Here is a 71,788-nt window from a genome sequence, read left to right on the forward strand (position 1 = left end):
CATCAACGTAGTATTCAGAAGTCCGAAGTGTGTTTCAGAACACCGAGACACACGGCATGTCGGGACGGCACAGACTAAATCTGACGATCAGTGCTTGTGCAGTCGTCAGCACGCCTGTCGAAAGCGCTCCAAAAGCCACGTGCGAGCCTGCCAATAGCGCCTGGTTTCGGTTAGCCTGCATTAGAGCATGCGCCGCCACACTGACCGCACTGCCTTCTGTCTTATCGCCACGCTGGACAGCATCTGCAATCGCGAACAATCATCGGTGAAGGCACTGCAGACCGCTGGGACCAAAGCCGAGATATCACATCTGAGACAATTTTTTTTTCCGCAGGGTGAGCTGAGATGTGTTATCTCGGCTCTGGTTCCGGGGCCTACATCACCTTCACCGCTGATCGTTTGCAACCGTGGCTACGGACCGGCGCGGCGAATGAGCAAAATGCAGGGTCGTGAGTGTGGCAAAGCATGCTCTATGTCAGGCTGTCTCAAACCAGGCGTTATCGGTAGGCGTCGCTCATGCCGCCCGAAACTAGCCTTTCGAGTGCTGCGGACGGATGTGCTGACGACTGTACAAAAGATTACCGCAAGTTACGGACTAAGCGCCTTAATACAGATGCGCACGGAACTTTGTGCACAGTCACAGGACAGCTACACTGGACGGATTACGCAATCGGCCTAGATGGAATTTTCAACACTTGCCCAACGCCACTTATACACCTAAACAAGGTATGAACTTCACATTTACGTCGCACAAACACGTGCGGGAAAAACTGTAATTCGTCTGGTAGTGGCTGAAGTCTGCACTGAGATATATACATGCCGTCTGCCTGTCAGCAATGGCGCAATGTGAACATATTTCCGGACATGAGCGTGCCGTCATGCAAGAGCACATAATGTCATCACAGAATGGAAACAAGATTCGCTAACAAAAACGCCCAGTACCTTTTTTTTACCTTGAAGAACAGGCAGTTAATGCTGCCACACGTTTAGCATCCCGAGTTAACAGCTAGAAAGCTGAAGACGGAAAAGTTGGTCTTCGTTGCATCGCCATCATGCAGCGTTAACAAGACTCCACGGCTCGCATGTGCGGATTGAGAAGCGCTATTCAGTGCCGCGCTGTGCTCAACAAGGGCCATAACTGTAACGTTTCAGCGGGAACAAAGGCCAGCAGGAAGCTAAAGTAGCCGGCGAGATCAGCCTCATAATGCCATGATAGCACGTGCTTAGTTCCCGGGGCTACACCTTAGCCACTCGAAGGGAGAGCGTGATTTGCTTGCATTGGCAGCTCGTAATGCATATTTTGAAACAGCCTGACCGGATGGATCCCAGTCCAGTTCAGTGTCGTCCGTAAATCGCGCGCATAGGAGCACAACCATAGCCAATACAAATATAATTCATACTGATGTCCAGAGAAGGCAGCGCCGCTAGGATAAAAAACTATCTTACAGACGTAGAGATACCCTTTCCTCCAGAAGCAGCGCCAAAATATGCAAAATTGTTGTGTCCTTATTTATGGCGCCAGCCGTTATATGCAGCACATTCTGGGAATTTGACCAAACTACGCAATGGTTCCGCATGGCCTACACTGGATGTCTGCTGTCGTAGTAGCGCTCGTGCCATTTTTAGAGGCCGCATTATAATTTTTTAAAATCTGGCATTAGAATTGCGTCAATGCAGTAATATATAAGGACGATGCTTCTTATTGCCCTTTGAGCAGGGCTAAAACGACGCCCTGTGTGAAGCCAGCAGCATCTGCCTCAGAAGCGTCCCGAAACCAGTCAGTGGGCAACACATGAGCCTGTCGACGAGAATGAGTGCAGCATTGGAAGTGGAAATGAAAATGGTTTAAGAGTTGTGGCGTTGCCGCTCAGAGCAAACTAATGTTCGAGTTACATTTGCAGAAGTCGGGGTTTTCGAATTATGTCACGTGTCCTTGCCATCGGCAAGCGAAAGAGGGCCCAGTTGAACACAAGCACGCAGACAACTTTTTCGCGCCACAAGCAAGGGAAAGCGACTGCGTTTCGTCAGCAGAACGATACTGCACACTTGATAATTGAATTTTAAGTGTGACTTAATATTGTTGCGGGGAAATACTATTTACATTTAATTACAAGTGTTGGGGGCTAGATTAAAGAGTTCCTAGCAGGGAGCACCAACACGAACAGGGAGCTGCATTTAACCTCCTCTTCTTCGTTCGTCCTTTCACGCGAGAGGCTACTTCGTCTTCCACTGCCACTTCGTCGTAGCATGACTCCCGGCGGCACGAGCGCCTTCTCGGCGTTACGCCGGTGGTCGAGAAGCGACGTGGTAGGGCTTGAGGCGCATGACGTGAACAATATCGGTGGGTGGTCGACTTGATGAGGATGCAGGCGTATGAGGAGCAACTTCATACGTGACGTCGGTGACACGATAAGGGCCATGGTAGGGGGACAAAAGTTTCCTAGAGAGACTGACGTGGCGGAAAGGAGACCGCAGAAGAACGAGCGACCCCGGTTCGCAGGTGACGTGGCGATGGCAATTGTCGTACAGATAATTCTGTGCTTGCTGGGACGCTTTTAGCCGACTACGGGCGATTTGGCGAGCGTCTGCAGCTTGAACAATGGCGTCACGGGCGTAGGCGGTGACGGGACGGTCAGCGGATGGGACAAGTGTGTCCAAAGGCAGGACAGCGTGTCTCCCATATATAAGAGATAGAACGGAGAGTAAACAGTTGTGTCATGCCGGGAGGTGTTGTAAGCGAACGTCACATAGGGCAAGGCGAGATCCCAGCCTTTGTGGTCGGGGCAGCCGTACATAGACAACATGTCAATGTCCGGTTCAAACGATCGGTTCGCCCGTTCGTTTGCGGGTGGTATGCTGTGGCAATCTTGTGCTTGGTTGAACATGAGCGCAGGACGTCATCAACAAGTCGAGACATGAAATAGCGTCCATGCTCCGTGAGTAACTGACAAGGGGCACCAGGTTGCAGAATAAGATTGTGAAAAAGGAAGTCAGCGCCATCGGTCGCGCAGCTTGTAGGCAATGCACTGGTGACAGCGTACCGAGTGGCATAGTCGGTGGCTACTGCGGCCCACCTATTTCCGGATTCCGAGGTCGGGAATGGTCCAAGGAGGTCGAGCCCTACACGGTGGAACGGCTCCACGGGCACGTCTATAGGGTGCAGAAGACCAGGAGGTGGTGCCGAATGTTTTTTCCTGCGTTGACAGAGGTCGCAAGTGGTGGCGTAACGCTGGATTGTACGGTATAAGCCAGGCCAAAAGAAGCGGCGCCGTATCCGGTCGTAGGTTCTTGCCACACCGAGGTGTCCAGCTGCAGGCAGGTCATGGAGTTCTGCGATTATAGAAGAGCACACCTGCTGGGGAATGACTAGAAGGTGGGAGGGCCCGTCAGGACGGAAGTCGCGGCGATAGAGGATTCCATTTTTGGTATCGAAAAGCTGCAGGGAGCGCTTCGAGCTTCTAGAGCTGAGGCTCTCGATGATGGTTTGCAAATATGGGTCCTTGCGCTGTTCCTCGGCGATGTTGTGTAGATCAGAAATGCCAAACAGGAAAGGGATATTGTCAGTGCCACTGAGATCAGGTGGCTCGACAGGGTCCTGAGACAGGCAGTCAGCGTCTTGATGAAGACGTCCAGACTTATACACAACAGTGTACGAACACTCCTAAAGGCGTAGAGCCCAGCGGCCAAGACGCCCGGAGGGGTCTTTCAGCGAGCACAGCCACCAAAGGGCATGGTCCGTGACAACTGAAAAAGCACTCCCGAACAAGTATGGCCGGAATTTTAGCTACAGCCCACATCAGGGCGATGCACTCCCGTTCGGTAATCGAGTAATTTCGCTCGGCAGGTGTAAGCAGGCGGCTAGCATACGCAACGACGCGGTCTGGACCCCGGGAGCGTTGTGCGAGCACTGCTCCGATCCCGTAGCCGCAGGCGTCTGTGCTGAGTTCAGTAGCGGCCGCGGGATCAAAATGTGCCAGTGTCGGTGATGACGTCGGCAGGCGAACAAGCGTGGAAAACGCATATTGTTAATCAGGGCCCCAGGTAAACTCGGCGTCGTTCTTCACCATGTCAGTGAGGGGACGAGCGATAAGGGCAAATTCTTGAATAAAGCGGCGAAAGTAGGAATGCAGCCCAAGAAAACTGAGCCCGTCTATCAGGGACTGTGGACGAGGAAAGTGTCGCACCGCTTCAATTTTAGCGGGATCAGGACGTACGCCGGAGGCGTCGACGTGATGTCCAAGAATGGTGAGTTGCCGGCGGCCGAATCGGCCTTTGGACGAGTTGAGCTGTAGCCCAGCCGTACGAAATACAGTCTGGCTATTGCTGAGACGTTTAAGCTCCGAGGCAAAGGTGGGCGAGAAGACAACATCATCGATGTAGCACATACACGTAGCCCTCTTAAATCCTCGGAGGAGCGAGTCCATAATCCTTTCGAAGGTAGATGGTGCATTACAAACTCCTTATGGCATGACTCTGAACTGGTATAAACCGTCAGATGTGACACAGGCTGTTTTTTCGCGGTCCTGCTCATCAACGGCGATTTGCCAATAACCGGAACGAAGATCAATGGAAGAATAGTGATATCCGTCGAGGCAGTCGAGGCGTCATCGATCTTTGGGAGTGGGTACACGTCTCTTCTTGTGATGCGGTTCAGGTGGCGGTAATCAACGCAGAATCGCCAACTGCCGTCTTTCTTTTGACAAGGACGACCGGAGAGGCCCTAAGAGTGGAGGACGGTTCGATGATGTCCTTAGCGAGCATCTTTTCGACTTCCTATTGTGTCACTTGGCGTTCTGAACTGAACGCCCTGTAAGGCCGGCGGTGCTGAGGAGTGGCGTCACCGGTGTTGATACGATGCTGCACAATAGTCGTAGGCGCTAAAAGGCAGTCATTGAAATCAGATATGTTTCGAAAGGATGCCAATAAATCGGTAAGCGTCTGTGCTTGGTCCACGGAGAGATCGGAACCGATCATATTGACATAATGGTCAGGTCTCGAAATAGCTGTGAAATTACCGTCCGAAGAAGGCGATACACCGTTTGTGACTGCGGAGATCACGTACTCGTCGGTCGGGGACAGCGTGGCGAGGCACATGCCTTGAGGAAGCGTCTGGACGTGCGTACTGTAGTTGAGAACAGGTAGACATGCGCTTTTTGCCGATACTGTGACAACTGTGTGTGCAAGGGCAGCATTCTTTGTGACGGACAAATCAAGGTCGATAGTGATGACATACTGGCTGTTGGGAAGAGGTGGAAGAGATTTAAACAAAACGTAAGTAGCAGCTGCAGGTGGTAGGCGGGTGAACTCGGCAGTACAGAGACGCTGCAAAACTGGGGCAGGTGGTTCTAAGAGGAACGGCAGGTCCAACTCAACAGCAGTTGAGTTCATTTGAGGTGTAGAATGCTACAGGTGGGGTTAGCCTTGCTTTATCTGCCCGCAACTGCTCCACCGCAGCGTCCCTTCTATATTAACAATGTCGCAGCTACCCCGCTATGCGCACAGTCTCTTATAATAGCACACATTCTCTCCCGCAGTCACCATCTACGCCCACAATCAATCCACACAATCCACATCACAGTCCACTCCAGAAGTCACCATCTATGCACATATTCAGTCACAGTAGAACATACGCCATTGTAGTGCCACAATCCATACACACATTCACTCACAGTATAACGTAGTTTCCTCCGGAAGACACCATCAACGCACACATTCAACCACAGTAGGCCATAATCCGTTCCTGCTTTCACCATTTAGAAACAAGATCCGTGTCCTGCAGAAATGTTAAAAGAAGGCGTGCAGCCTCCCTTCTGCATGTCTGGTTTCCACTCGGGTAGACAATGTCCAGAACTGTGCGGTGACGGGTTCCAGTCTTCTTGAAGGAAGCGAACATCACATGCCTTTCTGCGTTGTACTCTGGGCAGTACATAATATAATGTTCGATATCCCCGCACACACCACATAAAGAGCAGAGTGGAGACGATGCTATGCCGGTCTTATGCATCCATGCAGGATTGCGAGCAGAGGCCGTGCGAATTCGATGTAGAAGGGTCGCCTGAGATCTTCTCAGTCCCTTGGTCACACATGGCTTGTGGGACGCACTCCACAGGGTACTGAAGTGATCGAGCACCGTTTTCCTGCAGAGACTTTTCCCATATTGAGGTACTTTTTTGATGGAATCCTTGAGAGAGCTTTAAGGGCGAGACTGTCTGCCACCTCATTACCGTTGACTCCTATGTGAGAGGGCACCTATTGGAAATGTAGAGTAAAGCCTCTGTTGTGCAGATTCTGCACCAAGCGCAGAGAGCTTATAGACAAGGCGTCATTAGGGAATCCGCGCTCTAACCTCTGAAGGGCAGATTGTGAATCAGTTAGGATGACAGCAGGTTGAACCGGACAAGAACCTAACTTCCGAACAGCCGCCTCAATAGAAACACTTTCAGCCGTTGTGGAAGATACGACATCAGCAAAGCGTACGGACCACTTACACTGCAAAGAACGAATGTAAAAAGCCGTTGCGCTAGCTTGTATGACCTTGTCCGCAGAACTATCCGTGAAAATTTCAAGATGGCAGGCATACTCTGTTTCCAAATGTTCCAGTACAAGCGAACGCGTTCCTGCCAAATGAGAGCTGCGGTTTGCACTCACTTAATAATAATAATTGGTTTTGGGGGAAAGGAAATGGCGCAGTATCTGTCTCATCTATCGTTTGACACCTGAACCGCGCCGTAAGGGAAGGGACAAAGGAGGGAGGAATTGTGACCTTACAGTCGAGGGTCGGAAAAGACCAGGGGGGTTTCTACCGTTTTCTTTGCCTTCAGACATTAATGCCTAAAGAACTAAGAGTATTGAGTGCCAACTAAGCCTTCGACTCATATCTCTTGCAGAGCCGCTGAAGAAGGGATCGCCCAGCTACCGTCTCTCCTAGGCCGTCAAGATGCATTAGTAGTCTCTGAGAAGCGATAAGGCTAAGAGCTTTCTATAGGGACTCATGAAGTACTGCCTTGTTCGCAGCCGCCAGGGGAACTCCAATGGCTCTTCTTAGGCCCTTTCTGTGGACAACTTCGAGACGTTCAATTTGTGATGCCGAGGGGGAAATCAAAGGTAATTGATACATTATGCGACTGACCACCAGCGTTTCATGAAGTTTGACCATTGAAGAAGGATGGTTTCCCCATTGCTCACGTGCAATTCTACGGATCACATTGAGAAGAGAAATAGACGAAACAATCGCGTCTACAGCTTATAGCCACTGTAGACGGGAGTCAATAATCACGCCCAGGAAACGTGTGTGATTGAATTGACGGATGCAAGAATGACCGAGGTCTATCTTTAACCGCGCTTGACGTCTTCCTACACCTGGAAAGAGAAAAAAGCCTGAGTTTTACACTGACAGGGACAAGCCCACACCTTGAAGGTAAGCTTGTGCCGAAAGTAGAGCCTGTCGAGCTATCAGGGCTAATCGCTTGTGTTTGTAGCCAGTAATGCAAATACAGATGTCGTCAGCATAAACTGACATACGCACTTGCCTGCAACTTTTTTCAACGAATCGGGAAGGCCAGCCATTACGGCGTTAAAGAGCGTGGGGGAAAGAACACTTCCTTGAGGCACACCTCGTGATAGAACCCTTTCGGTGCTTAACGTACTCCTTAACCGTACACGAACCGCGCGATCACTTATAAACTTGTAAATGAATCTTAACATATTGCCCTGTATACCCATGCCTTGCAAACTGTTTAGAATAGAGCGCTGAAGCACGCTGTCGTAAGCTTTCGCAACGTCAAGAAAAATGGCCAAGGTGGAAAGGCCGAAAGCTCTCTGATGTTCAATGTGACTGACCAAGTCTAAGACGCGCTCTTGGGCACTAAGGCCTCGGCGGAATCCTGTCATACATGTTGGCAATGCCTTGCTGTCCTCAAGCCACCACGATAAGCGTTCATTTACCAGCTTCTCCATCAACTTAGCTACATAGGAGGTCAATGACACAGGGCGATACGAGGCAAGGTCTGTCATGTCTTTGCCAGGCTTCAGTACTGGAACTACATGTGCCACCTTCCATGACGGAGGAACATCGCCAGTCTCCCAAACTCGATTGATCAAGTTCAGGAGCTCCTTTCTGAGTTGCAAGGGCAGATTATTCGGCATTTGATTTGTGATGCCGTCGGGACCTGGTGCACACCGGTGCCGCAGGCCACTCAGAGCAGTCTGAAGCTCACGAAGCGTGAACGGGACGTACATGATGGACCTGGAGGAAGCAGGTGGTGTATATATGTTCCAAAATCAGCGCGTACGAGCGCTTCTGCAAATTCCTATGCCTTGCACGCAATAGATTTTTCCTTGCGTTTTGCAAGAGTTTCAAAATGCTTCGAAGGGCGAGATTCTCCAGCAAAGCTGCCAATAACTCGCCATATTCTCGTTATCGGTGAGAACGCAGTCAAACTAGCACAGAATGAGGCCCATTGCGACCTGTACAGCTTGTTCGTGTGCCGTCGAATAGCAGAATTCAGCCTATTGAAGGTCGTCTTCAGTTGCCTGTCGTCCTTCTTCCGCACGAGTTGGCGCTCCGCCCTTCTCGCTGCGCAAAGGTTCCTGAGTTTTAAATCCGGGGCCGGAAAATGATCAGGTAACTTGACCGCCGTAGTTGCTGCTGGCTTACTAGAAATCATTTTGTCAACAACATCACCAGAAACACGTTCTAGGTGCTTTCTGTACTTGTCCCAGTTGACCACGTTGCTAATTTTAGGACCATGCATACGAAAGTCGGCAGCAAACACAAAAATCGGATAGTGATCACTTCCCATGCGGTCAGGCGCTGTTGACCAACTCACGCGGACGTCAGGTGAATGCAGTGTCAGATCTGTAGAAAGTGGGGCTTCCGTCATTGGCAACACACAGGTCCAAACTGTCAATAACCTCTACGAGTATACGTACACGGGAATCGTGTTCCTGTCACCCCAAACGGCATGATGGGCGTTGAAATCACCGTAGATGATTCTAGGAGCTGGACAGCGGTCGCAGAGCTGCTGTAGAAACAAATCCAATGCTACCTTCTTCCGCGGAGACACGTACACGGATGCAATAGAAAGGGTTCGAGAGCCGAGCTGTATTCTCATAGCCGCTACCTCAATGTCATCCGTGCAAAGATCTGCAACGCTTAGAGAAACATGTGGAATTTCCATTCTTATGTGAAGCGCAGCACTTCCTGCAGGAAATGCCTTTGAGCTGCAGTTTTTATGGGCGACATATCCAGTCAAACGTCTCCCGCTTGGCAGGCCAGCTTCTGACAGGGCCAATACTGGAACACAAGTCTCTTTCAAAAATAGTTTTAGTTCAGCTAACCGACTTAATATCCCAGCGCAGTTCCACTGCAATATAAACGGCACTTTTCGGTGCATATGAGATCCACGAGATTTAAGCCCACCCATTTTAGTTCGCAAGGAAATTTGCTGCGAAGGTGGTAATTAGGGACTCCGAAGAACTCAACAACACTTGTAGCACAGTCAATAAGGGCTGCGTGCTCACTCAGGAAATCAAGGCCGATTATGATTTCATGAGGGCAGTGGTTGAGAGCGGTAAAGAGCACGGTGGTCTGGCGATCAGAAATCGTAACACGAGCAGCACACAGGCCGAGGGCTGGGGACGTTGGGCCATCGGAAGCTCGAACAACGGCTGTAGGGGCAGGCGTCAGTACTTTGCGGAGGCTGCGACGTAGGTCGGAGCTCATCACAGAAATGTGGGCGCCCGTGTCAACCAGAGCAGAGACGGCAACTCCATCGACTTGTATGGTCAGTAAATTCCGCGGGGCACGATGACCTAAACGAGGATTTTGGAGCCAGGTCGTCACTGCAGCATCACCTCTAGACGCTGCAGAAGCTAGTTTTCCACCTGTGATCGTCCGCAGGGGCTAGGAGAGGGAGCGCGTGGTCGTTGCCGCGAACGGGACTGGCGGCGCTGTGGGGATGGTGAGCGGCTGAACCGGGCCTGCGAGACGTCAGTGGTGGGGCTTGATGGATCCAAGGGTAGCGAGAAAGTGGCTGAGCGGGGAACGTCGCGGCGATAAGGGGAGTCGAGGAACGGGTCCGCTGAGAGCAGTACCATCGCCTACGGCAACGACGGCCGATGTGGCCTACACGGGAAAAATTGAAACATATGGGCCTGTCGTCAGGAGTACGCCCCTCGGAAGGATTGCGTGGTCGAGGAGTGGCGTAAACGGGCCACACAGGATAAAGAGGAGGGACTTCAGGTACTTGGGGAGGGGGGGGGGGGGTTGAATAGCGGCGACTGAGTTGAAACCCCAGTCAGGAATTTCCTGTCGCACGACGGCTTGAATAAGAAGAACGGTGAACGGCTGGTCGGCCACACGAGTTGCTAAGGGAGCAGGACCAAATGCTTCAAGCTCACTGCTCACAATACGGGTCACGTTCTCAGGTGAGGTCGGCTGGCTCCGAGAACAAAGATTTTGGCAGGAGGAAGACGCATGCAGCCGTGTTGGGCAGGCATGCGATATGCTGGGTGATCCGTCGGCTTTTGGCGTCCTCAGAGCAGCGGCATTATTTTGTGATGTCGGCGATCTTGTCGCAGTTTTTGTAGATGAGCCGATGGAAGGCGTCGTCTGCGATGCCATTCAGCACATGTCCGACTTTGTCAGATCCGCTGTGTAGCACAGAGACAACACATCTTGAATTAAGAGACGTAGGTCTCCGTCGATGACTGGGCTCGACTGGCAAGATCTCTTTTAGCGGCAAGCTTCGTCTTCCACTGCCACTTCGTCGTAACAATATGTATTCGCGAGGACCGCTTTTGTCGGTCAGGTTCGTTTCTTTATTTCTTGAAGAAACTACCTGGGAATTGATGATAAGAAGTTTCACAACTCTGCCACACCACTGTTCTCGACGAGCGAAGCAATACTAGGAAATAGAGACAAAATCAAATAATTAAGTTTCGAAAAAGGCACGATCTGTGCACGTTACTCGGCCTCGACGTCCACGTAGAGCGCTTTCTTCGCGATGAATCCTTACACCTCGATAACCTTCCAGCTGACATCCACCCCTGAGCAGCCCCTGTTCGCAAATAAAGCTGCTGGGTTCTTAATCGCATCAACTTACACTATGTACAGCGGCAGCCTCTTCTTATTGTCTATACACACGGGGTGGATCACGAACGGCCATTCTACTCACACATCCCATGCCTGTACACAAATTATAATCTGTAGGCACACTTTAAGGCGGTCATAGTAAGAGAATACACATACCAGCCGGGAAGTGTAGCCAGCTGCTGTGCAGATCTCACTTAATTCGTGTGATAATGAGATGTTCCTCCCATCGCTTTGCTTCCGCTGTATACATTGCAAGAAACGCACGTTGCGATGAAGTTGCCATGTTTGGAAAGCGAGCGGTAGGGACCCGGTGTGCATGCGGCTGTCTTCAGAGCTGAAAGCAGCGAGCAGCACTGGTACCCGCTAGTCTCTTTGTCTGTGTTCGCAAACTGACCCTCAAGACTAGCCACGCGCTCCTTTAAAGAATTTACACCATCCAGAACAGCAGTCTTGTCTAAGTCCTCGCTCGAGGCCCGCTCCAGAATGCCTTCCAAAACCTTCCTCATGTCGCCAATCTTTTCGAGGGCACTTGAGATTGCCGAGGGGCTCACAATCTTTCGTGGAGGAGACTCGGCCGAGCACTGCCTGCAGTGTGCAACTGCAGCGCTGCGAAGAACTGACTGTTGGCATATGGGACACTTCTCGTGGTCGCTGCCGCACTCAGTCAGATGGTCCTTCATGTCGCATAGCCGACCTTCGAAGCTGCACTGCTCACGACTGGCGACGCAGAAGACGCGGCGCTGCTCCAAGTAAGACTGCTTGAAGGTTACACGCAAACTCCATGCCGTCCAAAGGGCACGTCCCGCCTTCCGTCGGGATTTGATTCCTGCACACCTGGCACACAATGTGACTGCAGGGCAGCAGCAGGGAGCGGCTGGGCACCGCACCGCAGACGCCGCAGACTCTGGCGCCGGATAGCGGCTCGACGAAACCGATGCGTTGGCGCGCGGGGAAGTCGTCAAATCCTGTTAGAGTGTACTCTGTACCAGCCATTGCGGCGTTCCTAGCGATTATCAATGACCACCAAGTTCCAAACTGCTCTTCCTCCTAGCTGTTGCTCTGCAATTATTGTAGCGGGCCAGGGCCTTGTCAAGCTGTCTTTCACAGCTTTTAGTCCTGGCTCCATTCCTTTCGACGAAAAAAAAAATAAACTTGACAAGAACAGCAAATCGTCGATGCGCAGGGGGAGAGAGGGTGCGTTTGTGGAGAAGTGAAAGCTTCCTTCATAAGAATGGGTGAGCAGGTGGTTGACAGACTTCTATTACGATTTGGCGCTATTAGGAAGAGCTCAGCTGCTAAGGAAAAAGCGGCAAACTATATATATATATATATATATATATATATATATATATATATATATATATATATATATATATATATATATATATATATATATATATATATATATATATATATATATATATATATATCGCATTGATGGCCAACTTTCGCATGCCCAACTTGACGGGCTTTATTTCAAGGGACACGAGGTAGCACAAAGGATACCAAATTCAAAATCACTCTAAACACCAAGAACGCACCACCGACATGCGAGGATTTATATGATTGCGATGGAAGAGCCTTTTGCTTATTCCAGCCTCTCATTGACTCGTTCCAGTTTGACGAAGACGTCCTTGTTTGCTTTTGACTCGCTGACTGCCCTTAGAAAGACGTGCGCGAACATTCGAGACCTTTAAGCACTACGTGCTACTCCCACCACGAGGAGCACACCATGACTCTTGCGTGTTTGCGTCCGTGCAAGCAGCACTTTCGGAGTGGTTATGGCGGCTCTTTGCTCGGTTTATCATCCGTCATCGAAGGACTGTTCTGCCCATGAATCACCGAAGTGTCAAGTTCACTGCATTGACAACAAGCTGGGCGTACATGAGGTCTATGGAATTTAGAACAGCGTAGAAATGGCGTAGGAAAACGGCTGCACATCCCTGACTGGTTGCGACGATGGATTGAGCAGTACAGGGCGCAGTTCGAAATCAACTACTGCAGAGATCAAATTGAGCACGCTTAGCTCAGGTATCGAATTTGCGACCTGTATTTCCTGCCTGTGAGTGCGGGGTTGATTCTAGTCAAAACTATTTTCCCCAACACCGATGTCAAAACTATAAAATTCTGCGTGCGAGTCGAGAACAGCTCGAGCTGATCGGTAAAGCGCGCAAGACGATAAAGGCCACTGGGGCGCCACCTTCACCGGTAGAATCCGTTTGCGGCAATAAAGTTTGTCCCTCCCTCACTCGTATCTAGAAGGGGACGGAGGTTTGTAGTACAGGCAAAAATACGGTATGTAACAACTACCGCCGAACGTATTGCCTCGCTCCGTACATTAGCGCCTTGCTGTCGCGACCAGGACGACATGCAGGCCGACATAACCCGAGTCCTGTGTCGATCTCCTCTTGCATCGTCTGCTCCCACGCCCGCTCGCAGAGCCGTTCACTGCAGCACATCATTCGTCTCTGGGAACAGTCTGCACGTTTCCCCAGGTCGCTACGGCCGCTGCGGCTGCCATCCGACACCCATGTACCGGATGCGGCTAGCACCATCACCTTCGCTCGGCGGCCGTGAATCGGAGACGCGCTAGGTATGGAAACTAGAAGCATGGAAGTCTTCATCTGAGCAAACTAAACAAAAAAGGAAAAGCGGACTTCATTGCAGAACGGCTGCCGCTGACGTGTCACTCGTACGATGCGACAACTGGCGCCAAGAAAGGAAAATTTTTAAATGACATTTATTTTTGAAGCGAGCGTGTTGCTTTATTTTTTGGTTTACGAGTTCCGTAACATTAACAGCTAGCCTGATGGCGTCCGGGAAATGCGACTTCGATGCCTTTTCGCCGCCGGGAAATATTGTCAGATGCATCCAAAACTTGAAATGTGTTGCGAATATTCGAAGCCTTCTAATATCAAACTGAATATTCCGCTATTCGATTCATTGAAGGAATCAGATAAAATATGTTCAAATTTACTCGAACCGAACCGAATAGATTCTTGAGTTGTAGAATACTATTTTTGTGTATCTAGCGAGAACTTCTAATAAGGCAAGCGGAGCCCTTTTCCTGTCTCTGTTTCAAAAAGGGGGCCGATTCCGACGCCGTTCAGCATTGTCGCCATGTTCGGTTTGTGCGGGATGAAGGGTTCAGAGCCGCGGCTCGGTACACTCGAGTCGAGGCCATCGTAATCTTCTAAAGTTCAATTAGATTTGCGACTGAATGCTTGGCTGAGCTCTGCGCTCAATTTCGGAAGTCATGACTCATACGCAGTTCTCGCCTAACCATCTGCTGAGAGCCGACACTAGATTATTCGTTGTCATCATCATCATCGCCATCAACTTGACTATGCCCAATTTGGAACAAAGACCTCCACCATATCTTTCCAATTAATCCTGTCCTTTGCCACCTACGGCCATATTTTCTCCGCAAACTAACCTTCCATACAACTTTCTTGCGCTCCCTGCTGCGTTTGCCTTCTCTTGAAATCCACTCCGTGACCCTTAAGGACCGGCGGTTATCTTCTTTTAGCATTTTATGCGGTGCCGATGCCAATTTGCAGTTTGCACTCCTCCTGTATCTACACGTTACACTTGTTATTTTCCTCTCTAAACCTCACCTGCGTTGTCCTCAATTTAACTTCAACCCTTTTCGTCGTTAGCGGCCGGGTTTTTAACGCATTGGCGAGTATCGGTAAGATATTTTGAGCTATATGGTAAACTGCCGTTCAAGATCTGCGAGTACCTTCCAAACGCTTTCTACGCCATTCTTATTCTTCTAGTTATTTCCTTCTCGTGGTCCGGATCTGCGGTCACAACCTGCCCTAAGTAGGGGTACTCCTTTACCTCTTCCAGTGCCTCGCTACCAATCGTAAGCTGCTGTTTCCTTCCGAGACTGTTGAAAATTAATCTAGATTTCTGCACATTAATTCAAAGATACATCATTCTGCTCTGTCTGTCTAAATCTTTACAATGATTTGCAGTTCATCTCCTGAGTGACTCAGCAAGCCATTGTCATCAGCAAGCCGCAGATTATTAAGGTATTCTCCCCTAACTTTTATCCCCAAATGGTCCCAGTCTAGGTCAACGCACCCTCTAAAAACAAAACATAATTTTCCTGTTTGTAAACAGGGTCTGGACTGAAAGTAATCACACTAGTCGCGTCATGGAACACGCATGCGCTGGATTGGGAAACGGTTTTGTAGGGAGGAGGGGGAACCTTAGGCTTCACAACGCGACGAGCTCAGGTGGTTTCGAGCAAGCAAGGCGACTTGAGATGTTTTAGCGTGTACCACTGTTTCGTCCCTGCGTCGCCGAAACCATGGAGCGAACTTTGGAACTGCGCAACGCGGTGAAGCTTTGCATTAAACTGAGTAAGTCACCTACCGAGACATTCGACACGATCAAGGCAGCATGTGGGAAGGATGCAATGCCCAGATCGCAAGTGCTGTAATGGCACAAGGCATTTACAAACCGCCGTGATGACGCTCACGACGAGCACGGGTCCGGACGCCCGCCGACGACGCTTACGGTCGGTCTGCACGGCCGTTTATAATTCGTCTTGACAAAAATAAAAAACACAACATGGCTGCAACTATGCAAATCGAAAGATTAAGCGTTGGATTTGGTGTGCGCAGCCCGAACCGTTGAGTCATCTCGCTTAAGTAGCCTTAATGCTACGTCCACGGCATGTTAGGCAGGCCTTCTTTGGCGGGCTAGGTGTTCTCGCTATAGTCCCCGAGCTCGCCGAATCTCTTCGGAGTCTGCAAGTCCGGCTTCATGCATGACATTTCATGGAAAAGTGTTTCATAAGCTCCTGGGTCGCTATATTATAGCGATTCTGCAACCGATCACTAGGCGTTTTCTTTTTTTTTAATTTCCCGGCTTTCACAATTTTTTATAGCGACACCATATCCCGGATTCGCTGCTCGTTACTGGGTTTAGCCTAGGCTGTGACGTCGCTTCAGCTAATGGCGAACGGGGGAGGGAAATTAAAAACTAGAATCTATTCCGGAAGGAATCGTCATAGTCTACCGACACTGCTTGAAACCACTAGGCTCATGTTCGATGCTGAAGTGCTCGCCGGCTTTTTAAGCATTCACTGGCGGAACCGGGAGCACACCAGAGGATAAACACGCAGTGACGCTATCGGCGCCCAGTATCTTAGCGCGCTGGCGGGGTATGCGCTGCGGACGCCCACAACGACGGCGCCTAACTGAAAAACGAGTTAAGAAAAACTAGCGGTTTAAAAACACATTTTTCTTATAGAGACGTAAGCGAACTGCACCAGCTGCAAGAACACAGAGAAATACTAGTATTTCACATAGTGCTATTTTGTAAGCAGTCATCAAATACATAGAAATTTTATTAAAAATGTACACTTGCCAATAAGTTGCAAGAAAAATAAAGATTGCGTTTCAGAGCCAATACGGATGCCTTGATAACAATGAAATGGAGGAAGAGAGAGTGCATTATACAAGGATGATCTTTTCAATAGAAAGGATGCATGTCTCTCGGAGATAGTCTCGTGTCCGCTCAAAAGAATTTGGCGTGGATTGAATCTACAGGGATTCCATGAGCACGAGTTTCGGCAGTGATTTTGCCTTGTGATGCACACCAGCCGTGTGGCAGTCGATGAAATCAGCAGTGTTTTATGGTGTTCCGCTAAGCCGTTCGAGCGATCGAGTGCAGGCTTGGGCGAGGTCATTTCGGTGTTGCTTGATTCTCCTCTTCAATTACCGCGTTTTTACCTGTAAAGAGCCAACTCCTGCTCACAAGCAGTCCCACCGCGTGTTTTCGAAAAGAGGAACCGCCTAATGGCCATTCTAAACATTTCATTACTTTCACTTACTACGCTGGAGCACGAGGTTTTCGTGGCATGCGAGTATGCAGGCAATATTTGACAGCCGCCTTCAGGAGCTTTTTGTGTCTGCTACAGCTCAATGCAGAAAATTATATGCACGGCTCGTAATATATTTTTGCCACTGTTACTGTGGCCAGCTAAAGGACCTAGTCGAACGCGTTATTTAGAAGGAATGACACTCAGGCTGCTGGCACAGAAGCAAGTCCGTTAGGTAGCGTAGTTTGTATTGTTTGTATTGTTAAGTGTAGCTCCTGCGATTCAATTTCTGGCCTGCTTTCAGGAAATACAAATTTCAGCCCTGATTTCTTTCATTCCTCTTCAGCTCAGGATTTGAAGGTAACAACTGGGTTATCATTTTCAAGACGCATCACTTAGAGACAACACCAATTGTTACCTCGACGTAAGGCGAGAATGACGCGTTGTAGGAAAGAACAGCTTGTTGCCCCCCTCCAGTCAGAAGAGTAACTAAGTGGGCAATGAAACAGCAACTGAGCGTGGAGCCGGAATCGGAATGCAAGACAAACTAGACTAAAGTGTTTGCAAGGTGGCTTTGCTTTGGGCAGTCATTTGTGACGGCGAATGATAAGCATCTAGTTCCTTGGTGCGGTCTGAGCCACACTCGGGAAAACCTGTTGCTACGCATCAATGACATATGCCGTTATCATCGACAAGCAAACAGCTAGTGAAATGCACGTGGAAAAGTATTTTATTTGTCTCCAACAAAAACACAGAGGAAACTTCTCTGCGCGAGGAAGAAAAATCAGTTTTAGTTGCTCGACACTGCAATGACGCCATCTTGAACATTACATAAAAATAATGCGGCATTAAGTATCACCGCAGGCGACTTTATGTGGCATGGCCGCTGGTTCCAGCTGTTGATATATCAGCCAGGGACTAATCATCTCAAGAACTTTCACTCTTACTACCACGACAGGGATATCATCAAACATGCAACCAGTCCAAGAAAGAAAAACTGAAGGGCTAAAATATCGAAGAAGGAGCACCCCTTCGACGTTATTCAATCTCGACATTCACGTAGAGGGCTTTGTCGATGACGAAACCAAGTCGCTGAATATCTGCAAAAACTATCGTATCCGTGGGAGCACCCATATTCGCGTTCCCAAGCAGCGGTTTCTTAGCCATCTCAGTGTTCTCAATTCGTACCGGCAGCTTTATGTCCTTTGCCATACAAGTAGGGTGTGTAAGGATCAGCATGACTTTCTTGCAGAACGGCCATTCTACACAAACGTCCCAGCCTCCTTCGCATAGGTGGAAGGTGAAATATATTTTACTGTACTCAAATCTGCACTGTAGCTTGAAAGTGTAACCCGCTAATGTGCAGGTGTCACTTGATACCGTGTGATAGTTTGAAGTACCGTTGAGAACTTCGTTTCCTTTAAATACATCAGAAAATTTGCACGTTACGATGAAGTTTCCACGTTTGGAAGCTGAGCGCTGCGGACCCGGGGTGAATGCAGCTTTCGTTAAGGCTGAAGAAATCGAGTCGCACTGATCCTCGCTGCTCTTTTCCTGCACTACCACCAACTGACGCTCAAGGCTGGCTATGCGCTCCACCAAAGAGCTGGCGGTGTTGGCTGCAGCTTCCGGGCCATCTTTCTTGCTCGGCGCCTGCTCCTGTATCTTTTCCAGGTCCCTCCTTATGCCACTGAGCCCTTCGACAGCGCTTGCGATTGCTGCGACACTCAGAGGTTGCCGGGGACACTTGCAGGCATTAGCGGGACACAGTTGGCAGTGTTCGGCAGCCGAGCTGCGACTGAATGACCGCTCACATTTCGCACACCTCACCTCGTCGCTGCCGCATTCTAGGAGGTGATCCTTCAGCTCGGACAGTTTTCCAGTGAAGCTACACTTTTGACCACCGGCGACGCAGCGGACGCAGCGCTGCTCCAAGTCGGACTGCTTGAAACTCATTGAGACGACGTCGGCTTCTTCGAACTCCACGTCGTCCATGGGGCACTTCCCGCCTTCCTTAGCGATCTGACTTTTGCAGAATGGGCACACGACATGACCGCAGGGCAACAGCAGAGAGTTGCTGGGAACCATAGCGCAGAGGCTGCAGACTCGAGTGCTGGGAAGCGGCTTGACGAAGACGACGCGCCGGCGCTCGAGGAAGTCGTCGAATCCCGTCAGCGTGTACTCAGTGCCACACATCTTGCCTTTTCATATGGCGGAGAGTGTCCATAGCACTGCAGGCAACAAATGAGGCGCAGAATTTGTGCGGAGACGAGCGAGCTGCTGTGGGTGGTCAGGCCACGCTGATTCACACTGGATAAGCCGTGGGACGCGCCATGCGGAACACAAGCGAACATCTGACCGCGATTGCTATCAGCTTCCGAGCTGATAAATCCGCCCCACGCTGAAATAACAGCCGTACACGCTATGGGCGGAAATGTTTTCCTAAATGTTTTAATGCCCTGTCATTCTAAGCATGAAACTGCAAAGCTGAACAACAGTGACGGCGGCCCCTATACGGCACGATGCTCAAGAGAAGCTGGGAGCGTCCACATACTATATGTATACGCACTGGAAAAGAAATGACAGCCGAGCTTCGTAATTATAAAGCAGGCCAGTACCTTTTCGATTGTTGCTGTCGTTTGCTTTATATCGTTTTTTTTCCCTCTTGCGCAGAGAACCGATAACACGCTCGAGAGCGCCATTTAGACGGACCGCACAGATTAGATACTGACTGATGAGCGAGCAGAACTGCAAAAGAGATAGCCAGGTGACAGAGCCGCGTCGATATAATCGCACAAAAGCACCCCATCTTAGCAAATGAGAAAGTAAGCGAAAATTCCAGTAATAGAGGTTACTCGGGGAGCTCGACCGAGTATGAGGGTGCACTCTCAAGAGCTGTACTTCTGAAAGCGCAGCAAACTGCAGCTCATGCGGCAGAGTGCACCCCGCGCGACCGCTTTTGTCTTACGAAGCGTGCGCCGTCCGCGGACGAGGCGGCGCCAGTGATGCCGGGTCACGGTGTCAGCGCCCAGACGAAGCCGATACCAACCGTCGTGTGGATGGGCCTTACGGGACGCGTTGACAAGATGGCGGCGCATTCGTCGCCTGCTTTCATAGACGAAGAGAAAAAACTTCAGAGGCCCTCGCTACCCGAGCTGCACGCCAGGAAGTGTGCCGGAAGTCACGCGCTTTCGCAAGGACTACTGGGAGACATTCACTTTCCACGGTGGCTCAGTAGTTAGCACGCTCGGCTAATGATCCGGAGTACCCGGGTTCGAACCCGACCGCGGCGGCAGATTTTATGGAGGCAAAACGATAAGGCGCCCGTGTGCTGTGCGATGTCAGTGCACGTTAAAGATCCCCAGGTGGTCGAAATTATGCCGGAGCCCTCCACTACGGCACATCTCCACTACTGCGCACTAAGGCACATAAAGAAATTTTTACGACTAATAGATGATGCACCGTACCTTAGCCACACTGCACCATTGTTTAGAAAACACCAATTGCTGACACTATGGAATGTTATAAACAAAAAGATAGCGTTAGCTACTTACGTACAAATGCATTCCGATCCTACCGCTTTTTGTCACCAGTATCGAACGAAAACACACACCTAGAACACACAGCATGTATGTTATAATAAGGAAAAAATACGTACGAACTACGGCACCCAGAAACTTAGCTGCAGAATTTGCAGTTTTTTAAATGATCACCATCCTGCTGTATACATTATTCAGGGAACTAAATCATTGAAATCTTTCAAGAATAGCATAACTATAAATCTGTGGTCACTCCAGGCATAACCACTATTTTCGTTTTTATTCTGTTGTTTCTCACAGTGTTTGCCCAACTGTACATAAATGTTGAATATGCAATAACTCCTTTTTCAATGTTAACCAACTACTCTGTATTTACGTCTCGCTTAGTTTTTATTCTATGCGCTTATTATCTTGTGCTTTCGAATGGGAGCAAGAAGGACGCAGGATCTTTGTCAGGCATCCATTTGCCTTTCGGTCTGCGCCCTAGGCAACTGTACCATACGTTGTCATACGTTGCTCTTTGACCGTTACTTCCTTTCTTCTTTTGCTGCCTTCTTTATCCCTTCCCTTAGGGCGTTGTTAAGATGTCCAACGATATATGAGACAGACACTGCGCCATTTTCTTTCCCCAAGAACCAATTATTATTATTCCGGAGCCTTCCACTATGGCACCTATTTCTTCCTTTCTTCTTTCACTCCCTCCTTTATCCCTCCCCTTACGGCGCGGTTCAGGTGTCCGCCGAGATGTGAGGAAGATACTGCGCCATTTCCTTTCCCGAAAAAACCAATTTCATTTCAGTCTTTGGCCCCGCCGTGGTGGCTCAGTGGTTAGGGCGCTCGACTACTGATCCAGAGTTCCCGGGTTCGAACTCGACCGCGGCAGCTGCGTTTTTATGGAGGAAAAACGCTAAGGCGCCCTTGTGCTGTGCGATGTCAGTGCATGTTAAAGATCCCCAGGTGGTCGAAATTACTCCGGAGCCCTCCACTACGGCACCTCTTCTTCCTTTGTTCTTTCACTCCCTCCTTTATCCCTTCCCTTACGGCGCGGTTCTGGTGTCCAATGATATATGAGACAGATACTGCGCCATTTCCTTTCCCCAAAAACCAATTATTATTTATATTTCAGTCTTTGGCCGAAGACGCAGCCATTGGTAACGTAGGGTGCCGCGGCGTTTTCTTCTATACTGTCTCCTGCGCATTCGGAATCCCGCTGAGAAGGCGCAAAGTAAGGTTTGAGCAGGGGGTAGCAGGCTTCAAAACGGAGACGTAACCGCTTGTCCTGTATTCTTTACATGGAGGATCAATAAACTAGGAGACAGCGTGACGTCATAATCTTGAAGCCTAGTCATAAAAAATATAATGGAAAGAATCAGGAGAAATCGGCCCTCACGTGACGAGGCAGCGGTAGTTCTTAGCCGGATTTCGGTTTCGGTTTCGTTCTCTCGCTGCGTTGCGTGAGACGATCAACACGGCTGCGCTCGAAATTTGAGAAGCGCACACAGGCCATGGAGCTTGCAGATTTGTATGTGCCGAGAAACCAGTGCCTCGGTGCGCCCGTGAGTTTCGTGAAGTGCGGCTGGGTCGTCTGAGCTGCGCAATGAAATGCTGCGTGCCGGGATGCCGGAGCTGCACGGAAGAACGCCGTCCTGGGGTTTCGTTCCATCGGTGTACGCTTCGCTCATTCCTTGAGAAACGAAACTATTGCCGACTAGGGCATGCCTATGTAATGTTGAATATGAAAATCGTTTTAGTGTGACATAGGACAAAAGTGAGGTTGCTTAATCTGAATGCCGATTCAATTTCACATATCCTGATACGTGCTGCACCTTTCACAACAGGTTTCCAAAAGATCCTAAACTGAAAACTTTTTGGAGAGAAGCACTGGAACGCGACGGAATTTGGACGCCATCGAAAAGGAGCTGTGTCTGCTCTATTCACTTTAAATCTGAGGATTTTATGGTTTCAGGTTGGCAGAAACAAAAAGCCGTGCCGTCAATTTCACAGGTTTGTGGAATCTACGTTATCGTTTCCGTCTTCACTTGTGCCCACGATTATTTCAAGTGAATAGTAAAATAGTTATTTTTCAATAAGCAAAATACACACACATGAATTTTCGGCAACTAGTTCTTCGCCAGGCGACGTCATAGCTAGGCGCACGTACGGCACATTTTTGTTGCTTTACACATTTGTATCTTCAGCGGCACCGCCGCTCCGCTGCGAGGTCACGTTTGATTCTTAAGGTGGTGGTTTTCGAGGGAGCAAAAGTGCCCGCAGTCTCAGGTTTCCACGTCTCGGCTGAGCGCAAACGTATATACTGTCGTGACCGTACGGTGACTTAGGACCGGAGCTGCAAGGAGCTGGGCTTTCCGTGCGCTAACCGGGCCTCGAGGAAAGAGAGCTAGTTCTTCAAACCATCTCCGTTTATTTCTGGAGCCGAACTGCCTAACTTGTGTAACAAGGGGACCAAGCCCATTTAGAGAGAGAGAGAAAGAGAAAAGGAGAGTGGGGAGAACATCACGTGAAACAGTAACAAAACGTCAGCACGGTGGCTTGCAAAGGGGCTGCCGTACTGTCCCTCTCGCCGGTCGGTCGTCGACGAACACAGCACAGTGACGCACTTGGAGTTCTTTGGAAGCGTGGTACATCTTCAAACGGCTTCGAAAGCGGCGGGGGTGGGTTGTTTACCCAAACTCTGGAACACGCAGACGCAGTGGACTCGGTGGGGCTGTCAACGGACACATAAATCCTGTTCGCTTCCCCAGCTCCCCCACGCGAGTCGGGTCTCCGGCGCGCTTCGTGGAAAACGCAACTCCCGGCCCATCGTCGCCGCATCGAGCGCCTCGCTGGAATGCCAGGCAAGGCGTCCCGATCACAACAATACACTCCGGTCTTCTGCTTTTTGCTGGACTAGCTGTTTGCCTTTGCGTGCTAGAGTTCATCCATTCAGAGATGAACAAGCCTGTGAAATATGAAAATAACGCGTAAAACAGCTATCGGAAACGAAATTACCAAGCTGGCTGAGTAATATAGCGGAGTTCAAAGTGGGAACCATTTCTCTTGCAACTCGACAAGAATGGCGTTTGTAACATATATCGTTTTCGAAATATGCCGTTCTTTACTGCCGCTTGAGAATCTGTACTCCTAATGACCTGGAATATACACACTGGTTTTATTCGTGCGCGAGATAAAACAAAAATGCCATCCTCTGTGTTGTATGACTGCAAATAAACTTTGCTGTGTGATTGGTTTAATTTTTCCTAATTGCATTCAAGAATAACCAGATGCAAAAGCTTTTATTATTATTATTTTTTGCAATGCTAAGGCTGAGAGACAGCCGCTGATTTGTGGCTGCATTTTTTTAATACAAAAAAAAAATGCGTCCTTAATATATTATATTAAGTGACCCCTTTCTATTCGCTTTTCTTGATGACAAACGTACGCATTGTACATTTATTCTTAGGCAAGCGCTGAAAATTAGAACAGCTTTCTTACTCCTCCTATTGAAACTGAGCAACAGAATGCCTTCCCCTTTAGGCTAGAAGAAAATATATTTGATATTGTGTTTTATTTTTTGCCAGTGTTCTCTGGGAGAAAGCACTGAGCCACTGACAACAGAAGCCATGAGCACCTTTCATGGAGAGATGCAAACGCCTCAAGATGATACAGTATATATGTTGAATTTTTTTCAATCTCTCACTAGGCAGTCCTGTTTAAAAAAAAAACTGACACCTGCAGTGGACAGGATTAATTTCCTGTGTGCACCGTAACAGGCAGCTTCTCATGTGGCCTCAGAAGATATGTACATTGCGGATGAGTCTGTTACTGTGGGCGTGTCAAGTGACTTGTCAGCATCGCAAGATGTCTTGGTAAGCCAAGCACCTCCAATAACTTTACATCCAATGTAACAGCAGTATGTGCATGTTCATATCCTGCAAACGTCAAGATGTTTGCGTGACCTATTTGCGGCTTATTAAGGGTAAAACTTATGCATAGTGCTCAAGTCATAGGTCTTAGGTCTGGGGCTTAAGGGTTGCTATTACATTATGCCATTGTGGTGGGCTTATACCCTTAGGGTACGTCTATTTTTTCTACTATGACTTTTGTCTATTTGCGTGCTCTACTTGTTTATATAATATATTTGCTGAATATAACAACAGAGTTTATGTTGTTGATAGTTATATGTGCAGCTGCATTCTGGAAGGGCTGCAAAGCTGCAGATGATGAAAATAGCTGCAGGCCACAGTTTGTAGTGGCACTCGGTGTACACAAATGGCTTTTACAACGTTCTTAGAGGGCATACTTATCTGCCAATTTTAGTGGTGTTCAAATGTTGCAAGACGTTCCTTTTGAAAACAGTGAAATACCTTAATCAGTGAAGGGACAATTTATTAAGTATCATTAAGGAATTTCGCACATATATATGTTGATAAATACCTTTACGGCTCTATTTAAAAGTTTGTTTTCCTTACTTGCATCCCAAACTGTGCTGCCAGGAAATCACAATTTGATTAATTTAGAAAGAATTTTACTATATATTACGCCAATGCCATATTTGTGATGCCGTCAGTGCGCCATCACATGCCAAAAGTGACATTCTATTCGACCATAAACACAAAGCAGTGAAGGTAGGCTCAAGTTTTACGAGCATCGCAAGCTCACTTTATTCGAAAAAAGAGGTAACATCTAATTCTATTCTGTGCACTTAATGATGTGAGTGTTTTTTTTTCTGTTTTTGCACCAGTTATAGTGAGAACCTTAAGTTGACTACTTTAACAGAACAGCCTTCGTTGCTTACATAGTGCTTTCAAGACTGTAATTAAGCATTGGAGACGGAATCTTTGTTGAAGAACCCAAGCTCTGAAAGTTTCAATTAAATTGTGTTCTAACCAATTTAGGTCTGTTTAGCTTATTAGTTGAAACGAGATAAAAAACAGTAATGCAGGTGAAAAAATGGAGCAAAAGTGTGACCCCCTTTATTATTTGATGAGTGGGTCCTTCAGTTATATACTATGATTGAGGCGACTTTCGATACACAAGGATAAGGATGATTCAATACAGACGGATCAATAGCCTGCACAGAACACCTTTTTTGAGGGACAGCGAAATATTGTGACGTGTATCTTTCTAAAAGTCCATTGAACCTTGCTGTGAATGCCGTATCTTCTAATATTTGCAAATAGCTGCGTGGACCAAGCTCACTTCGGGATTTATGATGGTTCCACTGTTTGGATGAACATACTCATATGTTACCTTGGCAAGCTTTTGTCCCATCGTACCTTGTGAATGCTTTGATTCTGTTGGCAGTTTACTAATATTGTTGGCAGCTGTGTAGATGAGTTCTGTTGATGCTAACCTGACTGTTTGGATGAACATTATCCTGTTGGCTTCGATAAATCATGTCTTTCTGCTCCTTATGAACATCTTGTGCCATATGATTTGTTCTTGCCCTTTTGCAGTTATGTTACGAGTTATGACTCATGTATGATGACCTGGTTGTGTGCATAAATATTTTAATATATATCTCGATTGGTCGCATATGTGTCCACCTCGGGAATATTTTGTACCATATGATCTGTTTGTGCCGTTGTGCAGTTATGCTACTACGAGTGGCTCATGTATGCTGACTTGCTTCCTTGGATAAATGTTTTCATATATGTGCATTTTCCAAACATAAACTTCCTCCCCACAATCACAAACAGAAAGCTTGCTACTGTGACTAATGGCAGGGCCTAGCTGTCAGGTCGCAGTAACGAAAGCTGCATTATTCTATAGGACGGTATCTGTCGTCGTCTTCCGACAAGGGCAGCCAGTTCTCGAGCAAATGCGTGAGCCCACAACACCGCGTGAACTCCGAGCATCGGCTCCAAAACCGATGAACAAGCTAACGCCGAGGGCCGGGAGACCCCGCGCAGGGGCAGACAGCCAGGCGTAAAGCCGTCGGCGCTTTCTCTCGACAGCGAGAGAGAGAAATACTTCACTGCTGCATTTCACGTCGGAACCGCGTATGTGCGCGAGCGTATTCGGCGCGACTTGTCCCGCGAGGGTAGCAGAGAACGGCGGGCCCATGGGCGGGCCGGAGTCCGCCTGTCCGAGAAATAGAATCTTGCGCAGCGTGCCGGAGCGCTCGTTAAACACGTCCGTCCGCCGTGAGCGCTCTGGAAGCCACTGCCTCCTTTTTTAGAGGCTCTTCGCCTATTCTCCGCTTATAGCATGCGCTGAAATAAACGCTCCGCATGTGTATAGCGATGAATGGAATTGCATTCCATTCTCTTTATGAACCACCGTTGAACAGTGGCGAGGTCGCTGCCGCACGCCACTGGGAAATTCTGAATTCTAGCGACATTGAAAGCGGGCATGTGCAATTTGTATTTCTAGCAAGACCATGAAAACGCCCCTTCACGTCGGTACTGGAGTACCGTACACGCATAGCGTACAGCGACGTTAGTTCAAATGCGCAGTGCCCCCGGCGAAGCTTTTGATGAAAAGTTTACCAGCAGTTTTCTACACTGCACCCAAAAACTCAGGTGCGTAATCAACAGAAGTGTTGAGGCGCGGAGCCTACACACAACCTCGGTACGCATTCCGCCAAAGCTGCAAGACAGGCGCTCCGTTACATCGGAGCACGGACGTTCATTAAAAAGCACCGCTATCCAAGCTGGTTTGCAGTCTGGTAACTGTGGAGGGCCTATTTCCCAAGAGTCAGTGCGCGAAAGGGCCCTCGGCAGCGGCGTCAGAGGAGGATGGCTTGCAGAGGCTGAGCGCGTGACGTCATGCTCCCTCCTAGTTTTTTTCCTCCATGATTCTTTCCAATGTAGTACACTATAATTCTTTCCTTCCTCTATGCCCGCTTCGGATAAAGATATGTAAAAACTGAGTTTTAAATTTGGTCTTGAGGAAAGGAAACGACTCAGTAACTCTCTCAGATATCTCGGTAGACCCTCGAGACGCGTATTAAGGGATGGTGTAAAGGAGAGAGTGAAATAGGTTTTTGCTGGTTTAACGTCCCAAAGCGACTCGGGCTATGAGGGACGCTGTTGTGAAGGGTTCCGGAAATTTCGACCACTTCGGGTTCCTTAACGTGCACTGACATCGCACCGTACACGAGCCTCTAGAATTTCACCTCAATCGAAATTCGACCGCCGCGGCAGGAATCGAACCCCCGTCTTTCGGGTCAGCAGCCGAACGCCGTAACCACTGAGCCATCGCTGCGGCAGAGAGTGGAATAAACAAGAAAGAAAATAAGAGGGGCCGTAGTGGTCTCTGAAAAAAAGTTGGCAGGGGCGTAACTTGGCTGACCCTGGAATTCAGCGAAAAGCAAGCACGCTTGCTAAGCGTCTGAGGCTCGTCCATGGCAGCTCCGCTACACGCTCGCGACAGCCTTTCTATACATATCCAGACGACCACGTGGCTATGACGTGATATCACATGATCTTACGACACCCCCAAAGGATGTTTAGAAGGTCAAAGGTCAACCCGAAGGTCACCCAATGTCAAACATCCCCTAAAGGTCATGGGTCAATTTCGGGGGTCAAGGGTTCACCACCACAACTGCACCACATATGGTCATACACTGCTATTCTTGGTTGGGCTGAAGGTCGTTCAAGGCCGTTGAGCTGCCCACTCGAAGAGAGATTTACCTAGCGTACTGAAGCTCTTCGCTTCAAAAAAATCTTCATGTGATATGGGCTTTGTCATCTTGTTGTCAGGCGCAGGTACTACGGCAGAATGCGCACAAAGGATTCATCAAACAATCCGAGATAGAAATATACCGTCGTATTTATTTGGCACGTGCTACACCATATTACAACAATGGCCCTGGCAGTCTAGACCATGCAGCTGGGGGGGGGGGGGGGGGGCAGTATGCATCATGTAATTGACCTGCACAGAAAAGAAAACATGAGATGAATTTTCCATGTACAAAGCTTAGTACGACGTGAACATGAGCTTAGTTAGTTCATGTCTAAAAAGGCAACCTGCACAAAAGGCAGGAATAAAGGTAGACAAATGAAAACAATTCTACAAGTGCAGGCTTCAGAAACAAATCATAAATAAGAATTAATGAGAACCAAAATAAGAAAATATATGCAGAAAAAACAAAACGTCCCAAATGACAGTTACTCAGTCGCTCGCATATGCTCACATAATCGCAAGCACACTGGCTTCTCGGGAAGAACATCATGCTGTGGCCATCAAAACAAAGCACCCCTAAGAAATCAGAAAAATCGAAAATATTGTTCCTAGCTGCAGGGTCAAACTGTAGGGATTCCAGATGCCGGACTACTGGGAGGGTCGTGTCAAGAAAAAGAAATAGACGTGCACGAAATAGAAGCTAGTAAAAGGTGACAAAATGGAATGCAATACAACAAATCCTTCCCTCCATTCTCATGCGTTTAATTCCTTTGCGTTCTCATGCGTTTAGCTCTGGTTAAACCTTGAGTGGTGCGTGCGATAGCTACATGTGGCCGAGTGGAGCTCGCTCAGTTGAATTGCAAAGTCAGTCTTTCGCCCCTCCATTTCGCTGGGCGTTCATTCTTCATCATCCCTGGACGTGGATGCTCTCCCCCTCTCCACTGCCCCCCCCCTCCCGCTCAGTTTCGCCGGCGCGCCGGGCCACCGGCAGCTGCTCTGCACCACGTGACCAGCCACGGAGCTTAAGGGCGGCAATGGAGCTCAAGGGGTGCCAGGCTGAAGGCTCGAAGTGCTAGCGTAAGGTGGCTGTCGCTACAAAAGCGACCTGGTAGATGGAGTCATCTGGTAGCGCTAAACTTGTAACAGGTTTACTGTCCACTGAGAATCAGATACAGTGCTGTGATAGACGTGAGCACTGCGCGCAGTACGTGTCACAGAAACGTGCACACTACTTTACCCGCCTTTTCTTAACGGAGACTGTTTTGGACACACCTGATCCTGAATGGTCCTAAGCAGGACGAAATACGTTGCCGTGAAGAGAAGACAGGTAATATTCTTGCGCGGAGGAGACGAAGGCAGGAATATTCAGTCCACATTCACAATGCACTTCAGCTGCCGAATTATTGTTTCCCTAGTTTTTGTCTTTCAGCGTTCTTAGTGTGAGTGGCGCAGATCACGCATTTATCGTCGAGTGAGACTCATTTTTTCGAAATAGGGCAGAAATATGAGAGTGCAATTTAATCGTCATTTGAGTTACATTACAATATATCATCAGTTAACATAAAATTACTGCGTCAACAATATCGCTCCTTCGTCAGCTTTATATTTAATGACTTGTAGGTATGTTAACCAGAATCCCATTTTTTAATCGCCAGGCATTGTTGACATTCCAGTTAAGACTCGAGCGACTGTAACGAGCGACGCACTATCGAAGACGTTCTTTGCGGGCGGATGATACGATTTGGTTCGTCAAGGAACACGTGCCATAACGAGGGTTGTCTCGAAAAGCAGCGCACGTGATTCGGATCTGCGCGGGGGTAAATAACCGTCCTGCTTCTTTATCATGCGTTATTAGAAAATGACGAACAACGCTAACGAATAAAGCTGTGAAGCAACACGGTTGCTTTGAAAGCTTTTGTCCTAAATAAAAAGTTAGCAGAAATTATAAGTGAAATAATTTTCATGCCTCTGGTATGTTTGTTTGAGTGAGGCGTTAAAATGTTGCAGCAAAGCGATAATGATTTGCTGTGCAAAGCAAGCAGTATTTTGTTTACAGACGCTTCAAAAACCAGTGAAAGGGTAACACCTGAGCCTGTCCACGCAAACGAGTAAGCATTACAAGTGGAAAAGGAAAGTTCAAGCAAGGTGATGTGGCCGCTCGCAGCTATTTGAAATCCCGGTCACATTTGCGGAAATCTGCTGCTTCGAACGTAGATGATACGAACGATGGTACAAGCAACAGAAAGGCCGGTGAAAGGGCACAAAGATAGGTCTTTATTTCACTTCCACACAACCACAGAGGCAACTTTTATCGTCGTGAGAAGCAAGGGAAAAAATACTCAGCAGAACAGCAGTGTAAACTTGACAATCACATGATAAGGGAGTTTTGTATTCGGCAGGACGACTTTCGGGCATTTTCTTTTAATAAGTTCTTGTGGAAACTACACGGCAACTGATGATGTTAAGAAGTTTCACACCTCTGGCACAACACGGTTCTCGACGGCGAAGCCAAAACTGTAATACAAAAAACATCAAGAAATGAAATTTCCAGGAAGGCAGGCTCCGTGCGCGCTATTCAAACTCGACGTTCACGTAGAGCCCATTGTTGGAGATGAGCCCATGACGCTCGACATACTCCCACTCGACTATCCCCGCTGAAGTACCCTTGTTCGCAGAACCACGTACTGGTTTCTTGCACGCCTGGGGATCTTGCATGCTCACCTGCAGCCTCTTGTCTTTCTCCATATTAACGGGGTGGGTCAGTATCAGGGTTACCTTCTTAGAGAACGGCCATTCTACGCACAAATCCCAGGCGCCTTCACAAATCTTCAATGAAAAGCTTACAAGACGGTTATAGTCAGGGAATGAACATTCCAGCTTGAAAGTGTAGCCAGCCAGTGTGCAGATCTCACTTGATATCACGTGAGAACGACTTTCAAAGACCAGCGCTTTGTTTTCGCTGCATACATCGGAAAAGACGCATGTTGCGATGAAGTTGCCATGTTTGGAGACAGAGCGGTAGGGACCCGGGGTGACTGCGGCGGTCTTCAGAGCTGAAAGCAGAGAGTCGCACTGGTCCCCGCTAGTCTCTTTCTGTATAGTCGCAAACTGACCCTCAAGAGTAGCCACGTGCTCCATTAAAGAATTTACACCATTCACAACAGCATTCTTGTCTAAATCCTCGCTCGAGGCCCGCTCCAGAATGCCTTCCAAATCCTTCCTCATGTCGCCAAGCTTTTCGAGGACACTTGAGACTGCCCTGGGGCCCACAGGCTTTCGTGGAGGAGCCTCGGCCGAGCACTGCCTGCAGTGTTCAACCGACGCGCTGCGAACAACGAACTGTTGGCATTTGGGACACCTCCCCTTGTCGCTGCCGCACTCAGTCAGATGGTCCTTCATGTCGCATAGCCGACCTTCGAAGCTGCACTGCTCACCACCGGCGACGCAGAAGACGCGGTGCTGCTGCAAGTAAGACTGCTTGAAGGTTACACGCACGATGTCGGCATGCGCAAACTCCATGCCGTCCAAAGGGCACGTCCCGCCTTCCGTCGGTATTTGACCCCTGCACACCTGGCACAAAACGTGACCGCAGGGCAGCAGCACGGAGCGGAAGGGCACCACACCGCAGACGCTGCAGACTCGGGTGCCGGGTAGCGGCTTGACGAAAACGACGAGTTGGCGCTCGGGGAAGTCATCGAATCCTGTTAGAGTGTACTCTGTACCAGGCATTGCGGCGCTCTTAACGGCGGCGATTGCCCAGAAGATTGCAAAGAATACTGCACAACCGTGGAAGCAGCCACTAAGTCCAAAATGTGGCAACTGGTAGCTGAATACCCTGAAGTAGCGTGCAGACCGGCAAAGCGTCGATTACCAACTCAGCCGTGGTCAACTGCTGCAGCAACTGCAAATGCCAGCGATGGCAACGCGTTGGGATATTTAGGAGCCGCAGGAGAGAGGGTGCATTTCCGAGGAAAGGGTGAGCCGTGGTCGCCATGGTGATACCGGTTACTTGACGGTGACGCAGCTCAGCGGCGCCCTCCAAAGCAGACGGAGATGCATGCGCGCGCCCACTGGCGACCTAAAAGGAGACTGCATTATATGCTTGCTATGCTTGACAGCAGCCGATATAGTCCACTTGTTTGTCACTGCAACACGGCGCGCGCGGGAACAAAGCAAGCAGAGGCGACTCGTAGGTGGTGATGACAAGCAAGCCGGTGCCAACACCCGCGCATGGGCATTGTGGTGTGCGCTGATAGTTACTTGGCGCCATCGAAGCCAGTGCAGCCTTTGCGTGAGCATGAGCTGGCTACTTTCGTTGCAGAGTTTTTTGGATAACCTAATGTTTTGCAAATATGTGAAAAGACGATTGAAAAGGTATTTCAATAAAAGAATAAAGAAATGAAACGAAATATCAACGTAGTGTTCAGGAGGCCGAAGTGCGTTTCAGAACGCCGTGACACATGGCTAGTCGGGACGGCACAGACTAAATCTGACTAGCAGTGCTTGTACAGTCGTCAGCACGTCTGTCGAGAGCCCTCGACAAGCCAAGTGCGAACCAACCGCCGATAACGCCTGGTTTCGGATAGCCTTCATTAGAGCATGCGCCGTCAGAATGCCAACACTGTCTTCTGCCTTATCGCCACGCTGTACAGCAAGCGCATTCGCGAACAATCACCGGTGAAGACAATGCATGCCGTTGAAACCAAAGCTGAGATATCACATGTGAGACAATTTTTATTTTTCTACAGGGCGAGCAGAGAAGTGTTATCCCGGCTTTGGTTCCGGGGCCTACATCGCCTTCATCGCTGATCGTTTGCAACCGTGGCTACGGACCGGCGCGGCGAATGAGCAAAAGGCAGTGTCGTCAGTGTGGCAGGGCATACTCTAAAGCAGGCTATCTAAAACCAGGCGTTATCGATAGGCGTCGCGCATGCCGTCAGAAACTGGCCTTTCGAATGCTGCAGACGGACGTGCTGTCTAGTGCACAAAAGATAACCGCAAGTTACAGGCCAGACGCCTGAATACCGCTACGCACGGCACTTTATCGTCAAGGGACATCTCCGCTGGACGAAGTATGCCAATCGACCTAGACGGCTCATTTTCATCAAGAGTTGCCATCTCCACTTCAACAAGGTACCAACTTCACATTCACGTTTCGCAAGCACGCTCAGGCGAGAAGCCGAATTCGTCTTGCCGTACTGACGGTAGTCTGCAATGGTTTGCACATGCCGTCTGCCTGTCATCAATAGCGCAATGTGACGGTCTTGGTGAGTTCGTTGTGCATTGATTGACAATATAGCTCTTATATATGTCTTATTTGTTTTATTTATTTGAACCTCAAGGCTCCTTGGCTGAACATTCCATGAGGAGTAGGCGCAAGACCAGCGGTTAACAAGGAATGTTACATGGGAATCATGACGACGACATGGTTTTCTCGGTGGCAGTCTTGAAATGGGCTGGATCAGGGATTAGTGCTAAGTCGCAGGGAAGGTCATTCCAGTCGCGAGTTGTGGGGACAAAAAAAATGATTTCTGAAATGTAGTAGTGCTGGCACGATGTGGGATGACGCTGTCTGGATGGCCTGTGCGGGGTGTTCGACGTACTGGTAGAATGAGCTTGCTGTCGCGGGGTGAACAATGGAAAAACCTGTGATAAAGGAAGAGATGTGAAATTCGGCGACGAGAAGCGAGAGAAGCAAGTTTTAGTTGGAACTTCAAGGCGGATATGCTAGAGTATCGCGAGTAGTTGGAAAGAATAAAGCGAGTGGCCCGATTCTGAACAGATTCCAGGGCTGAGGTATGGTTAGACTGATGGGGGTCAAATATTGCGCAAGCGTATTCAAGTTTAGGCCGCACAATTAAATATTTTATAAGTTGGTAATTTTAAGGAAGAAGGTGTCATGCGCAGGTTACGACGCAGACACCCAACTGCTCGATTACATGAGTTTATTATGTGGTTAATGTGGCAAGAGCATAATAAGTCACTAGCGAGGTTAATACCAAGATACTTAAGAGTTAGTGGAAATAATGGCAGTATCGTTAATTTTATAAGTAGGCGGACTATAATTTCGGCGGCGGTGAAAAGAAATTTGTACAGTCTTTGTAGTATTTAGGGACATTAGCCACGTAGTGCACCTTTGCTGTATGTTATCCAGGTCATTTTGGAGGATGTAAGCATCCTCGGCGTTAGTTATGAGCTGTAGAGTACGCAATCATCCGCGAAAAGGCGGATGCTAGATGTTACTGTGGAAGGCAAATCGTTAATGTATATTAGAAAGAGCAATTGTCCAAGAACTGTGCCTTGGGGTACTCCTAAAAGAATGTGTGAGTAAGATGATGAGAAGCCATTAGAGGAAACAAATTGCATGCGGTCAGTTAAAAAGCTTCGAATCCAGTTCAAGACACTAGGATGAATGTGTAACAGAGACATTTTATGTAAAAGGCCTGAATGGGGTACTTTATCGAAAGCTTTCTCGAAATGTAGAAATAGCGCATCAGTTGGGATATTGCGCTCAAGATAGGAATGAATGTCATGCAGAGACAAAGCTAATTGGTTTTCACACGAGTGGTCTTTCCGGAATCCGTGTTGGTTTGGATGAAAAAAGTTGGCCGACGTTAGAAATGTGGCAACATTAGAGTAAATGACGTGTTCCATGATCTTAGAGCATTTGCTGGTAAGCGAAATGGGTCGGTAATTACCTGGGGATGATCTGTAACCTTTCTTAAAAACTGGAATCACCTTCCGAATTCGCCAGTCATGTGGAACAGAGCCTGTATAAAGCGACTGTTGAAAAATGAGGGAAAGAATAAGACTGCAAACATATTTAGTAGTCTTTAAGACTTTGGAATTGAATCCATCGATACCGCAGGAAGATGAAAATTTTAGCGAGTCGATAACGTTAACAATACCATGTGCTTTGAAGGTGGTGCCATCCATTGGTGGATGAGGCAAAGGCGCGGGATCAGGGACATCACGAGCTGTTTCATTAGAAAAGATTGAAGAGAATGCATGGTTCCAGACATGGGGTACGTCGGATAGGCTGACTGGCGAGCCACTGCTGTCAATGAGAGAAATATCATTATCAACATCAGGGATGATTGTTTTCCAGAAGCGCTTAGGGTTGCTTTGCAACATTTCAGGGACGGTAGTGGGAAAAAAGCGGAGTTTACGTAGCGAGATCGGAATATTGCTTGACAGTGATGTGGTTTTTGTTCCAGGCACATTTGGTGTTAGATAAGTTGGCAGAACGAAAAGGCGCTTTTTCTTATTATTTAAACACTTCAGTGTAACACTAAATCATGGATAACGTTTTCGCTCTGTTATGCTGATGGTAGGGAAGTAAAGTCGATGCGAGACCAGTTTGACTAAGCAGAATGCAAGTGGTAGGTAGAAGCAAAATGGTTATGGAAAACAAGGTGGTCACGATTCGTGCTAATGTAATCTCCTTTGTCGTATAGCGTTAGTACTTTTTTTGGATTTAGGACTTTTGGTAACGCTGGTAGAAAAGGTAGTGTGCAGTACAACGTGATCACTAAGGCCCGTAATGTGCGAAGGAGCACTGAATTCATCAGGGTGAGTAGTTAAAATAAGGTCAAGAATGTTTGATGTATGGTCAGTCGTGCGGGTAAGCTCAGAGACAATTTGAGACAAGCCGATAGTTAAGTAGGAGTTTAGGAATTCACTAGATGCCTGACGTTTTGTAGATGAGTCTAGAAGTCACTAGATGCCTGACTTTTTGTTAGGGTGCGGGACGTATCATTCCTATCTATGGACGGAAAGTTGAAATCGTCGGAAAGCAAAATGGGGGTGCGTGGGTAAGATGAGATCAGCGAATTGAGCGTGTCATGAAAGAGTGTTATGAAGGAACTGTCCGTATCAGGCGGTCGCTAGCATATACCGATCAGTACGCGAGGTGATGAAGCATGACAGCACACCCAAATCATTTCCAACGAGGTTACTACGTTAAGAATGGAACAATTTAGAAGGCGCTTGGCAGCCTTCTCTGGCAGCGATTGGCAGCTCTCATCTAACTGCGCATGATTTCATCGTGGAACGATAACATAATTCGTGAGGAATGCCCTGTATCTTCTTTTTTTTCAATTTCAGTGCTGCCACACGCTTTGTATCCCGAGTTAACAGCCTGAAAGCAGCATTTCCCTAAATCGTGAGCACGGTGGATGTGGGCAAGTCCAGTTGGCGTAGTCACAGATTAATTGATTATTTACCGGCGTCCGAAGGGGTGCGAGGAGACAGAGTATGGGCGGTCGGAAGCCGGCGACGGCGGCGCCACGGTGTCTGGCGATGATGGAAAAGTTGGTCTTCCTTGCATCGCCATAATGCAGCGTTAACAAGATTCCACGGCACACATGCGCGACTCGAAAAGCGAAATTCAGTGCAGCGCTGTGGTCAACAAGGACCAGGACTGTAACGTTTCAGCGGGAACAAAGGCCAGCGGGAAGCTAAGAAGCCGGAGTGATCAGCCTCATATTGCCATGATAACACGTGTTTAGTTCCCGGGGCTGCGCTGTAGCCACTCGAAGGGAGAACGTGATTTGCTTGCATTCACAGCTTGAACGTTTGTGCCATAAAACACAACAAGACGCAACGCATTAACAGCTTAAAAACCGCGCGTGAAACAGACATAGTGTTTTTGATTTTGCAAAAGCGTTCGATAAAGTTTCGCACCCTAAACTGTTACTGAAAATCAGATCTATACTTAAAAACGAAACGATAACTAAAATTGTTCACGTCCTATAGTTGTCCTATAGTCGAGCACAGCATGTTCAAGTTCATGCTCATCAATCCAGCATTAGTCCAGTAGACTACGGTGTTCCGCAGTGAAGCGTCCTGGGCCTTCCCCTGTTTTTGGTTTTCATCAATGACTTACCTAACGACTTGAGGGTAGCGGTCAGATTGTATGTATATGACTGCAATCATTTATAAACTAATTGCTACTCTGCAAGATCATGTTGAACTAAATCTAAACTTGCAAAAAATCAATGAATGGTGTAAGATGTGGCAGATGATATTAAATCCAGACAAAACAGTTTTATGAGAATTACAAGAAATAAAACTACCTTAGATTACAGTTATAGCTACGTGTACAGAAAAGTAACCAGAGTCAGTAAATACACTTACCTTGGATTAACACTTGCGTCCGACTTACGTTGGAATTCACACATAGATAATACATGACCCAAGGCCTCCAATGCGCTGTGGAGCCTCCGACGAAATATGCGAACTGCAGCCCCTGAAATAAAATGTCTGGTTTTTAGGATCTCGGTATGGCCTATCCTCGAATATGCAAAAATTGTCCGGGATCCACACACTGCCTTCAATTGCTCTAAGCTGGAATGAATTCAGCGCCTCGGTGCAAGGTTTACTTTTAATATGTACCGGCATTCTGATTCCCCAACGTCCTTATGTAAACGTGCTGATTTGGAAGCACTCGATTTTAGAACGAAACGTGACAGGCTCTACTTTCTTTTCCACATTATTAATCGCAGCTTGAAAATTAACCGAAGTACTTTGAAATTAAAAGTTGGGAAATATCACGCCATTGTCACGGCTTGTACATACCAATGCCCACAGTTCGAAATGACTGCTTTAAGTTTAGCGTTTTCCCAAGAGCCATTAAGGAATGGAATATTCTACCAAACTCTGTTATCACTTCACAATCACTTGGAGAATTTTTAGATAAGCTGTATAATGTTTTATCGTTTAATGAATTATATGCCAGAGTTTTATTTTGTGTAAGTGGCGAACGCTTTATGTGCCGAATTTTGCGCCCGTTTCAATGTTTGTGTAATAGTGATTTTTGTACCGCATTACCCAATCCTGTCTTAGCCCGTGATCAGGGATGGCAGTATAAATAAATGAAAAGAATAAAATAAAACTCATATTTTGAAACAGCATGGCAGGAGAGATCCCAGCGCAGTGCATTGTGGTCCGGAAATCGCGCGCATAGGAGCGAAACCAGCTGCATCCATAAGGGATATAGTTTAGAGTGATAGCCAGAGAAGGCAGCAAAGACAAAATAAAACTTTCGAAGACCGTTGCAACACCACTTTTCTCTAGAAGCAGGGCGAAAATAGCCAAAAATGTTCTGTGTCCTTATTTTATGGTGTGAGATGTAAATATGCAGCCTATCATAGGGCTTTGACCCATATAAACATTGGTTGACCAGGGCCTACACTGGATGTCCGCTTCCGTAGAAACGCGCATGCCAATTTGAGGCCGCATTTCATTTCGAAAAATCTGGCATTAGCATCGCGTAAATACGGTGTTATACAATGACGTTGCTAGTTGTTTACCTTGCATCAAGACGAGAATAATGCGCTGTGCGAAGCCAGATTAGATCTTCCTCAGAGGCCGTTAGAAAACCACTCTGTAGGACACGCATGGGCCGCTCCACGAAAATGAGTGCATCATTGGAAGTGAAAACGAAAAGTCAAACAAGTGCGCAGTGAGCGCTCAGAGCGATTTCCTCTTCATGTCCCATTTGCAAAAACCTGCTATTTCCAATGATGACACATGTCTTTCTCATCGACAAGCCAAAGAAAGGCTAGTGAAAAGCACGAATATGCATTTTATTTCGGTTGAACACAGCCAGAGGCAACTTTTCTCGCGTCACAAGCGAGGGAAAGCGACTTCATATCGTCAGCAGAACGGTGGTGTACACTTGACAATTACGTGATAACGGTGAGTTATTTTGTGTTCGCCTGGACGACTTTATCACGCATCTTTTCGTAAATTCTTGAGGAAACTTAATGGCAACTGATGATGTTAAGTTTCACACCTCTGGCACAACACGGTTCTCGACGGGCAAACCAGAACTGTAAAATAAAACAAAATCAAGAAATCAAATTTCGTGGAAGGCAGGCTCGGTTGGCGTTATTCAAACTCTACGTTCACGTAGAGCGCATTGTTGGCGATGAACCCTTGACGCTCGACATCCTCCCACTTGATTTCCACCGGAAGGAACACTGCGCAAGTTACGAGATCCATGTCGTGGTTTCTTGACCTCCATGAAAGTATGCATTCTCTCCACCGGCAGCCTCTTGTCTCTGTCCATACACACAGGGTGCTTCAGTATCAGCTTGACCTGCTTAGAGAACGGCCATTCTACGCACAAGTCCCAGGCGCCTTCACAAATTATGAACGAAAGGCGTACAAAATTCTGACAGAAAGGGAAAAACAATCCAGCCTGGAAGTGTAGCTAGCTACTGTGCAGATCTCACTTGATATCCTGTAAGAATCACATGTTCCTTCCAGCGCTTTCCTTCCGCTGTTTAAAACGGAGATAACGCACGCTGCAATAAAGTTTCCATGTTTCGAAATTGAGCGGTAGGGACCCGGTGTCAGCGCGGCTTTCTTCACAACTTAACGCAGACAGCCGTACTTTCACCCGCTCGTCTCTTCCTGTATGTTCGAAAACTGACCCTGAAGACTAGCCAAGCTCTCCTCAAGACTAGTCAAGCACTCCTCAAGACTAGCCATGAGCTCCTGAAGACTAGCTATGGTTAAACAGTTAACACAGTTCACAACAGCATTCTTGTCTGAAGCCTCGCTCGAGGCCCGCTCCGGAATGCTTTTCAAATCGTTCATGTCGCCAAGCTTTTCGAAGGGACTTTAGATTGGCGTGGAACTCACATGCTTTCGTGGAGACGACTCAGCCGAGCACCGCCTGTAGTGTTCAACTGCCGCGCTGCGAACTACTGACTGTTGGCACATGTCACACCTCACCTTGTCGCTGCCGCACTCAGTCAGATGGTCCTTCAGGTCGCATCGCCGACCGTCGAAGGTACACTGCTCACCACCGGCGACGCAGAAGACGCGGTGCTGCTCCAAGTAAGACTGCTTGAAGTTTACAGGCAGAATGTCATCCTCTGCAAACTCCATGCCGTCCAAAGCGCACTTCCCGCCATCCCTCGAGGTTTGATCCTTGCACACCTGGCACAAAACGTGACCGCAGGGCAGCAGCACGGAGCGGCTGGGCAGCACACCGCAGGCGCCGCAGACTCTGGTGACGGGTAGCGGCTCGACGAAAACGACGCGTTGGCGTTCAGGGAAGTCGTCGAATCCTGTGTACTCTGTGCCAGCCATGGCGGCGCTCCAAGCGATGATCGATGACCATCATGCTGCAGAACAGCAAAGCGTCGGTTGCGAAGCTCTCCCGTTAAAGCGTGAGCGACAGCTGAACCACTTGGATGAGAGCGACGGCAGCAAGGCAGCCCGTCGAGGCGCAGAGAGAGAGAGGGTGCTTTGTGGCGGTGGTGGTTGCTATTGGGGGGGGGGGGAGGGGGGGGGGGATACTGGTCCCGACGTATGTTCACCCTTTGGGCATCGAAGTGAAAGCATGGCTGGAACGAAAAGCCGCGGCTAAGGGTGTGGAAGTGCGAGCGAGCGGAGGCAGCAGTCAGGAAGCCGCTGACGTCACCCTCGCGGTGCGCAAGATTGTGGACGCTAGCGGTGCTAAAGGCTACTTGACACTCTAGGGACTTGGTAAGCGACATCGGCGCCTCCGGCGTGTTGTTGGGCCCGAGACAACACGGGTAAAAGTTGCGGGAAGACGAAGAACTTTATACAAAAGGTTACTTATTGCGAGTTGTCGACAAGAGGGAGCTGATACATGGTGGTGCTCTGTATAAATAGAGTACAAGTTCCCCAGGTCCCCACACGTTGTGCCTATGTTTTCACGCCACATTACGTAGCCGTGGGTGAGGGTCAGGAGGACCGCCCAGGGTCGAAGGGCAGCTTGGCGTGGGTTTCTTTATCAGCCGCGCACGGCGCGGTTCTTCGGAGGTTGGACACGAGCTTCTGGCAACAGACCGTGGCGTCGGTCGCGACCTTTTCGCCGCTGGAGAGTTGGCCCCGGAGTGACGCCTCGGCAGTGGCGAGAACAAAACGGTGCAGAGCTGCCCGAATGCACGGCGTAAACAAAGTTCTTGTGCAGCCGTCGCTCACTGCTCAGTTTCTTCCTTGTCGGGATCGCGCAGAAGCCATTCAGCCACGATACGTAGACTGGAGTGGACTCGCTGTGCAAGAGCTGATTACTGCAGCCTTGTGCGAAACACTTAGGGCCATAAGTCACGTTGAAATCGCTCTCCAGATACAACAGCAGTGACGCAGTTGGGTGGGGCGCTGTAGAACGAGCTATTGGAACAAGTAAACGCGCATTGGTGGTATAGGAGGCTGCAGTGAATGCTTGACTGGAGCCTATGAGAGTCCAATCGCTTGCCACTCTAAGATTGCGCGCATTCGATCGAAAAAGGCAAGGGCGACCTAGAGGGGTGATGACGAGGAATCCGGTGGCATCAGCCCCTCAAAAGCGTTGCAGTGCTTGCTGATACTTGGTGGGCTCGAAGGTAGAGCATGCTTAGCGTGCGCATGGGCCGGCGGCTTTCACTGGAGTATTTAGTGCATATGCTTATGTTTCAGCTGGGGCTTGGTAATAAAACACGAACATAGCGTGCGTGCACGTGGCTGCGCCCAGACAAACGATAACTCGGGAAGGCAACGTTCCCAAAAGGGCGGCGCAGTCTCCGAAGCCACAGGCAGGAAAGATGAGAACTGTCGGTAAACGTGCCTCAATACTCTTGCCCGCAGAACCTGATCGTTGAACTACTACAGTCAGCGTAGGCGGCATTCAGAACTAGAGCTGTCCGACGCTCCACGTAAACAATGCACCAGCTTGATCATCACGTTACGCAACCACGAGCAGCGGTGACTCCCGATTTCTCTTTTTAGGGTAGACTGCGCTTCATATCACATGTACGTTTCCAGTCAGCAATAGCGAAATGTGACGCTTTGGGCGAGCTGGTACTGCATTGATTCAGGGTTTAGCGCATACACATGTCCGGAAATGGTCACGTAACAGCATATCACGCAATTATATAACGATAACACGATTTGTAAATTGAGAACGTTTTTATTTCAGCCCCGCGTTCACAGCTAGGAAGCCGCATTTCATTAAATCCCAGGCAAGTAGTGTTCTTGCGGTCACAGTCCAGTTGATTCTCGGCCTGCATGGGCAGTCGTACGAAAAGCGAGAGTGGGGCCGATCGGAAGCTGGCGACCCCGTTGTCTGGCGATGACCAGGAAGTTGTTAAGTCATTCTTCACATCGCCACGATGGCGAGTTCACATGGCTCGACAGCGCGCTCGAATATAGGCCACCATGTTTGTAAGCCCGAATGTGGCAAGGCTCGAAAAGCGCAGTTCAGCGCAGCACTCTGCTTCGCACGAGCCATGACTGTGAACTTTCACCGCGAATAGCCTAGCTGTAGGTGGTGCAGGCGTGTAACGCAATCCTCGCATCTCCATGATGGCGCGCGCTTGCTGCACGAAGCTCGGCTGTGGGCTCGAAAAAAGGCCGTCATTTGCCTCTGTTGACAGGTTCAAATTCATGCTTTGGAGCAGCTTAAGCAGCATACGTCGCTGTCCAGGTGATTATACCTCGCGACGGTGCGCATAGGATCAAAAACAGTTGCCGCCATTCATGGCTGCGGCGATCGGGCGCCGACGAGGAAGCCCATTGCGTCATCCTGGCATCGCTATGATGGCGCGCGCGCTTACTTCACGGGGCTCGGCTGCGCGCTCGAAAACATGCCGTCATTTGCCTCTGTTGACAGCTTCAAATTCATGCTTTGGAGCAGCTTAAGCAGCATACGTCGCTGTCCAGGTGATTATACCTCGCGACGGTGCGCATAGGATCAAAAACAGTTGCCGCCATTCATGGCTGCGGCGATCGGGCGCCGACGAGGAAGCCCATTGCGTCATCCTGGCATCGCTATGATGGCGCGCGCGCTTACTTCACGGGGCTCGGCTGCGCGCTCGAAAACATGCCGTCATTTGCCTCTGTTGACAGCTTCAAATTCATGCTTTGGAGCAGCTTAAGCAGCATACGTCGCTGTCCAGGTGATTATACCTCGCGACGGTGCGCATAGGATCAAAAACAGTTGCCGCCATTCATGGCTGCTGCAATCGGCCGCCGACGAGGAAGCCCATTGCGTCATCCTGGCATCGCTATGATGGCGCGCGCGCTTACTTCACGGGGCTCGGCTGCGCGCTCGAAAACATGCCGTCATTTGCCTCTGTTGACAGCTTCAAATTCATGCTTTGGAGCAGCTTAAGCAGCATACGTCGCTGTCCAGGTGATTATACCTCGCGACGGTGCGCATAGGATCAAAAACAGTTGCCGCCATTCATGGCTGCTGCAATCGGGCGCCGATGAGGAAGCCCATTGCGTCATCCTGGCATCGCTATGATGGCGCGCGCGCTTACTTCACGGGGCTCTGCTGCGCGCTCGAAAACATGCCGTCATTTGCCTCTGTTGACAGCTTCAAATTCATGCTTTGGAGCAGCTTAAGCAGCATACGTCGCTGTCCAGGTGATTATACCTCGCGACGGTGCGCATAGGATCAAAAACAGTTGCCGCCATTCATGGCTGCTGCAATCGGGCGCCGACGAGGAAGCCCATTGCGTCATCCTGGCATCGCTATGATGGCGCGCGCGCTTACTTCACGGGGCTCGGCTGCGCGCTCGAAAACATGCCGTCATTTGCCTCTGTTGACAGCTTCAAATTCATGCTTTGGAGCAGCTTAAGCAGCATACGTCGCTGTCCAGGTGATTATACCTCGCGACGGTGCGCATAGGATCAAAAACAGTTGCCGCCATTCATGGCTGCGGCGATCGGGCGCCGACGAAGAAGCCCATTGCGTCATCCTAGCATCGCTATGATGGCGCGCGCGCTTACTTCACGGGGCTCGGCTGCGCGCTCGAAAACATGCCGTCATTTGCCTCTGTTGACAGCTTCAAATTCATGCTTTGGAGCAGCTTAAGCAGCATACGTCGCTGTCCAGGTGATTATACCTCGCGACGGTGCGCATAGGATCAAAAACAGTTGCCGTCATTCATGGCTGCGGCGATCGGGCGCCGACGAAGAAGCCCATTGCGTCATCCTAGCATCGCTATGATGGCGCGCGCGCTTACTTCACGGGGCTCGGCTGCGCGCTCGAAAACATGCCGTCATTTGCCTCTGTTGACAGCTTCAAATTCATGCTTTGGAGCAGCTTAAGCAGCATACGTCGCTGTCCAGGTGCTTATACCTCGCGACGGTGCGCATAGGATCAAAAACAGTTGCCGCCATTCATGGCTGCGGCGATCGGGCGCCGACGAAGAAGCCCATTGCGTCATCCTGGCATCGCTATGATGGCGCGCGCGCTTACTTCACGGGGCTCGGCTGCGCGCTCGAAAACATGCCGTCATTTGCCTCTGTTGACAGCTTGAAATTCATGCTTTGGAGCAGCTTAAGCAGCATACGTCGCTGTCCAGGTGATTATACCTCGAGACGGTGCGCATAGGATCAAAAACAGTTGCCGCCATTCATTACAGCGTCTGGCTGTGGCGATCGCGCGCCGGCGAGGAAGTTGTGGCGTCACCCTCGCCTCACCATTACAGCACGCACTCAGTTCATGGGGTCGCAATAGATACCAAAAGATCCGCTAAACGCGCCCGGAAGCGCGAACCCAAAATTACTGCTGCCTTCGAGGAAGGGTAACGTAACCGGCTTCCTCGTCATCTCCAGGTACAGCTACATGCTTTGGTGCTGCACGCGCAATTTTGGGCATAAGTGTGGACTGTGACCGCTCCGGTGAAGCGCGTATACAGCACAGCCGTTGTAAGCAGCAGGCGCCCGCTCGCACAAATCCTGGCCTGTTTATGAACGCGCCGCTGAGGTACAGGCACTTTATAGCTGTTAACAAGTGCCATAATGGCGGTGTGAAGCTGACGTCTGCACCTTGTCGCGCTGCTTTTGCATACGCAATCGTAGTGCCACAAGAAACTGCTCTGTGAAGTCGACTTCGACAAAACTACTTCCTGGCTTGCCCTGGAGAGCATTACACGGCACTAACATTCTCCTTCTAAGCCGCGCATCCAACACGGCTAGCCAGCGGTGATGGCGATACCAACGTGACGTCACAGCTTCATCTCTGTGGTCGCCTTCCTCTCGCGGCTGCTCCCGCCAATCGCTTTGCTCCTGCGCTTACGCTCTCCTCTTCCCCTTTCCGAAGCGGGGCGCGCCGCAGCCGCAGTCCTGCAGCGCAGATTCATTCGGCAGCAAGTTGGAAGCGTGCGTTGCTGATACTGCTGTCTGCGCTGTTGTTTCACTCGGTGTCGCCACCCGACGATCAGCGAAGGTCGCATTTCTAGCTTAGTCTCTGCTTCCACGCTAGTGCAGCACACTCTGCAATCTACTGGTCAATCGCCACCGTTCAGAACGCCAAAATGGCCGGCACGGAATATACTCTAACTGGATTTGAGAACTACCCGGAGCGCCAACGCGTCGTCTTCGTCGAGCCGCTACCCGGCACACGAGTCTGCGACGTCTGCGGTGTGGTGCCCAGCCGCTCCCTGCTGCTGCCCTGCGGTCACGTTTTGTGCCAGGTGTGCAAGGATCAAATCCCGAAGGGAGACGGGAAGTGCCCTTTGGACGGCATGGAGTTTGCAGAGGACGACATTGCCCAGATAACCTTCAAGCAGTCCCACTTGGAGCAGCTCCGCGCCTTCTGCGTCGCCGGTGGTAGCTCGTGCAGCTTCCGCGGTAAGCTATGCGATCTAAAGGATCATCTCGCCTCATGCTGCGGCGACAAGGTGAGGTGTGCCAAATGTCAACAGTCGGTTGTTCGCTCCGTTGCCGTGGATCACTACCGGGAATGCTCTGCCGACACTCCACCACGGAACTGCGTGAGCGTCAAGGGAGTCTCTAGTGCCATTGTAAAGATCGGCGACATAAAGAAGGATCTAGAGGGTGTACGGGTGCGGGCCTCAGGCGAGAATGTTGACAAGGATGGTGTCGTGAACGTCGTGAACTCCTTGATGGAGCGCTTGGTTAGTCTTGAGCGTGACTTGACCCACGTAGGAACGGATACCTGCGGAGAAAAATGCGTGCCATCGCAGCTTGGTGTGAAGAAAATTGCTATTCCTTCGGGACCTTCCCGCTTTGCATCCAAGCTTGGTGCCTTCATCACCTTGTGCGAGTTCACCAACTTGTTTGCCGGGTACGAAGCACTGACCGGGAGCAGAAAAGAGTACAGCCTGGCAACAAACAGTTACACGTTAGCTGGCTACACTTTCAGTCTGCAGTGCAATTTGGAGAAGATTGACGACGAACATGTCACCGCAAGCTTCATCCTGTTTCTCCGGGAGGGTGTCTGGGATTGTATGATAGAGTGGCCCTTCGCAAAGAAGGTCACGATAATAGTGACGCATCTCAGAGATCAGGCGCAAGACGTCAGGCTGCCGATACATATGGAAGGTCGCAAGATCGTGAAAAAACCAGTCGGATCTGGGAACTGCGGCGCGTCGACCGCGACGCTAAACTGGATGGACCTCGAAGTGAAAGGTTTTTTCAATAACAAAACTCTTTATGTGAATGTCGAGTTCGAGTGACGAGCACAGCACGTTCCACGTTGGGCTCCCCATGCGCACTGTATATCTGAAATGGGTCTCGGTATCGTCACAGGTGTTCGGTTCCGCGGTGGGAACGAACTGGAAGGATATTGTACACCCGAGGTGTGATCATGCGCTGGCCCTGAAAGTCACGGGCCTAGCCAGTTATTTGCTGTCAATTTTATTCCCCCACTTAGTTTTTCTGAAATCGCTTGTATGTTTTCGTGTGCCACAGCAGTGCAACTTATTGCAATGGTTACTCCTTAAGCACTTGGAGTGTCGCTGCCGTTGGAGCCATACAACGGTACTAAATATCCCGCAATTTGCAACAGTCAAGACGGCATTGCACTTTTGTTCAAAGTTATAAATTTTTTGTTTGCTCTCTCTCTCTCCCTCTGTACAAGAAAATAAAAGCTAGTCTTGATCTTGCCATCGGCTCTTATGCATTCATGTCGACTCATCATGGATTCGCAGCAGCATGTTTTTGCGAGTCAACACGTATAGCACGAAACTTACTCTTGCGTTAAACCGAACTGCATGGAATTCACCGCAACATACAGTTATACCAACGAAAGACTTCTTGAAGGCTCATCAGTGCCCTTCTTTTTCGGTTTTCTGTGAGCGCGTGCAGCTGGTGAGTTTCTCTGGCATTGATTCATACGACGATGGGAAGCCATATGCACTTGTCTTCCCGCAGTGGACATCCCAGTATCGCCAGCTGGTAAGCTAATCGGGGCATTCTTGCTTAATAGGCCACCTAATAAATCGTAGCCAGTCCCCGTTTTAGGTTACATTGCATGGATAGCTAGAGCAGAGCCCTTCAATAGCTTTGAAGGATTCTGGCTAGAGTGAGAACTATTCATCACAGATTGAAATGCGTGCAGCACAGGGTTAGAGGTGAATTCTCAGATTTCTCTATATTAACGCGAAACCATTACTAGGCTTTTGTCCCTTGTTTCGTGTCCGCAAACTTGTCCGCACGATTACGTTGCTCTGTGAACATAAATGTGCTAAAGTTGGAACGCGTTAGAAACTACGTAATGAGATTTTGTTGTGGGAAAAAGTTTGGTTGAGTTCCTAATACTTCATTAATTAAATACCAAAATTACACTTAGACGCCACAATAGCCAGGGATGTCGACATAACATCTCGACGTCACAACAGCCACAGACGTCGACATAACACCTAGACGTCACCCGATGACATTATGCAACGCGTACTGGCGTCGTTGAAAAAACCCAGGTTCTAGAAGGTTCCATGAGGTCACATCAGCTGACGTCACTGCATGTATGTATAGAAGCAACGCAATGCTTTCCCATTTCTCCAATGCGGGTATCCGCAGTGATCTGGAAAAGTTTTTGTAATTCAATTAATACTCCTCATTGCGATGACAGATTTACCATTTATCCCAAATGACAAATTGGACTGGATCATTTCGCTGTCCATAGGTATTGGTGGACAAAACATTGCGCTAAGCAATTCAGAAGTTTCCCTACGTTCCGCTGTAAAGAAAGTCATATAACCCGCCGCGATCGGCTAGCAAACAGCCTGCTTTGTTGCGTTCCGCTGATGCCATCTCCTCTAGCGCAATAAGCGAGAATAGATGTTCATCTGTTTTTTCATCTATGCATGTGCTGGGACTACTAATGAAATATCAGTCGGCCACACGTCCATGATTTCATAGTTCGATGGAGCCGTTCGCAGTCGCTTTCGGAAACCATGGCACTATCTGGGACAGAAGTGCCCGAGACGCGCAGTCGCTGGCTGTCGAATGCAGCGCTGCGTGGCGGGGGAGACAATGGCGCCGAGAGGAGCGCGTCAAGCGGCGCCCGCGCTGCCTCCGTTGGGCTCGGCGCGAGAAGCGGCCTTGTCCATGAGTCGACAATCTCACTTGACGCGTTTGTCGCTCTCATGTCGCCATTCAGAGACAGCGTCGACAGCCTGTATTTTTTTTCTGTGGATTTTACCGGCGCATTCTCGGACGAACGTCCCTTTTGGTAGGAATGGACGCCGCGATGCAAAGGGTCTTCGAAAAGAAAACTGTTTATTGGGCTGACTTGCACCCAAAATGGACTGAATCACTCGGCGGCGGCGAAGCGACAAGCGTGCTCGGCGGTCGTCGAACAGAATGCCCGCCGCTGTCGGCCGTGCTCAATTTAAAGCTGATAGCGAACATTCGAGATAAAGGGCGCAAAGTTACTAGAACATTCCGGAACAACGTAGAATCAGCTTTGCCTGGCTGCGATCAATCGAGATAAATCTAGTCGCGTCTTGCGTCGCAAACAAAGCGCTAAAGTGGTGTCGCGGCAGATTTGAAAAACGAACAAACACTGCAAATATTCGCGGCATTATATCGCCACCAGGGGCACAGTTTGTTCGTTTTTCAATGACGTACGGGAGAACGATACTGTTAAAAACAACGAACGTCGATTTATTTGCAACTACACAAAGAGAAAAGAAACACTGGCCGGAGAGCGTCGAAACGAGAGGTCGCTTGTCCGGGGTCGCTGAGTGTCTGGTTTTGCTGACCGTGGCACGCGTTCGTCCCCACCGCGCAACCGGCCGTCACAATCGACACCGCTCTCCCTCGGAGGAGGGAATAGTGGGCGCTTCCCAACTGTTCCTGGTAGCAGCCGAGGCGTCCTTCCCTCAGACGCAGTGGGCGGCTCGCAATGTTGGGCCGTGAAGACATCCTGGGGACGGGGGGGGGGTCACTGTCTCAGAATATTAAACACAGTTCTTGTGCCCCTGGCCACTTGCCCATTTACTTTCACTATGCCGACTGCATGCCGATAGTGCTTTTTGCAAATCTGATAACATGGCTTAGATAGTATTGAGTCCTATATGTGTGATCTGAGCATAAACTGCACATTGTATGCCGTCACATGAGCCTATATTTCGCGCTTGCACCGATGCAATCTGGACACCTTAGCTAAGCGCGCGGTCCGGTTAAGAATCAAAGCGGTTAGCAACAAGTTGAGCTCCATGTGGGTTAAACATTTCATAACATAGCAGCCTTGTACAAACCACTTGTCCCGTCAACGGCGTGCGCTGTTGAATGAATCAGTGTTGTAGCGTAGACAGGTGATGTTTATCGACGCCGCAGTTATCAATAGCTAATAGCCTACGCTGTCTTTGTCTTCTTATAAATAGAAGACAAGCGGTACTAAGTATCGGAATTTTAAAGGGATGTCGTTCGACGCAAGGAATTCTGGTCTGTCGTAGACAAACCCTTTTAGTGCGGTTTACGTGGGTGACATGGCGTAAGGGCCAGGACTGTACGTGTCATTGGCTGCGGCTTTCTCAACGAGTCAAATCAGAGCGCGACAAGGATTGAACCTTCCTTTTGCAAGCACTGTCGCTCTGTGGTCGCTCACCAACAGGAGTCTTTAAAACTGAAGAGGTTCACGACGTGTATATCAGCCGCTAAGGTGCGAGGGATAAGCATTTGCCCACGCGCATATATCATGATCCGAATAGAGACGGAAAAATGAACCGACATTTGCTGTGCGATGCAGGGCTAAATTGGAATGAAAAAAAAAAGCGTTTTGGCGGTATTTTGCTCCAGAAACCACCCGTGAAACAGATCTATCAAAAGCCGTTTTGAGCAAATTTGGGATTGCACTTCATTGCATTACACTCTCAGTTTTAGTTTTTATTTTTATTTATCACATACTACGAACCATTTACGGTCTAAGCAGGAGAGGCACAGTACAAAACAATAGAGTACAAAACTTCGACCTCGAAAGAAAAAAAAAAGAAATATGAAGACGAAGCAAGGACTAAAAAGGAGGACCAACACTTATACAACGCTAAATAGGCACAGGATGAAAGAAACAATACGCAGTGTCAACAACACAGCGCGTCGCAGGCAGCGCCAGCCGACGGTTGAAATTACTCAGGTCAGGCAAGCAGAGGAGAATCATGAGGCAGTGCGTTCCAATCAGTAATCGTATTAGGAAAAAAATGAATACTTATAGGCATTCGTGCGGGCAAAAATGGGTTATTGCCCGTTGAGATTTGCCAAGGATGGGGCTTGCCGTCTGCTAGAAAGTAGTCGTTGCGTACTATGAGAATATAATTGGGTCAAGCATGAGTCCGATTAATTTTGTACGACGTGCTGAATTCACATTAAGGGAAATAAAAATTGTAATCAGGTGCGTTCACTTAGGAATCTCGCAAGCGACTCTGCGAGCTCAGAATTCCGCTTGTAAGTACACCTCTTGGACAGGAGATTTCCGGAATCGCTTAACTGCAGACGCAGACGCGATTGGTGGACTCTCTGGCGCGAGCAGCCAGGCGAGCCAGGCGCTTGTGTCGGGTGCTAGTGTGATCGTCTCAACATGCAGCGGTAGGGGGCGCCGCCACATGTGCGCGGAGTTTGAACGCGTCAGATCGGGTTTCTCTTCTCGCGGCCATGCGGCGTCGGTAAGTTATCGGCTTTCGTATCCTGTCGGACGCTGCTTCTTGCGCAGCCTGTCACTTGATATCAGAAATCGCTACCTGTCGTTCGGCTTTTTGCGACGCTTACACATGCGATCAGAGAATTGGACTGGGAAGAGCTGACAACAAAAGTTAATGGCCAGTGCCTTAGTAATCTTTTCGCTTATGGCATGGCCTTGTTGAGTAAATCAGCGGGCGAATCGCATAGCATGCTCGATAGCCAAGGCAGACAAAGCAAATAGGTTGCTCTAAAGATTAATATACGGATAAAATTACAGTAATTTTCAACAGTCTCGGAAGGGTGCGACAGTTTACGATAGGCAGCAATTCTTGGCAGGGGTAAAAGAATACATGTACGTCGAATAGTGACCACAGATCCCGGCCATGAGAGTGGAATTACAATAGGAGAATAAGAAAGGGTTATCGAGTCAATTCGGCATATCGTCTCAGGTCATAAATGGAAATTTGCCAGTACCAATCAAGAGGAGATAGCTGTTTCGGGGATGACCGCCGCTAATTTTTACAAATACTCTTCTCGGGGTATTAAGGCCGCTTCTCTTGTAAAAAGGATCTACAGACATTCTATACGCTTTTTGTAGACTCTACAGCCATTCTTTAGACCTTTCCTTTTGTCTATAGCCTGTGTGTAGCCTGTGTGTATAACCGCGTAAATTTCCTTTCTTTTATAGACTATCTGTAGAATAAAGCTCATAACCACCTTAGTTTTTTCTATAGGTGATCTATAGAATATCTGTAGACTAATGTCTATAGCAGACTTAATATTCCTTTCTCTATGACGGTCTATAGACAATCTATAAACTTAAGTTTGTAACAGGCTTATTTCCTTTCGTCTGCCAACTGCCTACAGCCTAAATATATATATATATATAGCAGCCTTAATTTCCTTCTGTCTATAGACGGCCCACGGGCTAATGTCTATAACAGCCTTAATTTCCTTTTGTCTGTAGACAGTCTATAGACTACCTATAGGTTAAATCTAAGATACCCTTTTTCCTGTATAGACTATATATATATATATATATATATATATATATATATATATATATATATATATATATATATATATATATATATATATATATATATATATATATATATATATATATATATATGGACTAAAGCCTGTAACGGGCTTAAGTTTCTTTTCTCTACATACACAATCACAATTTCTTTTTAACTGCAGACAATATTTAGCTTGCACTGCCTTTCGGCTAAGTCTGTAACAATTTAAATTTATTTTTGCACTGCATGCCGAGGGGAACCCTGCAGCGGGAGATCGCAACTGTGCCTAGAGCCCTCCACTTCCATGCAGTTTCGGGAATTTAAAGACTACTGGGTGGAGACAGTGCAACGCCCTCCTATATATATATATTGTTTGCGAAAGCCTTGATAAGGTCTTTTTTGTTATACCAGGATGTATATTGTACGCACAAGTAAAGCATATTTAATGCTAATATGTAAAACGAGGAGAGGCAGCCATTCATGAAGTAAAGATACTCGCAAACTGTACTACAACAAAAGAACACGCTTTCCCTGTAATAAATCGCTCCAGACAATTCCATTCAATCTTTTGATCGTTAGTGCCCACCGCACTTAACTCATAAACGTTCCATCAGCGATTCCACATTTCTCTTCAAGGATTTCCTGCAAATAAAAAGGGAGAGACAGGTGGGAGAAATAAAGGATATGTCCACCTTTTAGAAATACCGATACAAGAGTCTCAAAGAGCATTGTCCTCTGAACGATTAACATCTGTCATTTTTACCTGGGCCGTTTGCATTCATGTGAAAAATGGCTGAGACGCAACAATCACAAAGCCAGTTCGCCCCTCCCCATACACCTGCTGCTTCGGAGCTGATGATACGCTGATGTAGCCCATACAGTTTTCTAAACGCAAACACCAAAAAAAGACTATGCTATGCCACTTTTTAATTAATATTCGAAAAGTGTGCCACATACTGTTCGGTGGGAGAAGAGGTGCGCATGGACAAAGCAGTGGGATTTCGGTTTTGTTTACGCGAAAACGGTATGGTTTTTAAAGCGCGAGTGGAGAATTTAAGTGTATAAGCCATTTGCCCTCTGTGGTCTTGAGTACGAGATCAATCCTTGTATGGCCGCCGCGGTGGCTGAGTGGTTATGGCTCTCGGCTGCTGGCCCGAATGACGCGGGTTCGATCCCGACCGCGGTGGTCGAATTTCGATGGAGGCAAAGTCCTAGGGGCCCGTGTACTGTGCGATGTCAGTGCACGTTAAAGAACCCCAGGTGGTCGAAATTCCCGGAGCCCTTCACTACGGCGTCTCTCATAGCCTGGGTCGCTTTGGGACGTTAACCCCCATAAACCATGAAACCAATCCTTGTATGGTAAAGGTATGACCGTGAAATTGGTTTCTTTTGAAAAAGACATAGCGCATGAAGACAGGACATTGCAGAGGCAGCACAGGACGAGCGCTAATTGACAACTGCAGGTTTATTTGAAATCCACACGCGAGAAAACCAGTGCGCATGTCCAGCCACGCAGCAACAAGCGGAAAGATTAGGACGCCGGTACAGTAATCATGAAAACAACATATGTACAAAAATTCAGAGCCCCAGGCAAAAGGTAACAGCAAACACCCCCTTTAATCTTTAACTTTCAGCACGAAGAAAATTTTTGCTTTGAATTGAGGAAACAAAATTCTTTATACAAGAGAGCAAGGGAAGGTTCGCTAACGCACTAGTCCCTTCCAGTCCTTTGAATGTTAAACGGCTAGGTATTCATCCTCTTTTGTACAAAACTAAGGTTGTTGGCCGCGCCAAAGACCAGCTTGCCAGAGAAATTCTTAGCACCCTCCGCTGCGTCACAGGTCTGACCGCCGCCTTGGTCAGTTTCTCCGCCGCCGCTGGGGACTGAGGGCCGTGGGTTAACTGGTTTGTTCATAGAAGGTTGTGGCCAAGTACTACACCAAGGGGGAGGCCAAATCCTGTTCTAGTGAGGGGGTGCGTTGTCAGTTCTGGTTACCGAGATCAGGCCGCATCCCAGTGCTGGTTATGCGATTCCATCGACATGCGGAATTTTCTTTAGAAGACTCGGTGAAGAATTGCGTGACACCGGTATTCGAGCCCCGGACCTTTTGCACGCGAGGCAGATGCTCTACCTCTACGCCATCCTTGCGCCGCCGTTATATAATACGCTGTGCTTTTTCATTCGTGCATTTCATGCTTGAATCAACGCTCGACGACGTCGTAGTCTGCAAACGTTTTTCACCCCAGCGTCGTAGTGAACTCGCAACTGTCTCCGCAATCGACGTTTCCATGTTGGCTAAAGTCAATATCGGCGCCTTGCTGACAGGACATTTGAAATGCTAGCAGGTCTATCGGTATCCGCGAATGCGGTAAGCTAGGCAGCCGATATCGATAATATCGACGGCCAGGAAATACCCATAGAGTTTATAAATACGACTTAGAAAGCTGGCGGGACCGCCTATGCGAGTTTCTTAAAGGGCACTTCATCCACCGTGGGAATGCCGGGAAGACGGCGGTATCATACATGGCTTGGCTAGTGTTAGGCGTTTAACCTAAATAGAACTGCATATGAATTCGAAAACATATATTGCAAGGAAGCGTTGTTACACAATCAGTATTTCCTGTAATGAACTGTGCTTACTGTACATTGTAATAAATGAGCAGAAAAGCAGATGTTCGTAAATACAAGTACCAACTTTTCTAACGCGGAAGTTTGGGCACGTTGGTATTGCGTGGCAGGATTTAACAGCCGAATTTGCCTGTGGTGAGAAAGGAATTTCTCTACATTTTTCGCTTTTAACAGACACACCTTTCAGAGCAAATATCGTTCAAAAATTGTTAGCGCTTAAAACAGTGCGCTATGGAAGCCTCCGTTTTCGCACTGTGAAAAACAGAAATGTTTCATTGGTGTCATCTGCTGTTGCGGCTTTGTGCCCCATGTTTGGGCATAGGCTATGGTGCGCACCATGAAATACTCGAGGGAACCCTCGCTTGTCGATGAGAAACTACTTTGCATGTGCTAAGTACCAGCTCTCATCATGTCTCGGTGCTGAGCTTACAAATTTTGCCAAGAAAACTGTGAATTATGAATGGAAGCCTGTCCTACCCGTAAGTGACGGCAGTGTTCATGTTGAGAAGGGCAACATGCGGGCATTTGCCTGTATTAATTCATGAAGTGGAAGTTGCTCCCGCATGCAATGCGCGGGGACCGCCAGGCTTCGATGCGAAGCAAATGCAATCCTCGATGACTACGGCCAACATAAGTTGCGCTTGTCGAAGTACTTAGCGTTTTAAAAAATTAAGTGCCTCCGAGGCAACTATTAGAAATGTGCACGGTGGTGACAACAGCAGTGTTCTCAATTCACAAAAAAATATCTTTGTTCCCTTCTTTCTCCTTGCAATCTTCAGGCATCACAGGTTTATGCTGGCCTAGCAGGCACCAGCCACTGTGCTCAGCTCACATCGAACGCCTTCACATGTATCGGATCTCCAACGAACTGCGTGAGTAGTTGGATAACTACACCACCGCAAAGCGCTCAAAACAACGGTGAAAATGAAACAACGACTAAACGATGCAATCCGTAGCACAGTCATCAAGCCACTAAATGGCAATCCGGCATCCCTTGGGCGCCTTGCTTGGTGAAGTGCTGAAGAGGGCCGTCAGTTTTCCGTCTAGTTTAGGTCTGTGGGGGTTTAACGTCCCAAAACGACTCAGGCTATGAGGGACGCCGCAGTGAAGGACTGTGGAATTTCCCCCCACCTGGGGTTCTTTAACGTGCGCAGACATCGCACAGTACACGGTCCTCTAGAATTTCGGCATCATCGCAATTCGACCGCCGCGACCGCGTTGTTATTTTCTCTGAAGGTTAGTTACTGTGACCGCAGACACATCGGCAAGTAACGACAGAGCGGCGCTAATTAAAACCAAAACTGCGGGTAAGACTCGTTCGGGCGGCGGGGCCACGCGCGCGGGAGCCTCACAAAACGACGCTCTCTGGGTGGTGACACTAACTTTATTTACACTGCTCAAAGTTCAGCACAAAAAACACATAATACAAAAGGGAACAGTGGGAAGGGGAGCAGAGAGGGGATTCCGGGCGGTTCTTGGTAGCCAGGAGAGAGATAGATGGATAGATAGATAAATACAGAGAGAGAGAGAGAGAGCCACTTCTGACATTGGTCGGACCTTGCTCACGGGCGGGTGTCGCTTTGCGGGCTTGCGGCGCCAGCTCCTCGTCTTGCTCCGTTCCTTCCCTACGGGGCCGTCTCCTATTTTCCACACGCGTCTTTCAGGCCAGCAGACGATCGCCATAGCCGCTTAGCCATCGCGGTGGTGCAAATCAGAATCGAATAAATACGGTATAGCTGCAGTAAGGTGGTGCGCGATCTGCAGATATCACAGTAAAGGGGTGCATCTGTTTTCAAGGGCAATAAATATGTTTGGGAATGAAAGAGGAAGCTCGCTGGGAAAAAGGACTTTGGTGTGTAGGCAATACTACGCAGCGTGGGAAGAAACATTTTCGCCACGAAGCAATGCAAAACGATAACTGCTCTTCATAAATCACTCGCGAGGGAGCACAAGTTCTACCTGCGATAGGATGACTACTAAGCACGAGTTCCCAGCTTCCGCTGTGACGCGTCAGCACATTCGTGTCATTCGCTTGGCAACAGAAAGTGAACAGTGATCTGGCAACCAGGACCTGTCCCTCTCTACTTATTTGCTCCTCTGTCCACCGGTTTCCTCTTGCAGCGCCCGTTGCCGGTCGCGCCGCCATTCGCGCCTCTGCCGCCGTCCTGCCATAGGTTCTGTGGCGATCGGCCCGCTATAAACTTCTTTGGCTGCGTTTCGCCGCTGCTCCGTTGGCTCCGTGTTGCGCCGGGGTGCGGCTACCGAAGGTCAGTTGGCTGTCCCGCCCTCGGGTTTTCGCTGTGTCTATGTTAGCCCATATACTTTAAGCGCTCTATTTACTGCAACGTTTTGTGCTCGCATCATCCTTGAAAACGTCGCAATGGCTGGCATGGAATACACGCTGACTGGATTCGACGACTTCCTCGAGCGCCGTCGTGTTGTTTTCGTTGAGCCGCTACCCAGTACGCGTGTCTGTGGTGTGGTGCCTAGCCGCTCTCTGCTGCTACCCTGTGGTCACGTTTTGTGCCAGGCGTGTAAGCGTCAGATCGTTAATGGGGAACAAAAGTGCCCCATAGATGGCAGGGAGTTTGCGGAGGCTGCAGTTGTCTCCATTAACTTCAAGCAGTACGACTTGGAGCAGCACCACGTGTTCTGCGTTGTCGGTGGTCGCGAGTGCAGTTTCGTCGGTCGGCTAGGCGACCTGAAGGAGCATGTCGCCGGATGCTCTAATGACAAGGTGATGTGCGCTGAATGTCAGATGTCCGTGCTTCGCAGCGGAGCCGTTCAGCACTGCCGGCTGTGTGACGCGAAGTCTGCTCCACAACAGATTGTGAGCACCATGGCCATCGCAGTTGCCGTTGAAAACATTGGCAGCATGAAGCGGGATCTCGAAAAAATACGCCAACGGGCTTCCAGCGAGAAAGTCGACAACGATGCTGTTGTAAATGATGCCAACTCATTGATGGAGCGCATAACTTGTCTTGAGCGTGAATTGATGCAAGAAGGGAAGAAGGCTAGCGGAGAACGAGACTTGTTGCTTCCAGCGATGAAAAAATCAGTGATAACTACCGGACCATACCGCATTGTTTCTAAGCCTGGCGTATTCATGACGACGTGGATGTTCCCTGAAATTTATGCCGGATACTGTGCTGTGAACGAAGGCGAAGAAGAACATGTACTCTCAGCAGACAGCGGCTTGTTGGCAGGATACAAATTCAGGCTGGACTGCAAGATCCAGAAGCAGGAAAACGAGGATGTGCTCTTAAATTTCGTCCTGTTTCTTGGCGACTATGATTTGGACAATTTCTTAGAGCGGCCCTTCGCCAAGAAAGTAACGGTAATTGTCTGGCATCCCAGGGATGAACGAAAAGACGTAAGGCTGTCGGTCAACATGGAAGATCCCCAAATGGTCAAGAAGCCAGCCCCTGATTCATGGAACTGCGGTATTTCGACGGAAACAATGACCTGGAAAGACATCGAATTCCACGGATTTGTCGTCAACGATACCGTCTACGTAAACGTTGACCTCGAATGATGTGCGCAGAGTTTGTTTTCCATGTGTCTTAATTCGTTCTCTCTTCGTCGCTTTGAACCACCAACGTTTTTTTTTTTGCAAGCCATGTCAGGATGCATTGCTGAAATCACTGAAACTTTTTTCTATTTGTATGTGTTCGCACTTTTGAATATTACTCACCATTTCGTGCTGTAGGACGCACCAAAGACTAGCCGACACGGATACCAGGGATTCGACCGACTTTATTCAGTGTTCCAGTTCATGGTATTATTCTGGACGTGAATCATACTGTACTGTTTTTTCTGTTGAAATGGAAATCATGTATGGCCTCCGAAGCCAAATAAAGGTCAGAAATTTTCTTCTTATCTGCTAATGACTCATGCGTCGATTGTGACGATGCATGTCATCACATAGGATCATAGCGTTTCTCTCGGGTACTATAGTCGAGGCACTTTGCCATTGTGATGCATTTATGCTATCAGTGAAAGAAATAGGGAGCTCGTGAGGAGATCACTTTGTGTTTATTATATACCTTTTACACTTTACCTTGGATACTGATACGTTTACATCGGATAATAATGTGAATCAGCAATATTTGCACTGCTTTCGGATGAGCCTTTCAACCCACCGCGGGTCCGACCACGGCAATACGAATGGAACGTCTCTGGTCCCGGCCGCGGCGGTCGAATTTCGATCGGAGCGAAATTCTAGATGCCCGTGTACTGTGTGATGTCAGTGCACGTTAAAGAGTCCCAGGTGGTCGAAATTTCCGGAGCCATGCACTACAGCGTCTCTCATAGCCTGATTTGCTTTGGGACGTTAAACCGCCATAAACCATAAAAAGTCTCTGGCTTTCTCGTTGCTGGCACCAGGTAGCACCTTCTTTTTGCCCCAACGCATGCGGTTACTTGGCGACAAGCTACAACACTGCACTGTCCTGGGCTGGGCCCGGGCTTGAAGTTGCAGCTTGGGCCCGTACAGGGTATTCGTGCGAAGGCATTTATTGCCTCATGAGTGGCGTGTACAGGAAATACAGGCAGAGCGTGTCCGCGCGAAAATGAGCATTAGAAAAAAGAACTTTGCCGTCATTGCTGTTCGAACCCAGCCCCTCTGTGTGCCGGGCGGGTACGCAACGCATACGCCATGAAGGGTCTTCTTTTTTTCCTCATTGTACGGAAGTAAACCCACCCTGAGAAGCTTCAAGTCCGACTTAACCATGTCGCATCCCGCAACCCGTCATATACAGTCTCACCAGCATCCTGCTCTCACTTTGCCTGCGCATCGAAATTCTGGGAGACAGATGCATCGAGTAAATCAGCCAGGCAGGAGGTCGATCCTGCGCCCCACACACCCACCGCACTACTTCGATGAACGTGGCCATCTGTCATGCGGCTCTTCCACAGACTGGACAGTCCCATGAGCACTAAAAGATCACAAGGAACCTTAGAACCTTCCATTTCAGACAAAAAATCTTCTAGTGTATGGCGTAATCTCAATGTCCTTTTTGATGGTTCATTGAAGAATAATAATAATAATTGGTTTTTTGGGGAAAGGAAATGGCGCAGTATCTGTCTCATATATCGTTGGACACCTGAACCGCGCCGTAAAAGAGGGAATAAAGGAGGGAGTGAAAGAAGGCAGGAAGAAAGAGGTGCCGTAGTGGAGGGCTCCGGAATAATTTCGACCACCTGGGGATCTTTAACGTGCACTGACATCGCACAGCACACGGGCGCCTTAGCGTTTTTCCTCCATAAAAACGCAGCCGCCGTGGTCGGGTTCGAACCCGGGAACTCCGGATCAGTAGCCGAGCGCCCTAACCACTGCGCCATCGCAGCGGGTATTGAAGAATGTCCTAAAGAAAAAACACGGCATCACAGCAGAACACAAAGCAATCATCAATACTTTCGCGCTGTTGGCGCAAGCTACAGTTCAGACCATGGAACAAAATTCCTTTTTCACGAAGCCACGTATTGACAAGTAAGATTGACGTGAGGAGTTTAAAAAGGAAAGTCTTTGTGGCCGCTTCAACACACATTCGCTGCACCCGGTTTAATACAGTGTTGTCTGGAAAGAAGACGTAAGGCTGCCAATGCATTGGAGCAGAAAACATCGTCTCAATCAGAAATTTTGTCATCTGTCTTCTTGTTAGACTGTATAGGAGTTCTAACGAAAACCGTACAGTGAGGACAAGGAATCGCTGCTAAAAAGGACAATTTTGAAGAGAAATCGAGGTTAACCTTGTACCAAAATTCTTACGACATCTCGTCGGTGTTTTGGAACCTCAGACGTAATTTATTGAAAGACCGTAGGGCGAAATCATCTTTAACCAGAGCTTGCAGGATAACGATAGATTACTTTTTATAAAGAGAGCTGCACCGCAAAGTAGTACCGCATTCATCACAAGCTGCATAATTCTTATATGCGCGTTTTCATACATTTGAAACCTTATTGCCTTTCACTTGCATGTTGTTAAACATTTTACCGAGCACTGCCACTGGCTTTTCCCCTGTTCCGCCGGCGTCATGTGTTTGAGCGTCAAACAACATAGCACTGTCATTAATATATCCTTTACCTTTCTCCTTCATTGCACATTTTTAAGCCATAAAAATAATAGGCGTTAGTTGTGATATCCGTAAAAGCTTCACAGTGCGCCGGCTCTAAAACCTGACGCCTTCGAGCGTGCCTTCGAGATCCCGGATTGACGTCACCGCCTCCGTCGCCTTCGCCAGCTCCGGATCGCCGCTGGTTTCCTTGCTCCAACGCACGCAATATTGCACGACAAGAGAGTGTACAGTTACCGCTCCCACCAATCCTACGCTGCAAATGGCTTTAAAACCGACGATGCGCCCGTACAAAAATGCAGGTCTTCTTTCGAGAGCGCGTGTGTAGTCAACTGATTGCTAACGCGCGCTATAATGGCCATATGAAGTTGACGTCACCGGCTTCCTTTGTCTCAGTACCCGCGTTGCTCATGCAAGACCTCTTCTAGAAGCTACAAGAAGAAACTGAACGGTGGCTGGACCCGCGCAGTATTCTACTGCGCTGCACAGCTCTTTTCAAGCAGCAGACGCGTGTGTACAAATCTCCCACCATGTTTTCGATCTCTGCCGCCAAGCAGCGTCACGTAACCGTTAACGCCGCTAGCCGCGGTCATGGCGATGCAAGTACGACGCCACGGCTTGCTCGTCGTCGTTTTCCTCTCGCCATTGGTGCCGCCGATAACGCTGCTCTTGTACTTGACTCTCTCCCCCGTAGCCGCGCCATCGCCGCCTCGCCGCTTCGCCTAGTGGCGCTGTAGTCGTTTGTGCGTCAGTTGAAATCCGGCTGCTGATTCGTTTTCTGCTTGTTGCGACGGTTAGTGGCGTGCACCCTTCGAACTTAACGCTGCTTCCGCCATTCTACTTGCCATTTTGTTCGTACCCCACCGCTGAGAACGTCGCGATGGAGGGCACAAAATACACACTGACGGGTTTCGACGACTTCCTCGAGCGCCGATGCGTTGTCTTCGTCGAACCGCTGCCTAGCACCCGAGTCTGCGGCCTGTGCGGTGTGGTGTCCGGCCAGTCTCTGCTCCTGCCTTGCGGTGACGTCTTGTGCCTTGTCTGCTCAGGCTCGAACGGAACGGAAGGCGGTACGTGCCCTTTAGACGGCCTGACTTTCACGGAGGCCGATATCGTTTCAATGAGTTTCAAGCAGAGCCACTTGGAGCAGCACCGCGTTTTCTGCATCGTCGGCGGTGAGCAATGCGGCTTCGCTGGCAAACTTTCTGAGCTGAAGGATCATCTCGCTGCATGTAGGAACGACCGGGTGACGTGTGCCAAGTGTCAGAATCCTCTAGTTCGCAGCGAAGCCGGTGAACACTACCGGAAGTGCACGGCCAGTGTCGTGCGCGGCTGGCTTGGACACATCCGGAGCCTCAAGTAATCACGTACGGAACGCCGCCTGTATGTGGACAAGAGTGCGTACGCTGTGATCCATTTCCTTTTGACTCCACATGAAACTAACGAGTCAAGCGGACGGCGACGGAGGGGAGTTCGGGGTGCGCAGACGACCCAGCTTGGCCGGGCCCCATTGTTCGCAGCCCGCTCCGAGAAGCAGCAACGAAGGCGCGTCGCCTTTCATCCCTACCGCGGCGACGCTGCCCAAGGCCATTACCCGGGCGGCGGTCGTTCAGTGTGTGGATAGGAGGCAATTTTGAAGACCCGTTCCTCATGTTCACTGTTAGCGCTTATCAGCTCCATATGACTGCCAGGCACTTCCTGTACACGTGGGGCATCAGGAAGAATTGGGGAGCTATGGCGCCTTAAGTGGCACGGCTTTCGACAATCTGTGCGGCCCTCGCATGCCCTTTAAGCGAGTAATCATGCCGCCCCGCGGGGGAGGATGGAGTGATCCGAGAGGGGAATTGTTAGTATTCGTGACAATGACCTGTCCCCTCTCCCCAATCTTTGATTGGGCGTGTTTTACGCTCCTCTGTCTCTTTTTCAATGTGTTTTCCTCTCCCATGTGTTTTATTGGATGTGTTTTCCTTTCCCCGGTCCTTGATTGGATGCGTGCTTGTGTTTTGACCTAATTGGTTGGTGTCCCCACTGAGGGCGGGGACTTAGGGATTAAAAGAAGACGTTTTGGTGGGACCGGGGGTTGATTTCGTCTGGTCACTCTGCGGATCAATCACTATGTACATAGTTGTTCTCCTTGTTGTACCTTCCGTTCTGTCTTAACTATTTTATGTGTGATTAAACAGTTTACCTCCTGAAGTTCCACGAGTAATGTGACTGAGCAATTTTAGAACCTCAAGACGTCGGCATCCAACAACTTCTACCTTTCCCCTTCGGGCTGACATCAAGGAAGAGAAAGGGGTAAAAGGAACGCAACTGCCAGGATTCCTGTGCGCAAGACTGCGAGCACCATTGCCGTTGCGAGTGCCGTCGAAAAGCTCAGGGATGTGAAAAAAGATTTAGAGGGGTTGCGAGAGGGTGTGTCGAGTGGAAAAATGGAGCACGAGGGCGTAGTCAACTATGCCAACTCCTTGGTGGAACGAATGGGCTGCTTTGAGAATGATTTGATTCACCTTGAAAGGGCCGGCGCAGACAAATGCGACTCGTTGGTTCCAGCTTTGACGCAAACGGTAGTCAATGCAATGCCTTCTTACGCTGCTTCCAAGCCTGGTGTATTCATAGCAGCGTCTGAATTCACCAATATATATGATTATTACAAGGCACTGAATGGTGACAAAGCGTACAGCCTTTCGAGTAGCACCTGCAATTTAGCTGGTTACACCTTTAAAGTTAACTGTGTTTTGAAAAAGGAAAAAAACGAGGTGGTGTTAATATATTTTTCCTTGCTTCTTCGCGATGGCACCTGGGATGATTGGGTAGAGTGGCCTTTTTCGAAGAAAGTTACGGTCATTATCAGGCACCCCAGGGATGAGGGAAACGACATCAGGCTTCCGCTTCGCATGGAGGACCCCAAGATGGTAAGGAGACCACCGCCGGAGACCTGGAATATGGGCAAACCGACCGGGACTTTGAACTGGAACGATCTTGAGATGCGAGGCTTCTTCCGAAGCAAAAATCTATTCATCAACGTGCAATTCGAATAGCGCAATCGGAGCTTTCTAAATTCTTCGTTTCGTTCTTTGTTTGTTTGTGTGTTTCTGTCGCCCTGCTTGCTTACAGCAAAACAACTCAAATGTGGTTGGACCGCCCAGATAAACGCGTGTGGCGTTTCATGCGGTTGAACTCAGATGCAACGTGTGCTCAATGTTGACTGTATTTCTGTTTGTTAACTGATGGCAATCTGTTCCGCTGAATTGCTGAAGGTGAATAAAAATTTTGGATCATTCGTTTTTTTTTTTTCGGCTGTCTGGTTGGCTTGGAAAAGGTTTATGGCGGCGGTTTGAAGGAGCTCTTTCGGCACTGCTCCTTCAAGTCGCAAGTCTGCACTATTCAGAACCTGCTAGCGTTTTATAAACGCGCCTGCGCTCCACTCTCATGGTAAAATAAGTGCGCAGTTTATAACTCTACGTGGACGATGCACGCATTGTAATACGAGCGCAGGCATGATTCTTACGGTTTATTTAAACAATGATGAACAAAGCCGCTCCTGCGCGTTGAATGTCAGTGCTACAGAAAAGTGAACTTGGAAGACCAACGCAGTATTCTACCACACTCACCTGCGCATAAAAACTGAATGGGCGCACGCGCACATGTCGCTTTCAAGTGCGCCGCCCAACCGCATATAGTAATTCCCAGCGCGCGACAACATGGTGATTCACGAATGATATCACTGAATACATGACGTCGCCAGCGCGCGCTCAACCCTCGTTACAGCTTATCAGCAACGTAATCATAAAGCCTTGGTACGAAAGAAGTAGCACGTCGGAGCTCTGAGCCTATCGCACGGTCACCACATCTGCTATCGGCACCCGCATGTAGCTAGAAAGTGTCTGTGAGGTAGTTATGTGTGTGTAAAAGAAACATCAGATACCACTATGTGTTTTAGCTCCGATGTGAAAATGGCTTCTTCAGCTGAACAGGTACGCACTTTGCAGCGTCGGTGAAGCATTCACTTTCGTTTGCAAGGGAGCAACGTTGGGCAGATTAAGTTGGGCAGTGTGTCGATCGCGTGGCTATTGCATGGAATCAAGCGGGACAGAGTAACAATAAGCATACACAAGAGGTTGAGGTTGTCGCAAACAACTGGTAGGGTTATAGGCTTGCGCATTCTTCCGACGATTGCTCCACCGTAGCGACGCTTAAATGCGAAATAAGGTCCACTAATCAGGCACATACCTGAGAGCTGAATGATCTACATAGCTATAAGCACAATCAGAGCAGTCAATAGTAAACTCCTGCTGTCACCCTCTGGAGCCTCAATCCTAGTCCTGGAGGAACTTTGAAAGAAGGCGTGAGGCCTCGTTTTTATATGACTGTTTTCCGCGTGGGTACGCAATGTCCTCGGAACCTGATAAAACAGCGAGTTCCCCTTCGAATGCGCTGGCGGCGGTCAAGGGTAGACTGAAGCATCTGGGCCAGCCCCGCATTACCGCGAACATCGCTGCTACTCTGGTTTACATTAGAGCCGATGGTGCGGTGCGCGCTTTGCAGCTAATCTGGCCCCTGCAGCGCTTCCCACGGAGCTTGAAGCGTCGTCGACATGCATGGCTCAAGTGGTTCAGGTGCATCTCGCCGCGGCCGTTTACGCTCTTCGACACAGCGTGCGCTGTTTGGGCGTAAGGCGACGCCGCGCGGAGAGCGCGGCGGCAAATGCGATCATCAATAGCTTCTGGCGGGAGGACTTCCCACGTGAGATGCGCGGTGGGTAAGAATCCCGTTCCCCGGAATGCAAGTCTCGCGCATCCAGCACTTGTGCACAGGATGCCGGCACCGGACTCCGAACGCTTAAGCGCATCTCTCTGCGGCCGCTTACGCTCTTCGACGCAGCCTATGCTGGCCGGACGTGCTTCCATATCCACTGCAGCCATTCACATACTCAAGGCGAGGACAATCACTTTTACGAGATGCTTCATCACGTGGACACCAGGCCATGAGGCTGTCAAAGGGAACCAATGTGCGGACGCCAATGCCCGAGCATACGCCAACCGGGAGGCGCGCACCAAAGGGGAACTGGACGCAGTCACTAGACGGTATGAAGCCATCTTAGAACACCAACGAGCCCTCCGGAGGACCTACCCGCCTCCCCACAAAGACCTTAGTAAACAGCAGTCGGTTGCCTGGAGACAACTACAGACTAATACATACCCCAATCTGAGTTTACTCAGCAAAATCTGTCCATCCACTTATGAAAACAAATGCCCGCTATGCGGTGAACACGCAACGCTTTACCACGTTACATGGGCCTGTCAGAAAATGCAGGCAGCCCCGATAAACAACACACCTACACCGGAGCAGTGGGAGGCTGCGCTGTCCAGCTCGAAGCCTGAAGAGCAGCTCAAGCTGATCGACAGGGCTCGCAAGACTGCAAAGGCCGCTGGGGCCCTGGACTGAGGGCTCCACCTACGCTGCGAGAAATGACCCTTATACAATAAAGTTTTTCCTTCATTCATTCATTCATTCCGCGTGAGAAGAGCGGCGGGTAACAAGAACTGCGGTCCCTGGGATGCAATACTCGTGCGTGTGGCACTGGTGCACGTGATGCCGGTCGCCTACACCGAACGCTGCGGAGCGCGTGACGACCACGAGAAAGTGCGAGGGGAGCCGTGATTGGTGCGTTGCGTGCGGGTGTGAGGAGAGACCGTGACGAAACGGTTGGTTCCGCCAAGAGACATGAACCTCACGCATGATCGATGAAATTGGATGTTCTTTCGTCAGACGAGGCTATTGAATGGCTTGTCTTGGCAATTTTTGGAGGAGAGATAGAAATTTAATAAACGGGTGAAAACTGTTCTTCGAGCGTCATAGCAGTCCTCCAAGGTGCTCGACAGGCACACCCAATTAGAGCACCGCTCAGCCAGTTCGAGCACGGCGGGTGAGGGGAGGACATTTTCGAAGGCCTGGAGCTCAACAGACCGTCGCCTCTGGGTACGAGCATGGCGGGTGAGAGCTGGGAAGCGGCTTCGAAGCTTAACTAGCTTACACGCATAAAAACGCAGTGAATAGCTCACGAAGATCCTGTGGATCGGCATTTAAATTTTTATAAGCGTAGCTCTTGAAAAGACTGGTAACGAAGAATAGGATTGAGCTGGCTGTAGTTCGTCCTTCATGTTTCCTTCGCTCTATTTTTTACATCATGACCGTTCACCAACTCGCCCAACTTTCGGCTTTACTTGGCTGTAACAGTTTATCATACTTGTGACTGATAACAGTCTGTAGTTAGGCTATTGTTCGTGAACCGTAAACGTGACAGAAAAACAGCCCACGCAAACATGTCTTTCTCCTCCCGTTTCCGCTCGCTCTTATTCTACATATTTATGATATTCTGAACAGCGTTATTTTCGGCCGCACCTTTCCTGCGAACCAATGCCTATCACTACATCCTTTATTTGGAAATAATTTAAACATGTATATTTCATTAAACAAGCTGCCGCGGTGGCTCAGTGGTTGAGGCGATCGGTTGCTGACCCAAAAGACGCGGGTTCGATTCCGGTCGTGCAGGTCGCATATCGATGGCGGCGAAGTGCAAGAGGCCCGTGTGCTGTGCGATGTCTTTGAACGTTAAAGAACATCAGGTGGTCGAAATTTCCGAAGCCCTTCACAACGCCGGGATCGAACCCGTGTCTTTTTGGTCATTAGCCGAGTGCCATAACCACTGAGCCACCGCGTCGGCCTGGGAGCTCTTTCATTTGCAGCAAACAATTTTCACTGCATTCATCGTGCATTTTTTCTGCAATGCATGAGAAAACGCCTACTCTCCTTGACCACCTAGTTCGCTGGAGCTGCCTGCGCATCAAGCTAAAGAGCTCGTGCAGGAGGATGGATGAAGTCGTCCTGATTCATGTGTGTGAAACATATCGCACACAGAAAGTGGCAGGAAACAAGCCGAGTTCGTGACATTCAACATCCTCTACGGTGGCTGATATGTCAGAAAAGCGCCCTTCATTGCAAGTATTTCACATACATGTGTAGCCTATGCAAATACTTTCATGCAAAATTCACACCAAATGTTTATCCTTTCGTTTCTCCAATACTGAGAAGCAAACCGGTCTGCACCCTAGCCATGGCTGCTTGAACCTCGAAAGAAAACAATGTATCTATTACGTACAAAAATGGCAAGAGATGGAGCCAGGGAATTGACGGCGTGCAATACAGGTATCGCTTCACACCAGTTCCCTGTGAATGGGTTTTCTACTGATGATATTGCCTGTTTCTCATGCAAGTGCTGTGGGGCGCGAGAACTTCTTTGGGGATCAAGCGCCTACTGAAGCAGTGAAATATATGTGAAGATATGAAGCGCTTAAACGGCAGTTAGGTGACACAACTCGTCTTTATGTCATCTGATAGAGGCCGCTTTGTCCTTTGCAGTAATGATTATTTTTACTGTGTCAGTGCGCACTATTCAGGAAATGCATTTCAGGCATTCAAAGACTTAATCGTGCAAGGCGCAAGTCTTGTCAGAGTTTCTCCAGAAAGCAAACTCTTGAGCATTCCTCGTTGACATTAGCTGCTTACAAAGATAGTTCACAAACTATTAAATTAGGGCCACATCCCAAGTAATAGATAAATCTGTACAACGTACATTGAAATACCACTAGAATGAATGCCAGTTTTCAGTTTAACATTTTCTAGGTCCTCATGTCCGCCGCACACAGTATCTGATGGACTTGAGTTATGCTGTAATCGAGGCTTCATGCCACTCTGTGAAAGCTCATAACTTTATTGCCAGCTGTGTTTCATATCTCCAGCCCATTTCATTCAAGCCAGTCGCCGTTAGTTCTCTGTGCCTCGGCAAGCAAGGATTGTTTAATGTTATTGTGCAAGTACTCAGTGGTTCGTTCACTTGAGATTTTCCTTTGTCTCGTTGTTCACCAGTATTGTGTGGATACTACTGTGACGACCCCCAATTACCAACTCCGATATCTTAACACATAAGCACATAGCAATGTTATGAGCTGCGGCATTACACAATTCTAACCGGTTTACAACTCCGCTCTGTTTACGCCATTAGACCGACTTAGCTTTCCGATTTCGCAGCGGATATCGGCCTTCATGAGTCATACCAAGTAAGTCTGTGACCCTTTGTCTGCTTTGAGACTCGCGAGGGCTCGTGGCAGGAGCCTCTCCTGGCGTTATCTGCGCGGCAACCTCGCGCGCTTCTTCTTCTTCTAGCAATGCATGAAGTAAATCCGGTGGCATTCCGGCCGTCACCTCTGGCGCCTGCCGAACAAATGCAGGAGAGGGCGTTTCTTGCGAACTATCTGCGCGCTCCGCTTCACTTCTGTCCCCATCAAAATCCGCGCTTTCCCTTTCCTCATTTCGTGAATACTGAACCGGTGCCGACTTGAGGCGATTTGCGTGTATCCTTATCAAGCGCCGGTTCACGTCTCGGACTCTGAAGTTTACCGGAGAAAGCTCCTCGACAACCTCGCACGGTCCTCTCCACTTCGTCTGGAACTTACGAGCTAGCCCAATCTGCCTTTGGCAGTTTTCAATGTACATGCTGTCCCCCACATCAAACGGCGCGTCTCTAGCACTGCGATCGTGCACCTCCTTCCTGCGCTTCGCCGCTTTCTTTAAGGCCTCCTTTGCGATGTCCCTCGCCACTTGCAAGCGCGATTCTAGCTCAACCTTATAGTCGTCCAGTGAAGCGTATGGGACACGACGGGGGCCCTCTGGCACTTCACTAGGCTGGTCCGGGTCTCGGCCGTAGAGAAGAAAGAATGGCGATTCGCCCGTGCTCTCGTGTGCTGCGGAATTGTAGGCAAACATTGCATACGGGAGCCACAAGTCCCAGTCCCGCTAATTGCGCGAAACAAAATGCGGCAGGAACCCGGCCACGGTTTGGTTCAGTCGCTCCACCGCGCCGTTGCAAGCCGGATGGTACGGTGTTGTCTGCTTCTTAGCGATCTTAAGCAGCTCGCAAACTCTCCTCATTAGCTGCGACACGAAGTTCGTTCCCCGATCTGTCAAGAGTTGCCTCGGGGGTCCATGTCGGAGCACGATCTGTTCGACAAATGCTCTTGCAACCGTGTCTGCCTTCTGATCTGGGAGTGCTACCGCTTCCGCGTATTTTGAAAGGTGATCGACAAATACTAAAATGTACCTGTTTCCGGAAGTGGTCGTGGGCAATGGGCCCAGTTGCGATCCCCTTCCGGTGGCGATGAGAGGAAACTACTTGATGATGAAATCGGGGTTTCTTGATGACCCGGTGGTTCTACTCGCAAACATTCACATTACTCAAGGAAAGGAGAAGGTTAACTATTTATTTACAACATAGGTAAAAAAACGAGAAGAAGCAAAGCAAGGAGAAAACTATTTACATGACTAAATCGTGGATCAGACGAATTCAGCCCCCGCTCAACCCAGAGCGCTTGGTTTTAAACCCTCTGTCTCCGCCCTTAGCGGGTACAGCAACCAATAAAATAACAAACGACCCATCTCTCCAATCAGTGGTTAGGGAAAGGAAAATAAGGTCCGCCCACTGATCAGAGATTGGGGAAAAAGTGCTGATTAAACATTTGGGAAAGGAGAGGTTGCAATCAAATAGACAAACAGCACAAACGCGACCACCCTCTCCCACGGCACCCACGGCCCAGCCGTTACCACTTTCTTTCGCACACGCGACAAACGATCCCTAAAGTGTTTACTGCATACACCGCACGAGACAAACACAGTCGTTAAGGGAATAATGGGCTTCCGGTCACTCGGCTAATACTCAGCCGTATCGCGTGCGCCCCCGAAACCTCGTCAACCCCTTAACAACCACATGTCGACAGCTGTACATTGTTAGCGTTTTTCCCGGCGGGTCATCCCCGTGACGGCGCGGCGTAAACGAGGCCGTCCGCCGCACGAAGGGGAGGCAGGGACGGGACGGGCCCCTTTGTTGGGGACTTCCGACCCCACTGGAGCGGCCTTCCTTGAGAACACAAGACCAACGAGTTCGCAGAAAGGTCAGCGAACTCCACACCTCCCAACCAAGAATGTCACGCGGACACTTGCTGTCAGTGTGACATAAAAGTCCGGCCACAAGGTTCCAAGCAGCACTGCGCACACACATACATAGCCTCAATTCGTTCCGTGCACACAAGGTTAGGACACCAATCTGCACATTCCAAAATCCACCATGTCAGATCGGTGCACCAAATTGGCAGAAATTACTTCTAGCCGCCTACATCTCGAAAAAGAAGTTCATGTTTCTTTTTAGCTTTGTCAACAAGAGTGGACCAATATTTCAAATTGTCCGGCACAGCGCCGGTTGCAAAGGCTGCCGCCGCTATCGGATCAGTAGAGCTCACCGGCTCCCCGCGGGCTAAGAAGATTGCTGCTGCCATCGCGTCTGCGTACACCCTTACTTTTAGTTTTACCGTCGGGTTAGGCCTGTCATCGGCAATTTGGCCTGCAGTTTGACATCGTGTTTCAGGCAGTGCTAGCTGTTTACAGCGTTGGCGGCCGGTGTTCTCCTCAGAGAAGAGCCTGCCCTCACACATTATCGTTTTACGATCACCTTCGCCGCCGAGCTTGCACACTTCTGCTGATGGGGCAGGTGGCTCCATGTGGAAACCTACCGGAATGGAGGCATTGCCTACATCCACCAGTGTCCTATCCGCTGCGAAATTCTTTGCAGCTGTCCCTGTTAGCTCCCAATCTCCTGCAGTAACATTTGCAGCGTTCGGATCTGCCTGAAGCTCTACTAAAGCCCCGGGTTTGTCGCGAACCGAATCGTGGGGACCTTCGAAATGCTCTTCGAAATCTGAACTCTGATTTTCTTCTTCTAGCTGCTCAATTTTAAAATGCTCTGTTAGTGTGTGTATTTCCGGTGTTACCTGCTACCCTACACCTCTAGCTAGATCTGCTGTCACTGTGAGTGCGCACAGTGTCAGCACCGGCTGGTAAGACAACTCCTCTTTGGCAGCTAGATTGCCATCGACTGCAAAGCACGTTCTCGCACTCAGATCCGCCTTCTCGTCCTCGACCCTTACTGCTGCGTCAGAGTTAGCGCACATAGAGTGG

The 71,788-nt window shown here is 49.1% G+C and overlaps 4 protein-coding genes across 4 annotated transcripts; 1 reads left to right on the forward strand and 3 right to left on the reverse strand.

Annotated features, from left to right (window-relative positions):
- Positions 1 to 17,632: 17,632 nt before the first annotated feature.
- LOC144108009 (uncharacterized) lies at positions 17,633 to 19,468 on the reverse strand. Its single transcript, XM_077641271.1, has one exon. The coding sequence runs from the start codon at positions 19,125 to 19,127 to the stop codon at positions 17,970 to 17,972; it is 1,158 nt and encodes a 385-aa protein (XP_077497397.1). The 5' UTR covers positions 19,128 to 19,468; the 3' UTR covers positions 17,633 to 17,969.
- Positions 19,469 to 30,352: 10,884 nt separating this feature from the next.
- On the reverse strand, positions 30,353 to 31,981 carry LOC144106483 (uncharacterized). The gene has a single exon (XM_077639298.1). It carries the CDS (start codon positions 31,826 to 31,828, stop codon positions 30,671 to 30,673), a length of 1,158 nt encoding a protein of 385 aa, XP_077495424.1. The 5' UTR covers positions 31,829 to 31,981; the 3' UTR covers positions 30,353 to 30,670.
- A 7,749-nt stretch (positions 31,982 to 39,730) lies between these two features.
- LOC144108243 (RING finger protein 151-like) lies at positions 39,731 to 40,204 on the reverse strand. Its single transcript, XM_077641520.1, has one exon. The coding sequence runs from the start codon at positions 40,202 to 40,204 to the stop codon at positions 39,731 to 39,733; it is 474 nt and encodes a 157-aa protein (XP_077497646.1).
- Positions 40,205 to 45,387: 5,183 nt separating this feature from the next.
- LOC144108244 (uncharacterized) lies at positions 45,388 to 46,551 on the forward strand. The gene has a single exon (XM_077641521.1). It carries the CDS (start codon positions 45,388 to 45,390, stop codon positions 46,549 to 46,551), a length of 1,164 nt encoding a protein of 387 aa, XP_077497647.1.
- Positions 46,552 to 71,788: the final 25,237 nt, after the last annotated feature.

Source organism: Amblyomma americanum, chromosome 10 (assembly GCF_052857255.1).
Source record: "Amblyomma americanum isolate KBUSLIRL-KWMA chromosome 10, ASM5285725v1, whole genome shotgun sequence".
Classification (NCBI taxonomy): domain Eukaryota; kingdom Metazoa; phylum Arthropoda; class Arachnida; order Ixodida; family Ixodidae; genus Amblyomma; species Amblyomma americanum.

What these genes read in the sequence shown, in the direction of transcription:
- LOC144108009 (XM_077641271.1), bottom strand. Translation starts at nt 19,127, where the DNA reads ATGTGTGGCACTGAGTACACGCTGACGGGATTCGACGACTTCCTCGAG.
- LOC144106483 (XM_077639298.1), bottom strand. Translation starts at nt 31,828, where the DNA reads ATGCCTGGTACAGAGTACACTCTAACAGGATTCGATGACTTCCCCGAG.
- LOC144108243 (XM_077641520.1), bottom strand. Translation starts at nt 40,204, where the DNA reads ATGGCTGGCACAGAGTACACAGGATTCGACGACTTCCCTGAACGCCAA.
- LOC144108244 (XM_077641521.1), top strand. Translation starts at nt 45,388, where the DNA reads ATGGCCGGCACGGAATATACTCTAACTGGATTTGAGAACTACCCGGAG.